Below are 60948 nucleotides of genomic sequence, written 5' to 3'. Positions count from 1 at the left end.
ACCATTTGGGCAAAATGAATGGTAGGTCACAACATAGAAAGTGGAGAAAGGCCACAACATAGTTACATGAAACGATTCTCCAGAATTGTTATTTTATAGGGAATGCAAATATTGGTATAGTGAGACCTAATGAGCTTCATCTTAGCAGTACCATATGAAGATGTTGAAAAGAAAGTTCTCTGTTTTCTATAAGGTCCCACAATGTTTTTCAGTCATTGAGCAGAGAAGGATAATGCTGCACATCTCCTCTGAAACATTCGTCACCAACCATATCCTTTCATTCCTATTAGAGCTGCTGACTGGCTGTGAGGGATCATGTGACTCCACAGAACCAAGAAGCGCTCCCTGTGTGGTACCTTGAGGCGAGTTTGGTGGCTGTAGGTGAGCACCCACTGCAGAGGGGAATATGGTGTGTAGATTCTCTTCAAAGCCTACGTTATGGACACTAATTTGGTGGAATTGGGTACCTTTATAAAAAGACACTGGAACTGCTGTATGGCAACATGACTGACATTCCTGAGGGGTGGTGTCATCTACAGGACCAATTATTTAAAATAAGGCCTACACATGTTGCTCTAGCAACTGTACCAACCAACATGCAGTAGTGTCACAGTTATACAGCAGGTGGGTGATCTCCATAGGGGAGTTTATTAACCCCATGTCTGCCGCATAATGAAATATGGGCATCTCCTGTGTCTGAAACTGAAATCCATGCCATAAATTATAGTGTTTGGCCCATAATAGGTCAGGAACTCCCATGGGCCTCATCCACAACATTCCCAATTTACAAAAAAGTACATTGAGGGGTTCAGAGTTGAGTTGGAAACTTTCCAACTTAAGTCACGTATTTTATGTCAGAAATGGACTTGAAATATACTGTATAATAAGTCCCCCTTCATGTACATAATATGCAGCTTTTATGAACATTTAGTACACTGATAAGTATATAAATGTTACAACGGTTTTATGCATTCCCTTTGAGCCATAATGTAGTAAAGACAATAAGTTGCCCACCAGTAAAATCCACTCTGTCCAATTTGTTAAATAATCTTTCCATATTTATGTGGGTAAATAGGGTGATTGAGATACTGTATGCTGAAAGTTAGAGATACGGGGGCACATTTATTTACCCGTCCCGTCGTGATCCCCGAGGTGCATTGTCTGACGAGGATTCAGAGCTGCCGCGATTCACTAAGATGGTGAGCCCGATATCCTGCATGTGTCGCTTCCCCGCTCAGGTCCGACTGAGTTCACCCTCTTCCTCCCGCTGCATGTAAGTGCGAGTCTTGAAACACAATTTGAATTTTAAATCCTGCACGTTGTCCGATGGCCACGCCCCCTGATTTGTGTCGCAGGAAAGTCAGCGGGATTGCGCCAAAATCCAATTGCGTGTGCCAAAAACCCCTGTTAAATGCGGTGCAAAACGGGAAAAGTCAGGAAACATGACAAGAATGCCTTCCGCAAACCCTTAGTAAATGTGCCCCACTGTGTACAGTGAAGTTACTCTGTCAAGCACTACTTATGCAGGACATGGGGGGGGGGGGGAGTGTCTATCATGTATCCATCCTCATGTTCACCTGTGGTCCATGTTCACCCTGCTATACTTTCACCTGCTAGCACCATCACTCATCCTTCCCCCTACAACTATGTCATTACTGGGTCAAGCAAGATTTGGAGCCTTGATGGGCTCTGCCAAAGCACTTCAGCCTAATTTGCACACAATGTATTAAAGTGAAATCGTTGTATGAAAGGAGCAGCTGGATAGTAAAAAAAAAGATATGGGTGGCACAAGTGGACATAGCTCTACCTAATATAGCATATAGTTTGGGTAAATTGTGGTGGCAAATTCCATTTAATACAGAAGGCAGCCACCTCTGACAATCTGCACCAATTATAGTTGCTACTAGTTGCTTAAGGATCATGTGCACCATCATACTGGCACCAATTGGTGACCCAAAGCATCATAGAAGAATGATCATCATTGCCATGACAGAAAGGAACATATTAAGGTATAAAAGAAGTGCATTATTTACACATGATAGAATTGTTGTAGTAAAATGCACAGGTATCCACCTCTATGCACATCTATCTACCAAACTACCCTCTTAAAAATAAGACATCCCCCCAAAATAAGATCTAGAACTATTTTCTTCAAGCTTAGAAATCTAAGGCATCCCCTGAAAATAAGACCTTGCTGCAATTATTGCTGCAGGCCCCATCCACACACCATCCATTAGTATTAGTAGATCTTTTAGATGCTAAACTATACTAGCTCCGACTTGCATAGAAACTCGACTTAAAGGGGTTGTCCACATTCAGCAAATAATTGGTATGATTTGTGTAAGGAAAAGTTATACTATTTTCCAATGTACTTTCTGTATCAATTCCTCACGGTTTGCTAGATCTCTGCTTGCTGTGATTTGACAGAAAGCTTTTATGTTTACTTCCATTGGATAGAAATCTGTCCATGGTTGTGTGATGGACATGCAGGTGCACAAGCCGTTATTATCACAAAGCTCCTATTAGGCCCCTTCCACACTTGCGTTGCAGATCACGTCAGAGTTTGATCAGGGAGCGATCAGGGTTTGGTCAGTGAAAAACGCACATTTTGCATCAGAGTGCAATCAGTTTTCAGTTTTTCAGTTTTTCACGCGCGTTTTCAATGCAATTTCAATGTGTTTTTCACGCGCAGATAACGCATGTGAAAGGACTCAGGACTGAGCTCTATCTTTTCTTTGGCAATTGATGTGTGAAAAACGCATTACACTTGCATTGCACTTGCAAGTGTCTCAGAGTGTAATGCGTTTTTGATGCATCTCCATAGACTTGTATGGTGCGTTTTTCACGCGCGTGACTTGCAAAAGTAGAGCATGCTGAGATTTAAATGCTCTACTTGTGTGCGTGAAAAAAAATGCAAGTCTGAAAAGACCCATTGATTACAATGGGTCAGAGTGCAATGCAAGTTCTGCACGTCAAAAGCATGCGCAGGAAACGCACGTGAAAAACGCAAGTGTGAAAGGGGCCTTACTTATCATTGGTGTATAGTTTCAGTGCTCTATTACCTTTGCCTGTTACCTGTTGCCCCTTCAAACAGGCTGCTGTGTGTAAATACAGGTCTATAACTGTCTCATTAGCATGTCAGGCCATGAAGAGACAATTTTCATTACAGCAAAAGCAAAGTGATTTAATCCCCTTGTACTGAGTGGAATATGGCGAGCATCACCTAAAGGCTAAAATAAAAATCTGGTTGCTGCAGTTCATGTGATTGTAAGTAAATATATATAAATAATCTTGATAATTAACACATTCATCTTTCGTCATTTAATTTGGTATGAAACATGGCAATCTGATGCTACAATAAGAAGCACAATGTAATTTATGCCCAAACCAGCAACAGCACTCTGACCTTTACTTGTACTGCCCCCTGCTGGAGATCCAGATCCAGAATGCTTTTCTACAATTATTCTGGGCATGTTTGGTTACTCAGTCTTAAAGGAGATGTTTTTACTCACAATGTGCATAGCATTTTGCTCTAATTTACATATTTGTATCATTTGCTGCAGGATCCATGTAATTTTGTTCATAGCTTTGTTTTTTATAATTATTGCTCCCAGTTTGCTGTAGAAAGGAAACATATGGGTGCCCTATTAAAGACAACTCCTGGAAATCAAATAACCCTGCGTGATATCTGCAGCTCTTTAAATAAAAGCAGACTGTAAACTACAGGAGATTAAAAAAAATCCCATTAGATGAAGCAATCTTGTTGTAATTATTAATAAATAATGTAAATTTATATTCTGCCTCTAATTTCAGATGCAAATTGTCACAAGGGGAGTTTTATCCGGTAATGAGTAGATGCAGCAATCGTAATGTATTTCGGAGGCGGCAATGGAAATGCTGTCACTAGGCCCCTCATACAGTAACTGGTGGTTACCATGGATTTCTGAAGAATGCTGTTATTAATCCTTACAATGGGTACCGTACTTTTAAGAACATGTAGTGTATAATGAATCTACAGCTACCTGTAAGGACAAATGCACATGAGCAATGAGTTCATATGGCTGTGCCTGGCGGCTATAACTTCCATACTGCCATATAGGTTCCATAGGGAGTTGTATCTACAAACCTTCTAGAGGAGAATATGTCAGAGACATGTGGAGGTACCGTATAGTAGAGGTACCATACAACCCTAGCAAAGATCTATTTTGGCCCTGTACACAATGGAACATTAATATTTTACTGTACACGAGAAGAGCAGAAAACTGATACTTTCAACACCAGTTACAGGCAGTCCCCGGGTTACGTACAAGATAGGGTCCGGAGGTTTGTTCTTAAGTTGAATTTGTATGTAAGTCGAAACTGTATATTTTATAATTGTAGATCCAGACAAAAAAAATTTGGGCCCCAGTGACATTTGGAGTTTAAACATTTCTTGCTGTAATGGGACCAAGGATTATCAATAAAGCTTCATTACAGACACCTTACAGCTGATTATTGCAATATGGGACTATAGTAAAGCATTCAGAAAGCTTCACCAGGCCAGAGGGGTCTGTCTGTAACTATGGGTTGTCTGTAAGTCGGGTGTCCTTAAGTAGGGGACCGCCTGTACTACATTGCAGTAGCTTTGTCAAAGGTTTATCCTGTCATATTTATCTGTTATATTCACCAAAATGTGACTTATCTCTGGAGATAGTGTACTGCAGAAATGTGAGGTGCATATGCACTAAAGCAAAGGGGGAGATTTATCAGAACTCATCCTTTATGAATTTGTCACAAATTTGTATTTTAAACTAAAGGTCATAAAAGTATATATTCTATCTAGTAATGTAGCATATTTCTTCTCGTCGTTTTCTGATTTCTGTATTTATTTCTCAGGACTTGTTTTATCTTGTTATTTCTCAGGACAGTTTTTCAGCGTACACGTCCTGATTAATGTTACTATAGCACAATTCTTCGCCAGGAAGTACCTTGTGTGTACAATTGCTGGAGCCTCCTCATATTTCTGGTGGCACCAGAGGGGCAGCATATGATAAATGTCTCACACATCAGTTGGGAGCCCTCCACAAGACACTAATATAGTTTAGAGTGATGACAGTCTTCTTGCTCTGACATGTGGTGGAGTACATGATCTAAATTGCAAAATAAATGAGTGGCATGATTACATTATACAATTCCTTGAGACATTACTGATTTTACCAGCTATGGCCAGCAGATGGCAGCATAACTCTCCTGTACAATGCAGGAGAATTCAATTAGAAATTAGTTAAGTTAGTAAAGTGAAGACCAATATATACAGTGGGTGATTGATGAGCTGTTATTGTTATAGGGGCAGGGCTGTCAAGTGTCTGGATGTTCACTTATTTGCATAAATTATTATGGCTTTACATAACCCATAATGCTATAAATAAATGAATACAACAAAACTGAATGTCATTAGTCACAAAATGGAGCTTAAATAGTTTGATTTTATGGTTCACTAAATTTTATGGCCTCTAAAGTATGCAGAGTTATCAACAAGATGGCGGTTACTGGAAATTACAAGTCCCATTTGTCTATGAATTATGATTATTCCTGGAATACCCCTTTAATCTCTCAAAATATGGAATGACATAATTGTGATCTTGACAACGCTCTCGATAACAAGTTGGTGGGTCCTAAATCCTCACGGCAAGTTCACTATAAATATAAATTGTGCTAGCCCACATTCACAGATATATTTCTTAGAAACTGTGAAGTTAAAACTTCCAGCTTGCGCTGGCCAAATGCACACTGTGCTAAAGATGAGACTCCATTCCACACAAAACTGCAGCACCAAATTGTAGTCATCAAACTGTCTTCAAATTCTGATGTGTTAACTTTTTAATTAATTTTTAAAATATTTTTCAGGATACTTTAACTCTAGGTTGTCTGATTAATTCTACATTATACTGCCTTACTACAGTATGGCAGTATATGGGGATTTCCTACTCATTCATTACAATATGCTTTCCCGTGGGCATTTAAAGAGTTAACACCTGTAATCAGTGCCAGCACCAACCGCGGGTGTTACCACCTACCTTGTATGGACAGGGCTCAGCCCGTGGGCCCTCTCCATTCTCCAGCAGCTGGCATGTGACGTAGTGGTATGTCACAAGTCGGTAAGGATTAAAGTATTTTAGATGGTCAGCAATGTTTTGACATTTTTGATTAAAAAGTTTTCATTGTCTGCAATTTTGTCATAAGCATTATCAACTATTATCAGCCATATATAACATTGGTTTAAAATTCTTCTTACTTCAAGAAATGGAAGACACAGCACCATCCCTAACAGAAGTAGTAAAGCAGGTGGCTGAGCAACAACAAAGCCAGGCTTCAGAAATACAGAAAAGCAGGCAATCACTCAGCCAAATTCAAGTGAGTAATCTACATCACATACAGTAAATATTCTTCAGTGCTACTATAACACTACTATAACACTGCCCCTTATGTAAAAGAATAAAACTACTGTTATACTGCCCCCTATGTAAAAGAATTAAACTACTATAATACTGCCCCCTAGGTATGGGAATATAACTACCACAAAAAAGGAAGGGAATAGGGAATATGGGGGGAAGAAAGGGATAGATGAGGTAAAGATGTGAGTGTATCTTTAAAAGTTAACTTTTATTGATAGCTTAAAATTTATAGAGTGCGTACTCTTGCTAGTGTAAAGCAAATTCCAGTATAGCAGTGTTTAAAACTGCTCTACTCTTATCCAAGTCACAAGGGTGATATGTAGACACCCCGGGAATGTACTCAGGTATGGATACCCTTTTAATTTATTATATCCTCCCGAGTTTAATGTTTCTCCCACATTATGCTGATGTGGGAGTCAGAGAAACAGGGACAGGAGTTAGAATTAAAACTGTCCCAGTGCTACCTGACAGCCTATTACACTGCTGTGATGTAATCTAGTGTCACCAGCAGGAGAGCGATCGTGATAGATAATACGATTTGTCGCTCTCTGACTAGCGGCACTGTGTCGCACCAGCGAAGGAGTACAATAGCAGGATCGCGGCTGTAACGAGCATATGCCGCGTCTCCCTCACTGCTGAAACGCCAATGCAGTCGTCTCGACTTGCGTGCGTCCACACCGTTGAGACGGGCGACTATTTATGCACTGGTAACTAGTTTAAGTCACTAGAATTATTAATTGCTGCTATCCCTGGTAAATCTGTCCCTAGAGTGTGACTATGGATAATATTAATAGCGTCCCGACACGTGTTTCGCCGGGTCTCCCCGGCTTCTTCTAAGGGCAAAGACGCCCGGTTCCGGGCGCTTTTTATTCGGTCATTTTTGATTGACGGCTGAATAAGCCAATACCGAACAACTGATACTTTTAGTATGTTTGAAGATGTTATAGAGAGAGTGTATCATTTTCTATTCCCTAAACGTGTCCTGGACATATATTATATTTTGTAAACAAAACAATATAATTAGTCTCCGCTATTAGAATGGTGATTCATGAAAGGGGACATAACGTTCCAAATATAGGGAAAAAAGAAAGAAAGGTCAGTAAAAACATACAGCAACACCAATTGTTGATGTTGATAGTATGGAGTGAGTACTTAGTTCTTTTATAATGATACAGATAAAAGGGGAAGTGCCCCCATGGAGTACAGGAGCCTCTCCTTCACTGTCCATTTGTATTGTCTTAGGGTCAAGAGGAGGGATCATACTGATATCATCAGGTTGATTAGGGAAAAGACAAAAAGGTAATAATTGTTCATTCCCCATATGTCCGTTATGGATGTCTATAGAGAGAGTAGTGCATAGAGATGCTAAATATCATGAGGTTTACAGGAAACATCCGAAACCAAAATTCTCATTCTAGCCTCTAGGTTTGAGGCTGCCCATCCTGTAGATCCAATAGCTCTCCTTCTGTAAAAGCAGAGTGTCCAAATCCCCACCTCTAATTCCTAGTGTAACTTGGGTGATTGCCCACCCTTTAAGACCCTTATAGTTGCAATTGTGGAATTTTCTAAAGTGTTCTGCAATGGGTGTGGGTTGGAAGATTTTTTTCTGTCTCTCGGCTTCCCTCTGCATTTTGTCATAATTTTTTATGGAGTATATATGCTCCCTCATCCTTATTCTCATCTCTCGGATGGTTTTCCCCACATATATCAGCTTACATGGGCATTGGAGGGCATAAATTACTCCGGGTGAGGAGCAGGTAATATGTTCCTTGATGTTGTAACTATGCCCATCTTTGTCCTCAAATCCTGTTGTTCGTACCAGGATTTGGCATGCCATACAGAGTCCACATGGATAAAATCCTGCATATTTGTGGTGTGTCGCCTTCTTAGTCTTACAGAAATGGCTCTGTATCAGCATATTGCCTATAGAGGAACCCTTACGGTACCCACATGAAGCCCTTTCACCTACCACTTGGGCTAGGTCAGGATCTAAAGCAAGTATCCCCCAATGACGGTTAAAAATCTGACTCATTTCATTCCATTTGTCATGTAGAGTAGTAATGAATCTAATCTGTGAGTCTACGGTCTTGGGTTTTACTTGTAATAGTGAGGATCTATCGGTGTGGAGTGCAGCATTATATGCTCTCTTTATAGAACGACCTGAATAGAATCTTTGACGTAAACGTTCTTTCAGGATCGTTGCCCCTTCTTTAAACCTTTCGAGAGTGGAACAGTTTCTCCTTAATCTTAGGAATTCCCCTTTCGGAATTCCCTTAATCGTCCGGGGTAAGTGCGCACTTCCTGCATGTAGCAGGCTGTTCGTAGCCGTCTCTTTTCTGTACATTCGTGTCTGAATTGAGCCATCTTTATCCACCTCAATATTGATGTCCAGGAAGGGAATGGAAGTTTTACTATGCGTGAGGGTTAGTCTGATATTGCAATCATTTTCATTAAGATGCAATATGAATTCTTTCATAGTCTCCTCTGATCCCTTCCAGATGAACACCACATCATCTATGTACCTTTTCCAGAGTACAATATGATGTGTGGCTTCCTCCAGGGTTTCACAGAATACCCGCTCTTCCTCCCACCACCCAAGGAACAGATTGGCGAAGGTGGGCGCACAGGCTGCGCCCATCGCCGTTCCCTGGGTCTGGAGGAAGAAGCGGGCATCAAAAACAAAATAATTGTGGCGAAGTACGAAGAGTAATGCTTCCAGAATGAATTTCTGTCGCATAGGGCTTTTATCGTTGTAACGTTCTAGGAAGTATTTGACAGCCTCGCACCCCACTTGATGACCAATACTAGTGTAGAGGCTTTCAACATCTACTGTAACGAGGATTTCATCCTGTTCCAGAGAGGTGCCTTCTAAGTCCTTTAAAATCTGCATAGTATCTCTTGTATATGAGAACAGATCTAGGACATAGTGTCTTAATTCATTGTCAAGCCAACGACTTAATCTCTCGGTCAGGCACCCGATACCAGACACGATGGGTCTGCCCGGTGGGGAGTTAAGGTCCTTATGGACCTTAGGCAACATATAAAATGTTGCCACTTTCGGATGCCTGACCGTGAGAAAATCCCTCTCCTGAGTGGAGATGGCTCGATCCTGCCATCCTTTGTTTAATAAATTCTGGTATTTAACCAGGAATTCCTTTGTGGGATCATTCCACAGTTGTTTATAACATTGTGTATTCAAGAGTTGCCTCTTGGCTTCTTTTATGTAGGATTCCTGGGGCCAGATAACCACATTCCCCCCTTTATCTGACTGTTTCAGGACTACATCGTCCCATTTCTTAAGTTCTTCTAAAGCCATACGTTCTTTGTATGTAATATTGGAACCGCGCGTACAGCTATCCAATTTCTCGATGTCCCTAGAAACCATCTCTATGAATATTTTTATTGGGGGGCAGGACTCAAAAGAGGGCATTGTCTTGGATTTGGACTTTAATTTGGGATTGGGGGCAGTCTTTAATTCTTGTTGGATAGGATATGGATCTATTTCAGGAGTATTGGCATTTTCCTCTGCTAGTTCTTCTAATATTCGCAGGGTTGTGTCCTCCTGTGTACCTTCCCCATTAACTATTCTGGGTTCCGCTGTGTGTTCTGTCTCTTTGTTTAGGAACATTTTTTTATAGAACAACTTCCTTCCGAATAAATGTAGATCTTTAATTATCTCAAATTTCTTTATGGGAGTTGTAATACAAAAGTTAAAGCCTTTCTTTAAAACAGAAGCTTGTGCTCCTGTCAGTACATGTTTGGAAAGATTAATAATTTGCATGCTCCCGTCAGATTGCTCCGATCCTACTTTCTCCTTCCTCTTGACCCCCAAGTTTGGGTTTGTGCTCCTCTGTTCCCATATCCCCATTTCTGTCTGTCTCGTAAAAAAAGATTGTTACTAGCACTTGTTCCCACACTGTGGTTTGTATTAGATTGGCTGTTGCTTGGATTAGGGGTGTCAGTTTCTGTCTCTGTATCACATACAGAAGAATCACTATATTCCGATCCTGTCTCCCTATTGGTCGTCGGTTTGCCCTCTTGTGGTCTTCTGTACTTTCTCCTCGTTGGATGAGGATTTGGGGCTCTGGTATCCCACCTATAAATACCTCCCACTTTGAAATCCCTCTGATCTCTTATGTATTTTTTTCTTTTTTTCTCCTTTATTTTATTCTCGATTTTATCAATTTGTGTGAGAGTATTCTGAAATTTAATCTCAAACGTTTCTACTTCTTTAAATTTTTCAAGTTCTTTAGAGATGGTATTGATTTCTGTTTCTAATCTAGTCAGTTTTTGTGTTTCATCCTCTATTAGGATGTGCATCAATGACCGTGAGCATTCGGTCAGTGTTGTTTCCCATCTCTGTTTGAGTTCTGGGGTACTTAGTTCATAGTTAGGAAACATGGGAATATAACTACTATGCCATATAACACCACCAGCCACTCCCCCCCCCAGTATATAGCCAGACAGCCGCCCCTATATATAGCCAGTAGAGGTGATAGAGGGAGACACGTGGCGCCTGGTTGTGTTGTGAGTAGAGTCTACAATCTTAAAGGAAAGGGTAAAGGTGAAAAATAGCGGTGTGGTGGGCTGCAGCGTACCTTGTGGCACACAGGAGATCCTGTGATCCAATGTAATGTAGAGAGAGCGACAATAATGTAAAAAAAAACCACAGGTTTGTATGTGCGCGCTGCCCCTAAGTCTAAATAAGAAAGATGGGCTCTGGATAGTAACGAATCTTTTATTATTTTTCAGTAACGGACGACGCGTTTCAAGGACGTACTGTCCTCTTCATCAGGTCCTTTAGCATAATACACTAAAAAGACATTAAGCAAAGGTAGGGGGGGGGGGGGTAATGACATAAATATGTGGAGTATAAAATTCCATATAAAACTTGTGCATTTCTCAATGATCAAGGGATTACAAGTATATAGCAGCACATAGCTATACAGAGATGAGCAGAGGTTAATAGGTCTAAAGACACATTAGTACGGTAAAAAACTATAAAAATATTTGTATATATACATAATACAATAATGCAGAAATTCCAATAGAAGACATTAAAAAATGTTAAAAAAGACATGGGAAAATAGACTAAAATAACTACCACATGACAGAGATAGGCGTGAGATACAAGGACAGATTGGGGGGCTTACCTGGATGCAAATATGGTCTAGGTATAGGTAGTGGAAATAGCAGAGAGATGAGATGAAAATATATATATATATATAGCCAGACAGCCACCCCAGTATATAGCTAGCTAACCCCTCCCCAGTGTATAACCAGCCTGAAACCCCAGTATATAGCTAGCAAGCCGGTATATAGCCAGCTAGGGATATATACTATTATTAAGGGATTACTATTACTATTAAGGCAGACTGTTTTTCCGAAACGCGTTGGTGTCTGCTATGGACTTTTTAATCTAAATGAAATAAAGAAGAATGGATTTTCATCATTGATGCTGAGCTATTTTTTGCACTTGAATATTCACTATCTTCACAGTGTGGCCGTTTGGGGGGGCAGTGTGGCTTATGGGGGGGCAGTGTGGCTACGGGGGAGGGTGCAGTGTGGCTTGGTAGGGGGGAGAGTGTGGATATGGGGGGAAGGGGCAGTGTAGCTATAGGGGGAGGGGATCAGTGTGGCTATGTCGGGGGGGACAGTGTGACTAGTTGGAGGGGACAGTGTGGCTCATGAAAAGGGGGACAGTGTGGCTACATGTGGGGGGACAGTGTGGCTACATATGGGGGGACAGAGTGGCTACAGGGTGGGGGCAATGTGGGTATGTAGGGGGACAGTGTGGCTTGTGGGGGCACGGTGTGGCTACATAGGGGGGCAATGTAGGGGGAGAATAGTGTAATTATGTGGGGCCGACAGTGTGGCTTATGGAATGTGGCTTATGGGGGGGGGGGGGGACACTGTGGCTATGAAGGAAGGACAGTGTGGCTATGTAGCGGGGGACTGTGTGGCTACATAGGGGGGGACAGTGTGGCTTATGGAATATGGCTTATGGGGAAACAGTGTGTCTAAGTAGGCGGGGACAGTGTGGCTACGTAGGGGTGACAGTGTGGCTACCAGGGGGGTAGACAGTGTATCTACTGTGGGGAGTGGGCAGTCTGGCTACTAAGGGGCCCATCAAGTCTCGATCGCCCAAGGGGCCTACTTAAACCTGGAGTAGGCCATGCCACTGCCCCCAGGTCTAGCCCCCCTCATTTAATACCAATAACAACACCCACTTCCAATATATCCAATCCGTATACTAACCAAAAGATGAGTACCAACCATAGTATACAGGACAAAAAATCATATTTCCACTGCCCACAGGTCTATTTCCCTCTCCTTACTGCCAGCAGCTCAGTTTCCTGTATAGAGGAGAAGACAGAGGGTCATCAAAATGCAATAGAATCTCTGAGGTTTTGGACCCCTGCTCTAAGCCCTTGCATTGCATAGCTTACAATACACTGTGAAGATCTGCAGCATTAACCAACATACTGTCATATAAAAGACACAGTGCAGGACATTTTGCAATGCAGGTTTTTAGCAGAATAAATGGATGATGTGAATTCACTCTCCTGGTACTACACATTAAAGTGACATCATCCCTTTTAGACCTGGCCATAATGAGATATTGGGGGCCATTTACTTACCCGGTCCTGTAGCGTTCTCAGACGAGGATTCGGGTCTTCCGGCGATTCACTAAGGTCGTGTGCCCGATGTCCACCAGGTGTTGCTGCTGCGCTGAAGTCCGCCGAGGTTCTCTGGAGTTCACCAACCTATGCTCGGTGCATGTGAGTGATAGATTTTGAGACACAATTTGGTTTTTAAATTCCGCGGTTTTTCCGAATCCGTTAGGTTTTACGACGGCCACGCCCACCAATTTCTGTTGCGTGAAAGCAGGCGCCGAAATTTGATCACGTGCGCCAAAATCCTGGGGCAATTCGGTGCAAAACGGAAAAAGTAGGGAAACCCGACGAAAGTGCGGCCGCAAAGCCCTTACTAAATGACCCCCGATGTTTTTGATGGTGCGCTGCTATAAGCATCTTCCGCTATCGGGCATGTTATAGCTAAAGATGGGAGAAAATCCCACTGAAATGCTAATACATTTAGGCCAGCAGAACACGACTGTGATGGACAGTGCGCTTGCAAATTTTTTGCTGCAAGGTGTCCGCTTTTTTTATGCAAGTCAGTAGCAAACATTTTCATGTTAGTAAAACCGAGGCAAGAATACATTCCTGAAACCAGCAGGACTGTGCTATAATAAATGTTGCAGCTCTGAATCAGTTCAGAAATTCTGTCTACTGAACCTTTTCAGTAGATTAATTATATATTAACCTAAAATGGACTTCAAAGGGGGACACTGGGCTTTCAAGTATAAGCAGGTTTGAAGTTTAGTAATACAATAAGTATAAACCTTTTCCTTTATTAAGATTAAGCTGTCCGGCGTAGAAGATAAAACCCAGATGGGAAAGTGAGAGCAGCAATCTGCCTGCTTCTTAATTATTGCTATTCAGGCATCACCAGAGAGACTACCTGGGAAAAGATTTGTGATTTCTCAATTTGCATGTCCTAATTTCTCACATTTTATAACCACTAAATCTCTACTGTGCATCTTATGACATCTTTTATTAATGTACATTCAGAAGAGACATCTATAAATGATGATTGGGTAAAATGCATTACTGCATTTGAAGCTGCATTTAATTCAATACAATAGATATTTGTTAAGTGTTAGTAAAATAAAATTGTGTAAAATTATTTTGTATTTAGATTATATTTTTGGGACAAGTGGCATCTCCACTTATTTCTAAAGGGTATATGTATATACGGTATATTATGATTCCTAGATATTTCTACTTAATACTAATAAATACGAATAAATCAGTACTGTATACACCTAATAAACCGCTACCAGTATGTTGTTACCTTACAGTTAATATTTCTTCCACTGTTTAGTTTGGTAACATCATCCAGAAAATCAACTTTAAAGGACACCTGTCATCAGGTCTGTGTCACTTGTCCTGTCACCTCTACCTGTTGGAGCAGCTCACAAGGATCCCATCCCAGCCTTTATCTAGTTATTTCATACATTATTCATTGTAAAATCATCTTTTCTTTATCATATAAATGAGGCTGGACACATGGTCAGAGGCAGTGATGTCACCCCTGTTACCCCTCCCCTCTCCTCCCCCTGCTCATGTCTGTGTGTAATGTATAGTAAAGCATGGCTAGTGTGAGTGCTGTACCTGCTGACATGCTGCATCCTCCTAATATACAGGTGAGAGACACAGACATCAGCTACACATGAATCTGACATGTTCTGCTGTAACATGGCTGCCTGGAGCTGCTGTATCTCTCCTAAACACACACACACATGCACACACAGGCTGCAGGAGGCGTGGCCACCAGTACCAGGAAGCACATCATTATACAGCCTCACATTATTATACAGGCTGTCAGTCATGCACTGGGGGTGTGGCTGTGCCTCCCGCTCATGAATAGAGTGGACAGCTTGAATATGCTAATGCTTCATTTGACATTTCACAGGTCATTTGCATACAGCTTTAGGACCTCATTGCTTAGGTTTACAGGCATGTAGAGGGACAATGAAGGGATAGAGGCAATGCTCTCTAATGGCAGTTTATGAAAATATATTTAGTTTAGGGGGGTTATTTTGCATGACGGGTTCTCTTTAAAGTTAGATGTAAATTAGTTGTATAAAGTCATGGAGATGAAGAGTTTCGAACATTCTGAAGGGAGGAGAGCTTGACTTCCTTTGTAAACTTTCCACGTCTATGACTTTATACATCTCAAGGTGATTTTTTTGGGTCATGCCATCACAGGGCCATGAAAGAAACATAATATGAAAAGTGTTATTATTATTGACAATATACTGGTAGATTAATTTCAGCTGACAGGTTCCCTTTGGCAAAATGGCAAATTTTTTTTTTTGGACAAAAGATTTGCAGAATCTTTTAATTTTTTTCTAGCTTTCCGGTACAATGCATGAAATATAAAATGCCGCCACAAAAAAATACAATTTGTCCCGCAGATAACAAGCCCTCACACATCTCTGTAAATGTAAAAATAAAAAAACCAAAAAGGGCTGACTGTTTATACACTCTGTTACAGGTTATATTGCAGTCTTTTAGTATTTTCAGTAGACAATATAATTGATGCAGCATAAAGCCTTTAGTATACAGCAAATTTATTATTTGGTTTGATTTACTACATCATACCTAACAGACGATGACATATGCAGAGTAAATCCCTTGATAGGTTCAGCCAGCCTTGGTTATGCTCCATTACTCTGCACATCTCTGGCATAATGCACCAACTTCTTTTTAGTGTACCTTTAACATGGGGACTATGTATCATAAATTAGAAACACTCCAGCACTTCCACAGGAACAAGGTAAAAAAATCCTTCCTTTTTTATTTCATCTTGTAAAATCCAGGGCAAACATTACATGAGATAGGACATAGCATATACTGTAATTAGAACGACTCGATTCTCCCTAAACTGACTTATTCATGGTCATACCCCAAACAAAAATTTCGGGTATTTAAAGAAGACATTCCTCACCCCACGTGTAAAGTGGGTGGGCATTAATTGTCATTAATTGACATTATACGTCATGGAGGAAAGGAACCACATTTATCTAAAGGGGATTGCTATTACACATACTCCATAGCGTTATACCAATGTATCATATGTTAAAACAAGTTCATATAAAACAGAATACTAAGAAACCACTTATACTTAAGGATAAATATAGGTAAACCAAAACTTGTTCAACATTTTCATTTTACAAAATATCCATATATATATTCACTGCAAAAAGGGTCAATGAACTTTCTGTATTCAATCCTTTCATGTACCACGTATATCCTTCAAAGATCCATACATGTAAAACAATTATACTCCTGCTAATAAATAAATAGCATACTATTACATCTTGTCTTAGGTTTAACCCCTTAAGGACGGAGGGTTTTTCGGCTCATTTCTCGCTCTCCAACTTCAAAAATCCATAACTTTTTCATTTTTCCGTGTACAGACCTGTGTGAGGGCTTATTTTGTGTGTAACAAATTTTACTTTCCCGTAATGTTATTTATTTTAACATGCCGTGTACTGCGAAGCTGAAAAAAAATTCCAAATGTGGAAAAATTGAAAAAAAAAATGCCACGTTTCTTGTGGGCTCAGTTTTTACGACTTTCACTCTTCGCTCCAAATAACACGCCTACTTTATTCTTTGGTTCGGTGCGATCGCGGTGATACCAAATTTATACAGGTTTTATTGTGTTTTAATACATTTTCAAAAATTAAACAAATGTGTACAAAAAAGAAAAAAATTTTTTTGCCATCTTCTGACGCTAATAACTTTTTCAAACTTTGGCGCACGGAGATGTGTGAGGGGTCATTTTTTGCGAAATGAAGCGACGTTTTCATTGCTACCATTTTGAGGTCTGTGCGACATTTTGATCATTTTTTATTTAATTTTTTATGTTATGTAAAAAGGTGTAAAAGTCGCATTTCGGACATTTGGGCGCCATTTCCCGCCTCGGAGGTCACCGCCGGCCGTAACCGTTTTTATATTTTGATAGATCGGGCATTTTTGGACGCCACGATACCTAATATGTTTGTGATTTTTACTGTTTATTATGTTTTATATCAGTTCTAGGGAAAGGGGGGTGATTTGAATTTTTTATATTTTATTAATTTTTTTTATTTTTTAAACTTTTTTTTTTCTTTTTTTTTTCACTATCTTTTAGACCATCTAGGGTACATTAACCCTAGATGGTCAGATCGCTGCTACCATATACTGCAATACTTCTGTATTGCAATATATGGCATTTTTGCAGCACATTCATTACAATGAGCCACTGGCTCATTGTAACGAATCTGCAGCTGCCAGATAGCCTTGTGTCAAAAGAAGACACGAGGCTACCATGGCAACCGATCGCCGCCCCCCGATGACGTTTGGGGGCGTGGCGATCGAAAAAATGCCGCCGGCGACTTTGCCGGCGGCAACGGGGGGGTTAATAGCCGCGATCGGTGCTAGCACCGACCGCGGTTATTAGCGGTGGGGGTTTTATGCATTATGCAAAAACCCCCACCTTTGTATGAAGAGCACTCAGCCCATGAGCCCTCTTCATACATCCCTTATACCTCTGCGCCGTAGAGCTACGGCGCAGAGCGTTAAGGGGTTAATCCCATGGGCTACTCTTCAAAATAAATATCCAATAAGTTTCCCTATTCATCCCTCTAGTGGTGAGAGCATGCAACTGCAGGCAAGGAGGTGTGCGGCCTACACACCGGGAGCTGGAGCACAGTCAGGAACCAGGAGAGGTAAGTGAGGGCAGGGGGACAGGGACCAGCAGGCAGCGGAGGTGTACCCGCGATCCGCGACATGTATCACGGGAGCACCCGTGAGAATAGCGATTCCTTTTGGATGAATGTGGGTCTTTCCCTCCATGACGTATGCTGATCACATGACAATTAATGCCTACCCACTTCACATGTGAGATGGGTGGTGTCAAGTTTAAATACCTAAAGTGTTTGTTTTGGGTAATACCATGAATAAGTCAATTTAGGACGAAACGCCTTGGTCTAATTATATGCTATATGATGTAATGTTTGATGAAATAGAAGGAAGCATTTTTAATCTTGTTCCCGTGATAGTGTTGGATATTTCTATTTTATGTGTTACAATGTTGGGCTTCCGATATTATCTCCGTGCACCTAGGGGACCATCTGCTGGAGTGGTGAGCTGGATTCTGTTTTCTCTTTAATCATGCATGATATGTAAATGTGTTGCATGGTATGACTGTGCAGCAGAACACCCCTTTATGTGTTGCGCCGGGTATAGTGTAGCTGCAGCACAAATGAGTCATGTGTGACACGACTCACGAGGCTACATATATGTGGCAAAAAGGCTTCTTAAATATATGTGCAAGCAGTTTTCACTCAACAGAACATGCAAAGTCCAACAGAAAACTGACGTAAGGGCCGTAGTAAATGTGAGCTAGTGTGTGAGTAGTTAGGATTGAAATCATATGTTGTGCGCATAGGCTCCTTCATGTTATTAAAGTTACGCCCTCATTTTAGGCAGAACTTTATGAGCTTGAAACAGAACTAAAGTCAGTTCAACTGGAAACAAAAGATATTGAAAGAAAGATTGTTCAAGAAGAAGATTTCATAGATAAAATAATGCATCAATGTGAAATTCTGAAGACCCAGGATCACTCAATTTGTGCTGAGAACATAAATCTGAAGCTAGAAGTAGAAACTCAGAGAGAAGCTTTGGAATTTACTGTGGCCAGGAATAATGGCTACCGAGAGAGAATTGCAGATCGTATGAAAGGGTTTTCAGAGAGAGAAAGTGAACTGCCATTCATGATTGAGCTCAATGAGAAACAGGCTATGGTCCAACTATTAAAGAAGCAGAAGGAGGAAATGATACTAAACTTGCATAATCCTGGGAGCACAGCTATAAAACAACTACAGGTTGGTAATAAAATTATCCTCAAAGTAATTTAAGTTCTTTTTTGACAATATATATGTATATGTACAGTATATATATACAATGATCAGCAGGAACATTAAATCCAGTGACAGGTGTTGAATAGTACAAATCACAACTAGACAGTTACAGCTAATATATCCAGATTAAAGGTCCTGTGACCTTTTTTCCTGGCTTGTAGGGATAGGTTTATACCAACAGTGTTTTTTGATACACCACTTATCTATTGCTACAGCTGTATCATGAAAAGGGGTGAACAGTGGGAGGAATGCAAGCCAGTAAAAGCAATATGATTCTCTGATCAATGTTCTGCTGGGAAAACTTGGGTCTCAACATTCATGAGAATGTCACTCAGCACTCACCACCTAGCTTAAAGGGATTCTGTCACTAGATTTTACCCCTTTACCAGCACCCTCAGTTAGGGTGGAATCACAAGTCTGACACAATTTGAAATATGAAATTCTAGGTACTATAAAACCAGGAACATAACTACAGGGTCAGCAGCCATAGCAATTGCTGCAAGGCCCACAGTGTCATGCTGACCGGCCACCCAACTTGCCACACAGAAAGAATGTAGCTTGTGTAGCATTATAAACATATTAGGCTGCACATTGTACAGCATCATATGTATATAACAGTGCACGTCTTGCACTTTACAGCAACCGAACCCTGTGTAGTTGTGTGGAATATCGAGCCAGATTGGAATTTATGGAGACATTTTAAGGAAGAACGGTATTGATTATAAAGAAGAGCTCCGTTCAGGTTTATAAACTTTTATATGCTGTATATACTTTATGTATGTGCATATAAAATAATGTATAAAATCACATTGTTGCACACACATTGGGGGGTTGTCTGACGTGGATTCGGGTCCGGAGCGATTCACTAAAATCATGCGTCCGAGTTCCTTCCTGTGTCGCTGCTGTGCCGAGGTCTGCAGGAGTTCACCTTCTTCTTCCTGGTGCATGTGAGTGCTTGATCTTGCGACACAAAACCTTTTTAAAATTCTGCGGTTTGTCTGAATCCGTCGGGTTGTTATTCCGAAGGGAGGTGTTCTCTTATGTTTGTAATACAACACATGAAAGTAATCATGTGATTTGATCAGAATATGGTTTAAAGTGACAATTTATGACATTTTGCAAAATATTTGGGAATTTTCTTTCTGGCTTATTGAAGAAGAAGGGAATATACATACTAAAGAGAACTGTGCAACATAACAAAAATAACCACCTGACTTATGTTCTGGGGTAAACTTCCTCTTTGCAAGTGGTCTATCCCAGTGAGATATTCTGTGTTGCTTGGTTTAGTGTCTGGCTTCACTGAATGAGATCATGTAATGTCTAAATACGCATAAGCAGAAACTGACCACCAACTGTGATGGAATCCCCTCTCTGTTTATGCTTCCTGTTTCTGAACACTATGTTGCATTCTAGGAGAGTTAGTTATAGCCACATTTCCCAATAGTATTTTCCGTGTAACTAATCTATAACATTTGAGCATTCAAAATAACAGAATGGGTTATTATAGGCAGCATTATTTGCACTCTTTTATACTATGATTATGTTCACAAAGCTTATTATGCCGTATCAGTATAGATAATTTTTGAGGAAACTTTGCTGTAGTTCACACAGTATGTCATTTTCTGTACCCTGATTTTAAAAAGTGCATTGATAATTTCTTGGGGTTGTTTTTACTGAACACACAGCACAGAACCTGTGGTAAGAAGCCACACTCTGATTATTCCCATTCATTGGGACTCATCAGTCTTAAGATCTATGGCAAAGCAAATGAAACATTCCCAAAAGAAAACTGAGCCTCTTGGCTGAATCAGCTTGAAAATATGGGGAACATGTTTAAAACATTGGAAAACATTGAGAGGCATTTTTATTTAATATCGTCATTTAGTTTCGTTTTTCCTTTCTTATTGCACATTTTTAATTTTTTTTTGCCTTTTTGTGAGTACTGTTTTTATGTGCATATGCCAGTGTTAAGAAGTTTGCCAGTTTGTGTGTCTGTTGCAGTGATTCTAATGTATCTTTGCAATGCAAATGTTTTGTGCCTTCTCTTCTCCATTTTTGAGCAAATTAAAGGCTTTTTAGGTGCAAATTGAAGTACAACTGACACATACTTTCATACATGTTCTTCAGTATTTTAGACAGATATACAGGCGGTACCCTACTTAAGGACACCTGACTTACAGACAATTCCCAGTTAAAGACGGACCCCTCTGCCCCCTGTGACCTCTGGAGAAGCTCTATGGATGCTACTACTTTAGTCCCAGGATGCAATGATCAGCTGTAAGGTGTCTGTAATGAAGTTATATTGATAATGCTTGGTCCCATTACAGCAACAAATTTTGAAACTCCAGTTGCAAAAAAAAAATTGTCTTTGAACTACAATTATAAAATATAATGTTTCAACTTAAGAACAAACCTATGGAGCCTATCTTGTACGTAACCTGGGGACTGCCTGTACACACAAGTGTGCCAACAGCAGACAACACTGAAAGGAGGCAGCAAAAATACAGTATAATGATACATATACCCCATTGAGTATAAATCAACCATTATCGGATTTGATGATTTTAGGACAAACTGTTTAATTAATATTTTCTATTTACAGGAGGAAATACTAAATGAAAGTGAGCAAATCAAAGCAATACTAGAGTGTATCAATGCAAAAAAGCAGATATATGAAGAGGAGTTGGAAAGACATGCTGTGCTCAGGAAGGAAATAGAGGCAAGTAATGACAAAGTCATTAAATATTATGCCAATTAGGCGAAAGTGCTTCAGGGAAGGGGGTTACAAGAGACCCTCTGGTCTCCAACTTCATTACCTAAACAACATTCTTCGCAGCACTTTTACGCTGCCCGCCGATCTGATGCCTTTCTCTTTCATATCATGAATACTCTTGTTGTGTGCTGCGCTACTCCTAAGTGGGTCTTCTCAAGACTCTTGCTGTGCACTTCCTGCTTCTACACATTGTACATGCCCCATAGCAAGAGGATATCAAAGAAACAGGCATCGGAGGGGGAGGTAAGCGGGGTAGAAGTACAGTGGGTGGTGTGGTTGGAGCAGTCAGAGCTACTATATAAAGGTACGCCTGGATCTGTATTCTTACTCCTAAACTGTAGTGGTGAGTATTCACTCACCCAAGAAGCCCCTTACTCTGAACAGCTGTATACCTTTGCAAAAAATATTCAGCTTTATTTATGCAGCCACAATTTGATTAGTCTGGTCTGTTAACATTCCCTTTAATTAAAGAATTGCATATCAAGTTTCCGTATCAATTTTTAATATAGAATGTTCTGACCAGCAAACTTCTGCTTTAATAGTGGTCACACCTGCTAAACATCAATTACCGTAAACACATTCAATAAACACTGGTTCCTGGGGCCTGACAACTGGAAGACTACATTAGTCAAACCTTGTACTATGAGAGAAAACTTATGGAAAACCTTAGACTGTAGTTTAAAAGAAATGTACAATTTTAGAAAATAATAATGCAACATATTTTATTGTGTTATGTTTTATTACACAACAGGTGGAGAAAAAAAGATACAATGCTATATTGAAACGTCTCCATTCTCAGTTGAACAAGGCAGAGCTGAACAGAAGGCAGTACCAATGGAATATTGCAGAGTTGGAGAAGAAAGCATCCACTGTAAGGCAGAGTCTTGGAATGATTTAGTGAAATCTTAAGCTGTTATGAATATTTATTTATTTCCATTTCTACTTTTCTAGTTTATTCACATATTTAGTAAATGAACTGACTACTGTTTCTTTATCTTCTACACAGTCTAGTATACAGAAAGGTAAAGAAGGTGGAGCAAATTGGAGAAAAAAATCCAAGTCTTGGTTTCTGTATTTGTTAACAGTTATAACAAAAGTATAGAATTTTAATGTTTTAAAACTTTTGGCAATAGGAAAAGTTTTCTTTTACTAATAATTAGATTTTGTGTTGTTACTTGCCTGTGATATCTCCTGGACGTAGCTGTATGTCCAAATGTGGCAACTAAGTGCTGCTTTGGCCATACCGTTAACATTGGTTTTCAGGAAGGCATTTAGTTATGAAAACTGAAAAAAAATAAAAATAAATGTTTAATGCTAATGAATACTAATACAGTATCGTTTTTTGTTTGGTGCTACATAGTGGTGTTTTTTTTGCTGTACTTGAATCTTCTACAATTAATAAAGAGAGTTGGTCATGGTGGATAATTGGACATTTCTTCATTATCTGAGGTTGTGGCACATGTACTCTGCTCCCAGTTCCAGCATTATGGCTTTCCCTGAAAGCTGGATAATGTCCAGGAAGTGGCAGTCGTGGGACCTGTTAAGGCTTATCAGTGGTCTGAGCGGGCCCCTGTGTTGTCAATTGTTTGACATGGTGGGTCCCATGACGGCCACCCTGCATCCTATTGCATCCTACTGGAACACAAGCACAAAATAAATAAGATGGTTCCTATAGATTTACCCACACTGGGGTGGCAGGTACTGCATAAAAGTCTAACTTATTTAAATATTTAAAAAGAAAAAATGCTAAATGTTAATTTCTGAAGCAAATATTGGTAAGATAAGAAATTAAAGAGACAGCCCAGGATGTAATGCCAAGGGGCAGGAGAATTTGTAACAGAAGGAAGAAGAGAACATTTGTGTTAACATTTCAAACATTACACACTTTTGAGAAAATAACAGTATGTAACATAGTACTACAGGCAATCCCTGACTTTTGGACACCTGATTTAAAGGGCTGTTCCCATTTCAGCAAATAAATGTTATTGCTTGAATAATGAAAAGTAATAACATTTGCCAATATACCTTCTGCATCAATAGGAACTCTGCTTTCTGTCATTCAGTAGGGACCTGCATTGTTTATTTACAGTGGACAGAAATCTGACCATGGTCACACAGGTGCACAGCTCTGATTACTCTCAAGAATAGTAACAAGCTGTGCACCTGTGTGACTATGTTCAGATTTCTGTTTATAGAATGACAGCAAGCAGAGATCTAGAAAACTGTGAGGAATTTATACAGAAGGTATATTGGAAAATGGTATAATTTTACATAATACAAACAATAATATTAGGATAAGATAAATAGTAATATTAACATTAAGATGGGCCTCTCTGTCCACTGTAACCTCTGGTGAAGGTCTCTGGATGACTTACTTTAGTCCCAGGCCCCAATGATCAGATGTAAGGTGTCTGTAATGAAGTTTTCTTGATAATCCTTGTTCCCATGACAGCACAAAATGTTGTCTGGAATACTAATTATAATATACACCTGTTTCGACATACAATCAAAATTGATTTAAAAACAAACTTAAAGAACCTATCTTGTACGTAACCCGGGGACTGTCTGTACTTGTAAAGAAAACATAATCACAGGAGTGAAATATGACCTATGGGCATGAATGTGGGAACTTCCACAGTAGAAAAACATGAAGTGTGAGTAACAGATCTTATTTGAGTTGGAAGCTCTTCATATTGATTGTACAACACTGGGAAAGATTTATTCTAATGTTAGAAAGAGCAAAATTACGGAGAAAGTGTTGCACTGCACAAGTTTTAGCTATAAGCCCCTTTTCTCACGAGTCCCTTGTTCTCTACACTGTCCTCTTGTCTCGCAAGCTGCTTGGCCAAGTGTCCCCTTAACAAAATATATGAACCAGAAAAGCTGCTCATTACATGCATTTTTAAGGGTGTGTATTTCTGCAGTGTACACAAACTTTGGCTGTCTCACCCCTGTGACACCCCTGTCCTCTAACCATTGTTTTGCTATGACATCTAGCTAACACATTTGGGCTGAGCTGGAATATTACTGGGATAGGCACACTGAGCTCATGCTGCTACCTCTTTAATTATTACCTCCTTAAAGTTTTTATTCAAACCTCAAACAATGCAGTCTCCCACATATCCCCCCCCAGTATATATGCAGCACAGCAAAATAAAAAAATGTATACTCACCTACCTGCAGCAGCCACCGCCTTCTCCTTGTCACTCACGTGCTCATCTTGAATTTCATAAAGAGGGGAGGATGCGCTTCCGCTCCTCTCTATGACCCCGGCACTGCTTGATCAGCAACGAGGTCGGTGGCGGCGGCATCTGAGTCTCATAAAGGACCTAGGCAACGGCAACATCCCTGCCTGTGTCCAGGCCAGCGATCATTGCCATTGAGGGTTGGGACAGCCTGGGACAGGATGGAAGGTGAGGGTAGACCCCTCGCCTACCCCTCATCCCGGCCCTGTGTACAGGTATTTATCCTCTGCGTATATACCACAAATGGCAAATGTGTGTATATATATATATATATATATATATATATATATATTAGTCCATAATTCTACATTCATTCTGAATTAAAAGAAAAAAACAAGGGGGAATATAGAGAAATGAAGTTTATTCTACATGTATTTACCTCACGTAAAGGAATTTCCTTTTAACGCTGTAAAACTACTTGGAATTTCAACTCTTTTACCACTTCTACATTGTATACTATGCAAACAACTCTTAAGTAGCCGGTGGCTATTGTGGGAAAAAAAGAAGGAGGAGACTAGATTCTACCTGTGCACTTTGTCAGTACTTAAAGGAAGTAAAATTTGCACTCACTGAAAGCTTAGGATCTGCATGTCAAAGATCGGTAAGTCACACAACTTTATATACAGTGTTTAATTGTCTTCCTATAGCAGAAGTTACATATCACAGGAATGACTTCAGAACGTGTTGTACTTTATTGCAATTGGACACTACAAGGCAGAAAATTGCTGACCGCAGAGGTTTGTCAGCATGTGAAAAGTAATGTGCTTACCTATGTGTAGAATAAATTCCTGATGTTGATTCCTGTGTATTATGCTAACCTGTTCTTGCCATTCTGTTTACTGATTAAGTTATGTTTTGCTGCAGGACAGGTCCATGAATAATGTAGAATAAGTTATACAGCAGGTTCAGTCTGCTGCAGTCCCTACAAACCTAACATATACTATACACATTCTAGATAAAGAAAAACTACTTGAGGCAACTATTTTTAACATGGGGTTTACTATTTACTCCTGCAGGAACTCAAGCAAGGTAGTTAATGAATCTTTCAGGTTTTTCAAGTTGACAGATTTTCTTTAGGAGAACAGACCTAGTCCTTTTAACTGAGACTGTAATGTACTTTTTTTTGTCTTATCGGAGATTATGGTGACATATGTATGATCAATGTCAACTGTCCCACTTATCACTAAAACAATTGCCATTGACCATATCACTAGGGAAGGAGCCTGTACATAGCAGAACATTTGTGGGCACCATAGAGGTTGAACCCATAGGTCTGATAAAGCAAGCTGATGCTGGTGATAGCTTCAATCACAGAACTCTATTTTGTAGTAGTGCAATAAACCTTCACCGTCATCTTAAATGCTGGACATTAAAATCAAATCACAGCTCCCTTTTAAAATATTCATGAGCACTGGTAAAATGAAAGCTGAGCTGTAATTGGTTGAAACTAAGAATATCCTGACTTTCAAATAGCTTGATAAACATGCCCCATTATATTCTTCATCTGCTGGGAAGGTGGAGGGACAGAAATAAAATGGCTAAGATCATTAAGAGTACAATTGGGGAATCACAACGTCAATTATAAACCGCATGGTTTATAATTGCAAATTCGAGTGGATCGCAATGAACAAAAATACCCCCATCAGTAATTAATAGCACCATCAGTAATCGCTATCACCATATATACTATCAAACTCTTAGATTTCACAACAATTGTAAAACCCTCAAGCTCAGTTTAGATTACAGTTACTGCAGGAAGATGGCATGACAATGACAAGCTTGTGGCCTTACATACGTCCCCCATAGACGGCATTGGACGCACATGTCCTATCTTTCTCCATGTGTACGGCTGTGTGCTGTGCATTTCTATGGAGAGGGGAGGGGTCATCCCTCCTCTCCATCGTGCCGGACATACGTCCGGACATTACCTGGCCGATGCGTTTTATAGTATTAGGAACAGGTTTTCAAAACTTTACAAATGGAAGGATGTGCCTAAAAAGAACTGTCTCCAGATCAGCAGGCGGTACCAGGCTCAACTTCATAGAGTGGCAACTTTAGAGCCAAGAGCTACTCCGGTACCATAGGACGGAGCGCTTCCAATAAACCTGTTCTTAATACTATAAAATGTATTGGCCAAGTAGTTTGGACGTATACCATCAGATGCCCATACAACCTAGAATAATATCTGAACCCACCTCACAGCAGTATAGTATATAATCATACGGGGTACAGTCTTATATCTATGGGGACAGTTTTACTTGTTCCAATTGAATCTGTAGAAAAAATAACTGTTGTTCTCCTAGCTGTGGTAAGATTTAGGTGTAAGCTTATCTAACACTTTAAAATGCATGTTCGTTGTGGAGGGAGATTCTTATTTAACATTAAAGGAGTTTGCCCATGAAAGAAAGTCCTCAAATCTTAATCCATTAGTGATACTAACAGGATAAAGATAACTTTTAATTCACTACTTTGCAATTTTACTTACTTTTTATCTGCTTTTGCTCCTTCCACTGTATTAGCTCCTGACTGTAAAATTCAGTGTCACGGGTGCTCCCGCGATCCCTTTCTCAGATCGCGGGCGCACCCATGTGCCTCCGTATGCCCCCACTCCAACAGCCCTGGACTCGACCGCCCCGGCTCCTGAAGCCCCAGTGGACTGACGTGCGCGCTTCCCCACCTCCTGGAACGATGCGGCCCTGTACGTAGCTTTCTAAAAGGGACACTCCTCTCACGTTGAGGCCACTCTGGCCGCTCGTGATTTGCCACCTACCTTGAGTCATTACCCTAGCCACCCCAGTGCAGTTTAGGGAATGTGCCGAAGAGTTATGCCTTGAACAACCCCAAGTCCGCCCACGACGTCTTCCTCGCCTGGCTCCTGCTTTTCAAAGGCTGCTCCAGCCTCCGTTCGTACCATCTGCAGAGGAGCCTATGGAGGTGGACAGAGCCAGACTCTCTTCCCAGGAGCATTTCAGAAGACGTCAGGGAAAACTCTGCCTTTATTGTGCCAGTCCTGAGCACTTACTGTCCTATTCGTCCCCAGCATCCAGGAAACGCCACCACCTAGGGTTCTTGGGAGAAGCATCCATAGGTGTAAGCAAAGCATTGGCACCATTACCCAGATCCAGGTCTCTGCTTTCTTGGATTTCGGTTCTGCAGAGAACTTTGTGGATGCCGCATTGGTCTCCCGGCATCACATCCCCGTGGTTCGCCTCGAAAAGCCTTTGGTCATCTCCCCTGTCAGTGGCCAAATCCTTTCTGACCGGTCCAGTACTGCACCAAGCCTCTGTTCTTGCAGGCCGGTGTGCTGCACAAGGAGAGACTGTCCTTTTATGTACTACCACGGTCCACCTCCTGTTGGGACTACCATGGTTGCAGCTCCATGCACCCGTTCTTAACTGGAAGACAGGGGAGATCCTTTGGTGGGCTCCTGATTGCCAGTCTTGCTGTGTGGAGATACCATCCAGTCTTGGTTTCTTCTGTGGCTCCCAAGCCCCTGGAGGGTCTTCCTGCTTGCTATCAGGACTTTTTTGATGTCTTCTTGAAGTAGCAGGCCGAGACTTTGCTGTCTCACCATCCCGACGACTGTCCTGTGGATCTCCTGCCGGCTATGTCCCCTCAGCAGGGCCGTGTGTACCCACTCTAAGTACCAAAAACCGCAGCCATGTCAAAGAGAACCTGCAGAGGGAATTCATACATAAGTCCTCTTCTCCAGCTAGTGCAGGGTTTTTCTTTGTGACTAAAAAGGAGGGGTCACTCCGTACATGCATTGACTACCGCGGTCTTAACAATGTCACATGGAGCCAAGATCTTCTCCAAATTGGATCTACAAGGGGCCTACAACTTCATTCGCTTTTAATACCCGTGATGGACACTTCAAGTGCTATGCTTGAGACCCAACAAGTCCACGTACAGCAATTTCTCAGTTGTTTAAAGGCCCAATCAGAGTCTTCAATTTCTCGGCTATATCATCTCCGACAGTGGTCTCTGGATGGAACCTGTCTGCGGTTCTTCAGTGGCCCTGTCCAGTAGGCTACGCTTTTTAATGTGTAAAATGGCAAATGGGTTCTGATGTATTGGCGACACATTAGCAGGTCTCGAAGGGCCCTATGTCACAACCAGCTGCCAGAAAAAATGGTGGAGCAATTCCTTCTTACCACTTTGGTCACCCCCATACACCACATGGTTTTTTGATTCTGATGAATTTGGAACTTTTATTTGGTGTTTATCTCTAGTATGGATAGGCAAGGACCAATGAAACGAAATGGAAACTGTCAGCAGATTAATGGCGCTGTAACAAATGGCAGAAAAAAATACAGGTGGGCGACTCATTATAACTGTGTGTAACTCTGGTCCCTCATTATATGCAAATGTAAAGAGAGATGTCTAATGTCATTCATGCAAATAGGGGAGAATCTGCTGTTTTTTTGTAAGTAATAGGTTGATTAGTAACAGTTCACAAAAGAATCTGAGTGCAGGGATCCTTTGTAAGGACAGCACGATTTGAGTGCAGGGGTTCTCTATAGCCATTCAGGAGCTGATTGCAGGGATTGTCTTTATTTAAAGCATCTGAGGCAACTTACACCCCCATATTCCCAAGCCTATGTACACAAACTGCAATCTCTTTGCCGTGTCCTCTTGCTCTTTCTCAGAACTTACACCACCAGTCCCCAGCTTTCACATAGCCAGCAACTCCATGGGGGAAATTTATTAAGACTAGCGTATAAATTTCCACTGCTGGCCCATATCTCCTAAGAGTCAGTCTGCAAGGTTTGACCTGCTTAGGCCAGGTCTGATCCGGCAGAGATTTCTGCTATAGTCTATGCAGTGGGCCAGGGTGTTCACACCATGCCCACCTCCAGCACCTCCGCTGCTCTCTGAAATGGCAGAGAAGCCATAGTGAAACTCTCCCCAAGTCTGCATTATCACTCGGTTTGCATCCCCCATGATCCTGACATACTCCCAGGACCTTCTCCATCTCAAAAAATTTGCAGTCAAGGTCCCTTTTCTTCAACAGTCAGCAACCTCTGTCTCATGACATTATTGCAGATTCTACAGCCCCTCTAGAAAATACCATCTACATAGACAGTTATTTGCTTTCCCCTTTGTATGGGTACTTAAAATGGTGCCCCTAATCTGCTGAGAAACATAGCATCTATATGGTGAGCTTCAGTCTGTCAATTTAAACTTTATATATGGATTTACCAGTTAATCTGGATATGACACTCTAGAAGACAGGACCTGGCCATGATCCTCAATAATTGCGGCTAATCATTGGCCTCAGTGGTCACATGAGCAAGAATAATCCCAGTTTAATTTTAAGGTTCCTGCTCAATGTACAGCTAAGACCAGTGACTGTAGTGATCACAGGATCCAAAAAACAAAAACACAGTGTGGAATAGATGTATTCTTTACTTATTTGTTTCACTCCTGTACGGCTTGGAAAATCCCTTCATAAATAGTAGAGTATTTCCAAGAGTGAGAAAACTTTTTTGCTGTAATATAATTGATGTTTTTGTAATTTTTTAAAGCAGTAGCTAGTTTGCTTTATTCCGGGCTTTTTCAGAGTTTTTTGAAAAACTGCTGCAAACCATTGTGTATTGGATTGTTCCTCTCTTACTTTATTTTTTATGCTGACATTGTGCTGAAGTGGAATTTACATGTGTAATAACCTTTATGCAGTACTTCCCTCTTTATCCTTGTAAATGAGCACAACTCATAAAAAGTCCTGTAAACAGTGGTTATCTACATGTATGAGGAAGTGATCAGACAAGATGAGGTTTTCTGCAGGTTTACTCGTCTCATGCCCTATCATCTACAGGCTTTTGAAATACACTTTAAAATAGGGCCTCTTGTTACTTTTGGTTTTCTTTAACTGTATAGTATAATCTATACAGTTCAGCATTCAGTATAGTATATGCTGAATATTAATAGCATATTAATAGAACAAGCATTCAGCTACCGTATATACTCGAGTATAAGCCGACCTGAGTATAAGCCAAGACCCCTAATTTTACCACCAAAAACTGGGAAAACCGATTGACTCGAGTATAAGCCGAGGGTGGGAAATGCATTGGTCACAGACCCCCCCAGTATATAGCCATCCAGCCCCCTATAGTATACAGCTGCCCCCTGTAGTATACAGCCAGCCCAGCTTGCCCCCAGCAGTATACAGCCAGCCCAGCCTGCCCCTAGTAGTATAAAGCTTTCCCCCAGTACTATACAGCTTGCCCCCAGTACTATACAGCCTGCCCAGCCTGCCCCCAGTAGTATACAGCCAGCCCAGCCTGCCCCCAGTAGTATACAGCATGCCCCAGTAGTATACAGCCTGCCCCCAGTAGTATACAGCTTGTCCCCAGTAGTATACAGCCTGCACCCAGTAGTATACAGCCTGCCCCCAGTAGTATACAGCACAGCCCCCAGTAGTATACAGCTTGTCCCCAGTAGTATACAGCCTGCCCCCAGTAGTATACAGCTTGTCCCCAGTAGTATACAGCCTGCACCCAGTAGTATACAGCCTGCCCCCAGTAGTATACAGCTTGCCCCCAGTAGTATACAGCTTGCCCCCAGTAGTATACAGCCTTCCCCCAGTAGTATACAGCTTGTCCCCAGTAGTATACAGCCTGTCCCCAGTAGTATACAGCCTGCCCCGAGTAGTATACAGCCTTCCCCCAGTAGTATACAGCTTGTCCCAAGTAGCATACAGCCTGCCCCCAGTATTATACAGCCTGCCCCCAGTAGTATACAGCCTGCCCTCAGTAGTATACAGCCAGTCCCCAGTAGTATACAGCTTGCCCCCAGTAGTATACAGCACTGCCCCCAGTAGTATACAGCCTGCCTCCAGTAGTATACAGCTTGCCCCCAGTAGTATACAGCCTGCCCCCAGTAGTATACAGCCTGCCCCAGTAGTATACAGCCTGCCCATGTAGTATACAGCCTGCCCCCAGTAGAATACAGCCCAGCATTAAAAAATAATTATATATATACTCACCCTCCCGTGGCCCCGATGCGTAGCGCTGCTCCCCCCATGTCCGCGCGGCTCGTCTTCAGACTTCCGCGCCCGTCTTCTCTCTTCTGCTGGGCGCCGCCACCGCTTTCTCCCGACCGGCAGGCGCATAGTATGACGCGCCACTGCTGACTTCATACTAGGCGCCCCCAGGGAGAAAAACATGGCGGCGCCCAGCAGAAGAAAGAAGACGGCGCGTAAGGCTGAAGACGAGTCGCACGGACATCCGGGGAGCAGCGCTGCACATCAGGGCCACCGGAGGGTGAGTATATAAGTTTATTTTTTAAGTTTTTTTAAGTATTTTTTTTTGACTCGTGTATAAGCTGAGGGGACGTTTTTCAGCACATTTTTTGTGCTGAAAAACTCGGCTTATACACGAGTATATACAGTATTTCTTCTTTTATGAAGTTTTTTTTAACAGTTGCTAAATCATCAATTTGAGATATTGGGGCACATTAACTTAGGGTCTCTTGCTGCACTTTTGTTGGAAGTGCATGTTCTTCATGGCTAAAACAATTTACACAGGTATATAAGAAGTGTTTGCGTTGCGATTGTGTTGCACACTACCCTTTTGTGGCTCAGCTGCGCTGGCTTCCAAGCAACACAAATTAGGGGGCGTTCCGTCGGATGGTCCCACTGATTCCAACTGAGCTCCATATTTAACTTTCAAATTGTGTCGCAACGCCCTATGTTAAAGGTGCGCCACAAAAAAGATGGTGAACTCTGTCGGACCAGTGTGGGGAAGCGACAGATTCATAATTTTGGTGCACAATGCACACAGCATTATAGATGGACAATGCACTTTTAGTGAACTCAAGTGACTTTGTTAGTAGATGTGCCCTATTATGAAATCCTTTTCCGGTTTTTCCTATTTATGAATGATCTTAAAGAGGCTATCCATTGGTTATTATATTCACATTGGTTATTTTATTGTCTGACCACAAATATTTGGCCACTGTGGAAATGTGGCCTATTAAAGTTGCTTTTTCACAAATTACACTGGTCTTTTATTCAACAAATCCCATCAATCACAAGAACAGAGGCTCAAAAGCACCACATGTGAACATAAGTTTGTTTTTAAAATGTGGCCACCACCTCATTTAATTCTATAGTCTGATGGATCAGCAGTTTCAGCAGCCATATAATAGTAAATGGATATGTCCTTAGAAATGCACATCACCATTACATTCTCATGGGAAGGTCCCAGAGAAGAGCCCACCAGTGATCAAAATATTTATCCTCTATCCCTCATCATGGCTTATCATATTTTACTTACCTATTTTACTTTAATAATACTGATTGTAAACGGATTAAGTGAAATTTATTAAACCGTATTTAAAAGTAACATTAAAGTCTAAGGTTTAGTTAACCCTGGAAGGCCCAGTATTCATTTACTCCTGTCTATACATTGCTCTGAAAACTATATTTTTCTATAAATGTGATAATTTTGTCTTTCGAATCTAACAGGAGAAAAATGGTTAAAGAAAGTAGCAAGGATGCAGTAGTACTGATAGACCTTTTTGACAATTGTTGTCATAAAAAGGAGAAAACATTACAGCACATATGGAGTATTACTCAGAAACCCTATGGAAGCAATATACCATTCACTTACTTCATGTGCTACCAAGACCCTAGACATAAGGAGGATAATTCAGATAAACCTTGTGATATACCAGAAATGCTTATTGATAATTTACAAAATGGATATAAGATAATAAAGGACATTAGTCTGCCTGCTATACTTTACACCATCAAGCAAGAAGTAGATGACCAGGACAGAAGCACTGTACATATTATCCTGCCCCAGCGAAGGAAACTGGAAATGGATGTGTACATAGACCAACTTTTTACAGCTGTGTATACAATCACTTTAGAATATTTTAATGTACATCAAGACAAAGAGAACACTATACAGCTGTGTGGCATAGAGCCTGATAAGAATGGATTGTCTGATGAGGACTCCCAAGAATATGCAAGAAGAAACATCAAGTGTTATCTACAAACCCTCCCAAGTCTGAAAGGAGAGCTGCTCATCCTTCAGTCACAGATAATTCCAGGTTTGTGTACTAACCATTATATGTGTGGGACAAAGAATAAACACATGGGGAGGGGGCTACAGACAATTATTGTGTGCAGACCTATCTAGCCATCTGTTCTCCAGTATTTCATTGCAGAACTGGTTTACCTGCCCACATAGCTCTTGTAAATACACCAAGAATCATTGGCAGGCATTTGTGTTCATGGGCACTGCCAGTATAATTATATTGTGGATATCATGCTGTTCCTCAGCCACACAAAAGCACTTACTACAGATGAAGGTTACTTAAGGGAATATGTGAGTAATTCTGTTTGCTTGCAGTAAACATCTAGGGAATTTTTTCTTATATGAGTTTCAAAAGAAAGAAGGAAAACTATCCTGTCTCCAAAATGAATGGTCTCTGTGATGTGCTGCTGTCACAGAGTTGAATTAAGGTCAGGAAGTTCTCGGAGACTTTGCCAATTAAGGCCGCCTTGAAGGCATGTGGAAACTTAAGACCATTTATGCTCCACTGGTGGATTTTGGGAAATTTGCAAATATGTTGTCCAGGATGGGTTAAGGAAATTATTGCTTCTATTTGCTCCGTTTGTAAGGCAGCCCTCTTAACATCAAACATGACTTTTAAGAAGCCTAATAGCCTCAAACCAGAATGAACAGAATGGACTAGAAGGAACATATTCCCAACTCTAGGCAGCTTTGATGTCTTTGCATCTCAACAGTACTGTAGAGGGTAACTGGTTTAGCTGAGTGAAAGGGTTTTGACTAGGATCAGGAAATAAGAGTTCTCCTTACAGAGATTTGAAGGGTTGAATTGAATAATATTAATACATAACAGGAAGAAAGAGAAAATATTTGGCTCAACCCTTATTTAGCCACTAGGGCATACACCAGTCATTTACAGGAACAAAACTGAGACCTTTCTACTATGTCTCTCTTATAGTAGTGCATACTTCTTGCGTGGCAGAAGGACTTTGCAGTTCTACTAATCCAGGATGCATTTTTCTTAACATCCTATAGATGGTGCTGTGCTACTCTAGATCATGTCTTTCAGTTTACATTTCTATACATGTTCTCTCATACTGTACAGCTGTAACTGCTCAATATTTATACATATCTATAGAACAGATAAAATGATTATTCTATATGCTTATACTATTTAGACTTGCAATAGTATAAAGGCGGATGGCTTTATATTTCTGGAATCCTACATACAAGAAAGTGAATGAGAATGAGTAGCAAATTATTCATTTCTCACATAGAAAAAAATCCCTAAGGTTCAGTTCTAAGTAAAGGGTTATTTTAACAGTTATGATGTGTATTTTATTGTAGATTTTTGGGATCCAATACAGGGACTGTGCATGGATTAGTTGTCTTTTACATTCAGAAGCATGATTTCAAATTGTAAGATTGTATAGTTGTACCTACTCCTTACAAGAAAGCCAACTATTGAGGAATAGTTATAATATATACAGTATTACAATCACCCTCTGAAGGTATCCATCAGACTGATGTGGCCTACTGAACTAGAAGGTAAACAGTGTAAATCCTCAGGACCACTGTACAATGAAGACATTTTACTTACAGAAGTAAAAAAAAAAAAGTTATTTAATACATTCACATTTTTGAGTGATTCTCTGTCTACAGAGGACATCTTCCTTCATGGATTTACTACACGATGTGGTGGCATATCTTCTATAGCGACCCTCAGTTCTTTGAACCTTTTCAGCAGTTCGAAAAGAAGAGATCCTAAGGGTGTTGTGGCAGAAAACTTCCGACGTCTTGGAAAAGCTGCAGGATTTGATCCTCAGATGTATGTCTCTGTGAAGGTAACTCCACTTCTGTATACATCGCTGAGTCCTATGTCTGTATTGCAATTTCTCTTAATAGTATTACTTTTATAATCATTTTGTATTGCTAATGGGCCCACAGTAACAATAAGTATATTTATAATAAGTATATAATCATATGTATCATTTTTGTGACAAAACCCTCTTTTTATGTTCATTCATATTCAGCAGTCAGAACGCCAAAAGCGTTTAATCTTTATTAAATTGTTTCCCCTATATTACAATTATCAAGATATACATTTATATAAAAAGAGTACACTTTTCCATGACAAGTACTCACAGGAATATAAACAATCAACGTACATATCTTTTTCGTGGGTAGGAATTCCCCCCCACTACAATAAAACGCTCTAATGTTTCTTGTTCCAGCATTTACACATTACATGTCCTTATCTTTTCCTGTTAATTCAAAAAATTAACCCACCACCCAAAAAAAAAGAAAAACACAAATTAAATTTCTCCCTTCTCCTCCCCTCCTCACCCCCAAACACTCTACCGCTCTTTCCATTGGGTCCATATAGTGTCTAACTTATTAACCGACCTCATAACGTTCTGCTAGCATCAATATATTCATTTTGTTTTTCCATTCTATTACTGCGGGGGGCAGTGCTGCCTTCCAAGCGTACATAATTATTCTACGAGCGATCATTAAGCTCTTCATAGCAAACACCACATTAATATGGCTCCCAATACCTAAAATACACTGCTTCTCCTTAAACGATATATATACCATAAAAAACAACTGTATTTTGTTTATCACTTCTACCCAATATCTAAACAACTTAGGACACCTCCATACCATGTGGATCAAATCTGCGTTCACCAAACCACATCTTCTGTATTTTTCTTCCTGTGTTTTGGTGAAAGCATTTAATTTCTTTGGGTATAATAAGCAGAATGTAATAGAAATAGTTGGGAGATTAGATATGATCTATTTCTTGTCACCAGGGTTATTGTTATTAACGTCTATTTCCATTCTCCCTCTGTTCCTTCCACTTGTTATAATTATGGGACATAGGTTTATTCCCCTGTTTTTTAGCATACAATATATTTTGGACATACATCCCTTCATCATCTGGCCATTCCCGTTTTTCTCCAATATTCGATAAATCGCTTGATCCCCTTCAAACTCAGCATTGTCCAACAGTGCTCTATAAGAAAACTTCAATTTTACATAATAGTACCAGTCTACTGAGCCCAATCCAAACTCTTCCCGTATTCTAGCAAAATCCAAAATCTGGAAAACATAGTAGATCCCTTTGTCCCTCCACCTTTTAGAGTTCTGCATTGGGCCAGCAGACCATTCCCCCTTTCCCCATTATGGTGTATATTTAGTTCTCCCAGTGATTTCTAACTCTTTTTTAACCTTATCCCATATCCATTGCATTAGTGCCAAAAGTGAACCATTCTTTCCATACATCAAACTTTCCAATGTTCATGCTTCCAATAAACCCCAAACATTATAATTTCACAAATTCTCATATCAGGGAACCCAGACTATTAAATGTTTTCCTATCTATTAGTACAGGGGAATTTTGGAGTACAAATATTACCTGTGGTACAATTATCATTTTTAACATTGTCACCCTTACAGCCATGGACAGATTTAGCCTTCTCCACACTTCAATTTTTTGCCTAATTTTTTGCAATAATGGCTTAATATTCAACTCTACATAATCTTCGATGTCTCTACTTATTACCAGCCCCACATATTTAAAGCTGTTGACTAACGGTAACTGTGTCTATTCTGTCGAGACAGATGATTCCATTTGCAGGCTAAGACACACTGACTTTCCTCAGTTTATCTTGAATCCTATATCTGGCCATGGGATTCTATCACATCTGCCAAAATTTTAAGCCTCCAGTCTGATCAAGAAACACAACAAGTCATCAGCAATTGAAAAGTACCTTCTCTTTCCAACCATTCCGTACAAATCCTCTAAGCTGACTATTAGTTCTAATCCTATAGGCAAGTGGTTCTAAGGCCACAGCAAAGAGCAGGGGCCACAGAGGGTATCCCTGTCTTGTTCCTCTTTAGATCTCAAATGCAGCCTTCCCATTCACCCCTACTCTAGCCGTGGCACCACTATAAAGTAACTTAACCCAGCCAATATACCCCATCCTTTCCAGTACCATCCAGACATAGCCCCACTCGACGTGGTCAAATGCTTTGACCGCGTCCAGTGTGACCACCAAACCAGTGCCTCCCGCCTCCATGGGGGTTTGAATATTCCACCACATTCGGAGGATACTATTCCTGACCGATCTCCCCGACATAAACCCCACTGATCTCCATGACCCACTGAGCGAATCACTTCACTCAGCCGTAGTGCCAACACTTTGGCCAATAATTTGTAATCAGAGTTTAGAAGGGAGATTGGCCGATAGGAATCCATTTCCATGGGGTTCTTCTCTTCTTTTAAAATCAAAGCTATAATGGCCTCCCTCGTGGACACTGGCAGTTGACCCCTATTATAAGAGTAGTTAGTTATACACCTTTAATAATTCTGGTATTAATAGTCCCTCATAGGAAGAGAGAAATTCCGACGGCACTCCATCCGTTCCCGTTGCCTTCCCCCTTGGCAGCATACTTAGTCCGGCAGAGAGCTCCCGCTCCTCCAACGGGCGATCTAGCAATGCCTCCTCCTCATCTGATAACATAGGGATTTCTATTGTGTCAAGGGCATCTTTTATCTCCCGCACATCAACAGCAAGTTCAGAACTGTATGTATCTTCAAAATATATCTTAAATCCATTCCTAATTTCTTCCTGTGTTAATAGCAGGTTTAACATAGGATGATTTTAGCATTCTTGCTGCACTGGGCATTGATGTATATTGCCTCTGGATCTCTTTCTGTCTCCCTACCCGTACCTCAATCTCAGCTCTTTCTAGATGAAAATTTGCCAAGCTCTTCTGGGCCTCTAAAAAAATTTGTTTATTTTCTTCAGAGGGTCTTCAATAAACCTGGCTTCAAAATTAATAGCTTTATTTTGCAAATCTCTACTTAAAGTTCGCCTCTTTGTTTTATATCAACAAACTTGCTGAAAAACTAAGCCCCTTATATACGCTTTCAAACCATCCCATACTACTGTAATATATTCGTATGAGTTGTTATCCATCAAGAAGCCCTGCATATCTTTATCCCAATCTCGCACCTGCTTTATTAAGTTAAACCAAAATGGTTTGATACGGTAGAACACCAGGTCTTTCCTGTGTATCCGATAGCCCCCTTGCCCCAATATCTATTTTACCTACCATCAATAAGGTAGGTAAAATAGTATCAATTTGCCAGTATCATGTCTATCCTAGACAAGGAATCATGCATCTTAGAATAACACGTATACTGTTTCTAATTGGGGAATCTCATCCTCCAAACATCCTTCCAACCCATCATATTTTTGCAAATTTGGAGCAGGCTCCCTTTTCCCTATCAACCCTGAGATTACTGATATGGTCAAGTTTATCACTGATCACTCTGTTGTAATCTCCCTTTAAAAATATCGGGATTTCCCCTAAATTTTTTTCCCAATCATAATTATTTCTTCCAGCGGGGCAGTTGGGGGTAAATAAACATCCACTAGGACCATCTTCACCTGACCAAACCAGACATACACTATCAAGTATCTACCCATGGGGTCAACTATGACCTTCAACTCCTTGAACTCCACTCCTTTACATATCATAATACAAAACCCTCTAGCGTCTGCGGAGAACACTGCCTTACCCATGGCTTTATAGCTTTATGTATAGTTTCTTTCACCAGGTGCGTCTCCTGGAGGCAGATCACGTCAGGGCAATAAGAGCGGCAATAATCAAAAATTGCCTTCCTTTTCAATAACTCATTCAAACCCCTGACATTCCAGGAAATTATTTTAATAATTTCCTACTCCTAATACTCTGATGGATAAAGACCCACTTGCAAGGGAGGCCCAGAAAGGAATAGTGAGGTAATCAGGGGCAAGCGGGAGAACAAGAAGGAAGGAGGAGAACAGAAGGAGGAAAAAAAAAACATCCACATCTACACAAACAGGATATGGGATCCCCACAGATCATAAGAATGGGAGTCCTTTGTACCCTCAAAAGAATGTACCCTCAGTTCATCTCTATGTCGCTGATGAAGATAGTCCATTGTAGTACTTGGCTACTTCTGCTCATGCCTTTGTCAGTGGAGTGGAAGAGCGCATGTCCAACTTGCTACTCCATTTATTTGGAGGGGGTTCAACAGACTCCCGTTTTCATGAGCGATGGTCCCTTCACTGAGTCGCCAACCAATGACCAAGTTATGCCCTATCCAAATTTGATACTGTAGGACAACCATTTAACCTGTTCTCCTACTGTTAACAATTATCAACAAGATATAAATAAGTGCCTGATTGTTGAAGGTCTCCCTATTAGAGGGAGTAAACCTCTAATAATCTTTAGAATAGGGGTCCACATATAATACCTGAGTGCCATGATTTTTGTATAGTGTTTGTTTCTGAATTGATGATAATGTTTGTACACTGCTGTGGGAAATGTTGGTTCTATTTAATCTACAAGAAATTATTAGCTTCCCACTGATCATTCCATATCATTACACTGTATCTTCCAGGTGGACCATGGTGAGAATGTTTGGATTATGGGAAAACCAGAGCCTCCTTGTTATGATGGGATAGTCACCGATCAGAAAGGTGTGACTATAGCTGCTCCTGGGGCAGACTGTATACCAATCCTGTTCTGCGATCCTGTGAAAAAGGCATGTGGAGCAGCCCATTCAGGTAAGTGCCTCTACATCATGTAATACAATATGTTTCTATTTCTATATATAGACAAATCAAAATGAAATTGCAGTGTAGTAAACCCTGTAATGTACATCAAATGGCTTTAAAACTCTCTAAAATGGGTTAATGCTAACGAAACTTTACATGAAGAGGGTTATTGCGATGGATGTAATAAGTTGAATCATAAGCTTTTCAATACTTGTGACTTGCTTATCCTAAGGGGCACAAAAAGTTTTGCAGTCAAGTGAAAGTAAGTGTGATAACATCTAGCAGTGCTAGAATTAAAAATGAGCCAAAACTTTGTAAATTTTCTTGTAAATATTTCTTGTAAATTACTTGAAACACTGGGGCAGATTTACTTACCCGGTCCATTCGCGATCCAGCGGCGCGTTCTCTGCGGTGGATTCGGGTCTGGCCGGGATTCACTAAGGCAGTTCCTCCGACGTCCACCAGGTGGCGCTGCTGCGCTAAAGTTCCCCGGAATGCACTGATCTTCACCAAGCGGGACAGAGCGAAGGTAAGCGCAAGTCCCGTGACACTTTTTTTTTTTTTAAATGCGGTGGTTTTTCCGAATCCGTCGGGTTTTGTTTGGCCACGCCCCCGATTTCTGTCTCGTGCATGCCAGCGCCGATGCGCCACAATCCGATCGCCACAATCCGATCCAAAATCCCGGGGCAATTCAGGGAAAATCGTCGCAAATCAGAAATATTCGGGTAACACATCGGGAAAACACAAAGCGGGCCCTTAGTAAATGACCCCCACTGTGTAAATTTGTGTTAAAAATTCTCCTAATTCTCTTGAAAATGAGGGGAATTGGTCAGAAACCATTTTGTCTCTTTTTAAATATGTATTATCTAGTAATACAATAGATGGCGCTGTAGCTACATGTTTGCCTAGTGTTGATTGAAGTGAAGTACAACAGCTGCTAACAGCTCAGTATTATTTGGCCATTTGGCTTTCTGTTATTAATTATGATATTCCACATGTAACCTATCCCGGATTCTTTACATTTTCATAAACCTTCATTATGATATGAGCACTGGTGACTTCATAGTATATACATGTCTCACCAATACAGGCTTGCAGGATGGATAATTGTAATGGATTTACTGTTTGTCTGTCATATTGATAATTGCTTTCAGCATCTCTAGTCAGTAAGATTCTTTCAAATAGTTTGTTTCAAATAGAGGTGCCGAGGTCATGGGTGGCAATCAAACCTAGGTCTGTATGCCTGGGCATCCAGTAGCATAGGTTTGGGTCTCATAATAAATGCACAAAAAATGCTTACTTTAGAAGGTTGTATTTCACTATACAGTATACAGATACTTCTTTTTTATAGCAGATATATATTATAGTGGACATAAGTGTTTTAGCTCAAGGCCAATACTCCGGGGATCCTGGGCTGCAGATAGGAGACTGCAATGCAGGGAATTTCAATGATTTAAGATCTTAACCACCTTGTAGCTGCAATATAAAATGTAGTTCAGAATTAGTAATGAGCACATTTATCAAATATCAACCATTATCATACAGAAGGAAGATGTAATAGATAGGAAGACAGTATAGCTATGTGTGACCTATAGAGAATGTCACTGGACCCGAGGGACCTATCACCCAATGCATGATACATTGCAGGCTAGGCAGCGTTATTTACTTACATTGTTATATATTATACTTAAGTTGCTATGTGTTACAAGGGAAGATGGTGCCAATGGAAGGTATCATACAGGGCAGTAATCCACCTAAAGTGAAGGTAACTTGAGTAAGTGCAGAGGATGTGGTCACACCTGGCATCAGGAGCCTCACATTGAAGCACATTATGTTCTTTATGTTACTACAACCAAAATGCCTGTATATTTTTCTTAGGATGGAAAGGCACCTTGCTCGGAGTCTCAATTGCGACAGTAAATGCCATGGTATCAGAGTACGGGAGTGATGTGAAGGACATCCTAGTAGTCCTGGGTCCATCAGTGGGGCCGTGCTGCTTTACATTGACACAAGAGGAAGCCAAAGCCTTTTATGACATTGACCCGCAGTGTGTCCGTCAGTATGAGTCTCCTAATCCATATGTTGATATCAGAAGAGCAACGCGGTAAGCCATTCCTTGTTTTTTTTTTCAGTTTCTCTAGAAAATTTATTCCATAGAGATAATCTTCAGTACAGTCCTTACGTCCCATTGTAATGTATGGGACAAGGAGCCATAAATAGCCCAATTTTATATCTAACAAAAAAAAAATTCCAGTCATCTTGGTTGCATAAGTGCAGTGACCTGTTTAGTATCTAAGGGCTGCGGCACACAGCAGTGCCTAGATGGTACTACATGGAGACCTTTAAGGGTCCATTTTATGTGACCCTTAAACCACTCTGTCCTGTTATTTGCCCATTTCGTATCAGTATATGGTAGAACAAATGAAGCCATATTCACCTCTATGTCAGCACTATTACATGTTATCCATTGTACCATAGTTTGGTGTATAACTATACATTGACATTTTCACATTAGGGTGTGCATAGAGAAAAACTCCAGCTACTCCATGCCCCAGTAGCCTCTTTAGAAAATGTGCATAATACCCTGATTAAAGATTAGCAAAGATAGAGGGGAGTAAAGGATTATCCCTAACAAGGGCTATTCTTATACACGTTAGATGCACCTACCACCACCTCTACCTTAATAGTTAGATCCGTAGTGGTAGGTTATCTTTAAAGGAAATCCACCATCAGGAAGCAACTTACTTAGTAGATCCAAACTATAGAGTCCCCAAATACCCCTTATCCCTATACAGTTTTTACTATTTTCTAAAATGTTGCCTATCTGTTTTAAAACTTTATTTCATGTTTATGCTAATTATCTGCAGAGGCTAGTTGGGGTGTGTCAGGGATAAGGGTAGTCCCTGCCCCATGTGTGTCCAGGTGACCCTGAAGAGGAGCTCACAGAGGCTACTCCACACCCGACTAGTCTCTGCAGCTAATTAGCATGTAAAACAGATACATTTTAGAAAATAGTAAAAACTGCATGGGGATAAGGGATATTTGTTGAATCTACTGCCAGGACCTAGTAAGTAAGCACATTTCTGAAGGTATATTTCCTTTAATACCCCATGTATCTATATACATGTTCACTATTTACAATAAAGTGAAGGGTGGGGCCATAACTGACCTTGTCCTCCCATGGATCCTGCTCCCTGTGTGCTAGGTATATGGTAGCTGAAGCACTCACTTAATAGAATAATTATGTTTTACTACTTTTTTGTAAATACATATATTGCTAAATTCATATTGGTTTGCATTTTACATTGAGCAGTACATTTCATGACAGGGACTTTCAAAGTGTCAAAAAACGGGTCATGTGCTTAAGGAGAGGATTCATGATGCTATATTGTTAGATTATGTCAATAATTCATGACCAAAGTTCTGCAGAGGAAAATGTTTTATTTAGTAAGAAGAATATTCTGTGTGTCTTCTATGCTAAAAAATATACATATATTCATGTTCATATTTTACATTCACATTGCAGCAGTGTATACCTTGAAGCTTTTGATAAAATTGAATTAAAAATGGTGCATTTAGGTTTGATTTGTTTTGAGGAGAAAATATGGAGTGACCGATAGCTACCTCTGCTTATCTTTAATGGTCTACAGTAAAAACTTCCTATAACACAGATCCACCTATGACAGGTCTCTTTACGAACTCAATCCTGATGGATTTGATTTATCTTTGCTCAAATCTAGACATTGTAAAATTATACAAGCAGGATGCAAACATCTCAGATCTTCATAATTTTTGGGGGACATTAATCATGCCCTTTAATCCAGGTTTCAGATATAGAAGACATGAAAAAGTCACAATTCCTGTCATAAGGGCTGGAGTTGTGAACATTTTTCTTCACCCAAGTGAGTTTAACAGGGCGGGGAACAGGCAAGGTGGGACTGGGAATCCCTATTCTATATAATACTATATCAGTTGCTGATTCAGGTTATTGCACAATTTTAGCCTCATCAAGTAGAATGTACAAAAAATGGAAATGGTGTTGTTTTCTGAATACAATACTGTGCAAAGCACTGATATGGATGGCCAGTAAAATTCAGATGAGTGAGCTAGGTTATCTGATTATGTTTTATTTCTCTTTTATTGAAGGATCCTCTTAGAACGTGGTGGGGTTTTGCCACAGAATATTCAAGATGATACCACAGTAGACAAGAGTCATAATGTCACACTCTGCACCTCCTGCCACCCTGAGAAATTTTTTTCTCATGTCCGAGATGGAAATAATTTTGGAACACAAATCTGTTTCATATCTATTAAGTAGTAAGCTTCATAATGAAAGCAATGCTTGTATCAAGCATTGACCTGGTTCACCATACTGTAAGCCAAATGTGTCTACATCTATACATAATAGACTTCTCTCGTGCCCCTCCCCTCTGCTGGAACATCTGACCATCAATTGTTTCAATATTGCTTCCCTAAAACATACCTCTTCTAAAGACTTCCTCAACTGATAGTCCCATGCCACCTCTACATAGCCCAGGGCTGCCTACCTAATCTTGTATCCTTACCCTTTTCATTTTGGAATGTAAGCTCATATAAACAGAGTTTCTACGTAATTTATAAATGCCCAGTACTGTGGTATGATATACACCTTTAATTCTATACATATCACAGTATGACACAGTGTATATCATACCACAGTATATAGCACAGATTATTGCAATTATAGTAAACGTTATTATAATAACTATTATTATTATTACAAATTCTAGTATGTTTTCCTGACTCTTTGTAAACCTGCTGGTTATGTATAACTGAAGCATGGTCTGCATAGTTTAGGATTAGTGCCATCAAATACCAGTGCAAATGCAGTTGATAAATAATAGTCCCCACTATTTTATTATTACAATGTGTACAGTTTACACCCTTCCTCAAATTTTCATTTGCTTCCTGAGCTGAAGTCTTATTGTGTGAACTCTGCACTTGTTAAAGTCTCTTAATTTTCAATAAATTAATATTTATTGGCAGGGGAACATTACAGCTTATGTTCAGTGACATAACAGCATGTGGCTTATGTAACAGATGCAAGATGTCATGTAATATGATTGTAGTCATTTGCCTGTGTGATGCCTCCTTCTGTGCCATATATGCCCTTCTGTCTGGATCTGTCAATCAGATGACATCATCTTATATCTCTGTGTCCATGGAGTTTTGTTTCCTACCAGACTTTACTGTTAAAGGATTGTTTTATCATTATTTTCAAGCAAATGTATCAACAGACGTTTATTTTTTAAACCCAGAGGGAGATTTATCAGAACTATCAGAATTTATAATATGCTTAGAAGCGTTAGCACAGCACATTAGGCAGGACTCACGCATACACCCAATACAAATGGGCTCCCAGAGAATGCACATTTTCAGATAATTTATGTTTCAGTTGGAGGGGGAAGGGATTCTGCACATTGTAACAGTCTGTGAATCTTTAGCAGAGAGGGGCTCCGGCAACAACCCAGGGGCCTGTCAGGCTAATTAGCATAATTGTAAAAGTTGATTTTAGAAGGAAAGAGGCCATGGATAACAAATATGGGAAGATTACCACAGTCACAGTGTCTGGATCTATGAGTAAGTGTCCCAGATTTTTGATGGTAGATTTCCTATAAGCTGAGAAGTCATGGAGCAGTTCTGTCAATGATTCACAGTTCTTTATGTATCAGTGTGCTACAGAGATGGCTGCCAGTCACTGATAGTACTGGCCCCACGACTTCACAGGCACAATGTACATAAAAAGCTATTTAGAATTTTTTTATCACAATAAAATTTTCTCATATATGAAATTGCTCAGATCCTTCAGCTATATAACATTTTTCCTAGTGATTGCTTTCCCTTTAAAAGGGTATTCCCACAAAGACAAGATTCTTAAATGTAGTCAGGATAACAAAATAACACATTCTCTAATTCACTGTTATTAACAACAATACAGCATTGTACAGATATAAGCCCAACCTGTCTCTATCGCCCCTAGACAGGACCCTGTAACTCCTGACTTAGGGTCAGTGAAGCCATCATGGGTTTCTGTGTAAGGGCCCTGGAATTGAGCATCTCTCTCTCTCTCTCTCTGCTCTCTAGCCCCGCCCACTGCAGTCTAGGACTAGGTCACTCACTGATGCACATACACTGAGTTCCTGCTAGCAGCAGTGTGAGGAGTGTAAAGCTACAGACAGACAAGTTCTTAATCTAGGGAGGGGGAGGAAGGCACAGCAGATACAATGCATTGTGGAATAGCAGAGATGTAGGAGAGCTGACTGTCATTGTGTATAAAAGGCATCTCATGGATCTCATCATGTCTGATCTGTCTCATATCTCTTTTATGTGTCAAATACTAGTACAATGTTCAGAAGCTAAATGAAAATGTAGATAAACCTGTTATAATCTAACCACATTGTCAGCTCACAGAACTACAGGGATCATATTGTGTCTGCTAAGAGAGCCCACACCCCGCAATTTGGCACTGACCATCACTGTGATAGTGATAGGAGTGATAGGAGCTAAAACAGTGTAGTAAAGGGTTAAAAATTCTACTGTGTTAACATCACTCGGGGATTGAAATTTCAGAATTTTTTTCCATGGGAAAACCCCTTTAGGAGAATAAATGTCTATTTTTGGTGGGTTCATCAACTTCCATCTGCTATGTAATCCATAAGGCGCAAGGACGGTCTTCTGTTTCAGCTTGAATTGCTATGCTAGTGGAAAAGGGAGAGTTCACATATCAGTTCTTTTTATCAGCTTTTAGGGTCAGTTATTGAAAACCAAATTCAGGATTAGTAACTAGACAGAGCTAAGGTATAATTGAAAGAATTTCACCTGTTAAGTGAGACCAACTACTCTTTTTGGCTCTCAATAATTGATTCAAAATATGGAAGAAATAACTAAGGCCAGTTTCTGGTTATTATTTTGAATCATAATTTGGAAGTAAAACTAGAAATGGAAGATTAATAAATCTTGTCCTTATATGTGCTATCTCAGAGCTCCATGGTTTTGCTTTATCGAATGTCTAAAGATGGTAGCCATTCTCCTTCTGTGCATCTCCCTTCAGCTGTCTCAGTAATTCTAAGTCTTTTGTGCCTATATCTGTGTGCATGTGCAATGATAATGAATCAGTTTTCTAAGGAGAAAATGTGCAGTAACATAGGAGTAACTTAGCAGTAACATGTTACAGAGAACCTGACAGGTCTATTTGGGACACTAAACCAACTACTGGTCCTTATGGACCGTTGCTTTAGTGTACCAAATTGCCCTTTGGCATCTCTGTTCATATAATATGAACAAGGGCTAAAAGGGCAAGACCACTTCTATATGTGAATTGCACACTAGATGTACTCTCACCTTGTTAGGTTCAAGACACAACTGCTTTTCAGGCTTGGGTTTGTAGTAGGAGGTTGCAGTCTGGATCCACCCCAGGGCTTGAGATTAAAGGATCATAGGCAAGGAAGGAGGAGATAAACAATTCAAAGTTGTTGCACCATTACCGAATAAATAGACAAAGCTGTATGTTAAAATTTAAAGGTTTTTCTCACACTTTATACAACGCGTTTCGAAGTGGTAAGCACCTCTTCATCAGTTAAAGTGCTTTCAAGGAATCAGAGAGACAGGTTATATATCCCTCAGTAGGAGGAATGAAAAAAATTAGCAGGAAGAGTGGCATACCTGTGTGTTTATAAACACCTGAAAAGCGGGGTTTACATAAAAATGTATGCATAATTTAGTCCATCTGGGGTAAGAAAGCACAAGAAGCGCTAATATGATAAGTAAAAATCATATAAACGTGTCCTTTTGGTGCACCTTAAAATCTGTTGGTAACCTAAAGATAACGGTTAGTCACTACTCTATCACGATAGTCAGAAGTAACTGTTTAAATAATGAATAAAAAACGAATTGGTATATAATGCAAAGAGTTAACTTGTGTTACAGTCCATCTGCTACCGAAGCTGAGAGAGTTAAAAAAAAGAATCTGACGCCACGGTGTCTTAGTTACAAAACTCCATCGTCTCTTCGTTTTTAAACTTCCATAGCTTCCATTAGGCAAGTCAACTGCCCACAGACAGAAATGATATAGGACAATTTAGGACACAACTCTTCCATAACGACCAGTAGGTGGTTTAGTTCCCTAAATTACTTCAACAGTTTCCCTACAACATTTCAATAGTCTTCTCAGAAGCATGTTTTACCACCCATTAGTTAGCGCTGTTAGAATTGTAACTTTTCCCGGTGTGGAAGCAGTCTTTTATATTGTGAAAATGTTATGCTGCAGACACCTGCCAGTCCCTATGTATCACCCTGAATGTGGATTTATAGGTGAACAGATTGTTTGCACTCCGAACTCCTCCTTTATTATTCCAGTTTTAGTTAATGCATCATGAAGCAGCCCGTACGACATTCCAGACAGCACGTAAACGCAACAAAATAACCTTTGTGAAATGGAGCAATAAAGGAGGGTGGATTACTTAGTTACATTATAAACAGATGCTAACAGAGCAGGTACCACAGTGCCGCCATATCAGATAACAGAAAGATATCTGGTGCATGGACCTCTGTGGATTACTGGACTGACCCAGTTTTATAGCTACTACAGGAATGAAATCTTCTTTCCTTAGTACTGTCTATTTTGTGGAGGGACGCTGATTATACATGTCTGGCATATATTTTTATAAAATTAAATTAAAAAATAATATAATAATAAAAAAATACATATATATTTATATATATATAAATCAAAGGCAAGAAACACATATAAACTCTGCACCTCTTTACCTATTCATTATACAACCTTTATTAACCCCTTAATGACCACATCCTTTTTAGTTTGTGCATTTTTATTTTTCACTTCCCACTTTCAAAAATCCATAACTTTTTATTTTTCCATGTAAGGAGCTGTATGACAGAGCAATACCGTATATACGCGAGTATAAGCCTACCCGAGTATAAGCCGAGACCCCTAATTTAACCACCAAAAACTGGAAAAAACTATTGACTTGAGTATAAGCCAAGGGTGGGAAATGAATTTGTCACAGCCCCCCAGTATATAGTCAGCCAGCTCCCAGTAGTATACAGCCTGCCAGCCCCAGTAGTATACAGCCAGCCAGACCCTAGTAGTATACAGCCTGCAAGCCCCCAGTAATATACAGCCTGCCAGCCCCCAGTAGTATACAGCCAGCCTGCTCCAAGTAGTATACAGCCTGCCAGCCCCCAGTAGTATACAGCCTGCCAGCCCCTAGTATTATATAGCCAGCCCCTAGTAGTATACAGCCTGCCCCCCCCCCAGCACTTAAAAAAAATTAAACTTATATTCCCCCCCCTCTGATGTCGGCGCAGCTCCCTGATGTCGACGCGGCTCCCCGATGTCCCCGATGTTGGCGCGTCCCGTCTTCTTTCTTCCCCGCGGCTCTTCTTCTTTCTTCTCTCATGGACGCGGCCATATTTTCTTCCAGCAGGCACATACTATGACACGACCGCTGCTGATGTCATAGATGCGCCGGCCAGGAAGAAAACATGGCGCGTCCATAACAGAAGAAAGAAGAAGAGCCACGGGCCGTGCTGACATCGTGGACATTGGGGATCCGCGCTGACATCGGGAGCCGCGGCGACATCAGAGGGTGAGTATATAAGTTTATTTTTTTTAAGTGGGTTATTTTTTATTTTTTAAGTGGGTTATTTTTTTTAAGACTCGTGTATAAGCCGAGGGGACGTTTTTCAGCACATTTTTTCTGCTGAAAAACTCGGCTTATCTTATTCATGAGTATATATACGATAATTGCACTTCTTAGTGACAATATTTCATATTCCATGCTATGTACTGGGTCGTGGGAAAAAAATTCCAAATGTAGTGAAATTGGTTTTCTTGTGGGCTTAGATTTTACAGCTTTACTGAGCGCCCCAAATGACATGTCTACTTCATTCTTTCGGTCGGTATGATCACAGGGATTTAGATAGCTTTATACATTTGCACAAATTAAAACCTCCTGTACAAATATTGCACTAATAACTTTTTCATACTTCAGCGTACGGATCTGTGTGGGGTGTTAATATTTTTCAAATTGGCAAAATGGCATTTTCACCTTTGGGCGCTAAGTTACGTTACGGGGTTAAATGGCGGGAATAACGGTTATCATATTTTAAAAGATCTGACATTTTGGGACGCGTTGATACCTAACATGTTTATGATTTTTACTGTTTATTTATATCAGTTCTAGGGAATAAGGCTACATTCACACTACAGTATGGGGGATGTATATACGGCCGACGTATATACGGCCGATATACGTCCCACATACACTTCTATGGGCTCACGGCCCTGTACGGGAGCGGTACGGTGCAGCACACGTGCGGCACCTTACCGCTCCTTAGCCAGGGGAAAGATAGGACATGTCCTATTTTTCCCCGTATTACGGCGCCGTGCACCATTAATTCCTATGGAGAGGGGCGGGGGTGAGCTGCGCTCACCTCCTCCTCCTCTCCCTGCGCTGCCGTGTGCCCGCCGTGCTACGGTGCGGCGGGCTCACGGCAGTGTGAATTTAGCCTAAGACTAAACCATGTGCTCCACTTACTAACTGTACATTATTCAACAAAGAAAACTGTGTGCACACCTGTGCACATGTGTGGCACCGTATTGCTAGATGCAGCCATTGCAAGCTTGCGGCTGCACATACGTCCCCCCATGGTCATGTGAATGCAGCCTTAGGCTACATTCACACAATGTCTGCCTGCTTTATCATAGTACGGCTGGAATACATCGTTACTCTTCATAGCGATATATGGCCGCGGCACCGTATCAAGGGGATAGATAGGACATGTCTGTGTGAAAAGATAGGGGCATAGGGAGGAAGGTTGTGTTTGATAGGGCAGCACGGCGGCTGATTGGGTAGCACTTCTGCTACCAGGTCAACATCTGCAAAGAGTTTGTATGTTCTCTCTGTATTTGCGTGGGTTTCCTCCCATTGGGGACAGGGACCGATTTGGTAAGTTCCCTGCAGCGCTGCGTAATCTGTGTGTGCTATATAAATAATGAATTATTACCATTATTATTATGGAGGGAACATGTGTGGTCAGGCTTTTTGAGAAGAAGGTAGAAGAATTGCAGGCTGAAATCTTTTAGAGAAGATCCCTGCACTCACCTCCTGCTGCCCATATAAAGAACCAACCCCAGCTCCTGCTATCCATATAGAAGATTCTGGGACTCAGCAATTGGAATTCATACAGAAGATCATGAACTAATCTCCTGCTGTCTGTACAAAGATTACTATCACTCAGCTCTCTCCCATTTATAAATAAGATCCCCGAACTCATCTACTGCCATCCATAAAAAGGATCCCTGACTCAACCCCTGCCTTCTAAATAGAGGAGCCCTGTATTTTCTATGGTACTAGTAGAAGTTTCCCACAGATATATATATATACATTAGACAGAAACATTTACATAGTTTAGCATATTTGCTAAGAAAATGCTGCAGAAGTTTACTATACAATTGCTGAAAAAAATGTCCCTGTTTACCTTACTTTCTGTGGCAAAGTAGAATTTGAATGCTGTCATTTGTATCTGTTCAAAATATTCGAACATTGAGTACATTTCTGTTGCATATTAACTGTTGTTTGTTATATACTTTTACCTACCAAAAAAGTGTAATTCCAACTTTTTATTTCCCAGTAAATTTTAGTCAAATTAATTTTCAAAATTGAAACAAATCACAAATATTTTTCTCATATTAATTACTCATATGAATGCTGAGACGTCTATAAAATTTGTAGTGACTGGAACCATAATTTTGTGTAGTAAGTTGCATTAAAAAATGTCATTGCTGTTTATAAGAATGTAATTATATAAGATCTGTTGTTACTCAGAGAATAAACTGGTTTTATAAGTTTATTATGTTCACATTAACATGTCTGGATTGTTAGTCAGATTTGATAGAATTTCTTATGTAGTTTTTGAAGCCAATACTAATGTAGGAGAAGTGTCTTTACTAGAAACTTCCCTTCATCATTTTTAATTAGCTTCAAAACTGTATTAAATGGCATTTATGAAAGTATCCTAAATGTATTGAGAGAACAGTATGGAAACAATTGCTTAAATAAATTAGTTTTAAATATCTTTAAGCCAATATGGCACTCACCTGGAGCCATTAGCTAGAGCCTGTGGGCACACTGTAGGCAAATGTATGTATTCTTACTCACATGGGATACAATTCTTTTTCTGCTTCCCCCTAATGACCTTAGTGTGCTTAATGCAAATTGGACATAAAAAATGGTAATGCAAAACTTAGCAAATTAGTTTTCCTAGCACCTGTCAATCCTTTTTAAAGAAACATAAAGTACATCCAAGCAGAATTTGTATAAGTGGCCTCCTAGCATTATAAACAGTGAATCTGCATATTGTTCTGTGCAGTGACAATTTAACAAGACAAGACTTCTGCTTTTACATTGTCACTCATTGCCATGGTTAAAATGCTGAGCATACCGACCCTTTATTTTCTGTGCGGCTATTCACATGATCTGAAGTCCGCTGGAAGAGAAATCACAGCAAGCTCTATTATTTTTAATATTTGAGGACCACAGACTTCTCTCTTTGCCACCAAGTTTTTGGAAACCATGGGGGTTATTTATCATACGCAGCCAGTGACTTTTCACATTGAAAATTTGCTGACTGAAGGGAGGAGTATGCATGTGCTAGGACAGGATCACCTGTGCCAGCCAAGTCCCTGCCAGCCATGCCCACCGCCCAGCTAGCCTTGCCTAACCCTTCACACCCCACTGGTGTGTAGGTAGTGGATTGGGGAATATAATTGCAACTGCTAGCTATAAGCTAGTATTTGTGATTATTTCTGGGCTTCTATGCCACTGACTGGAACGAGAAGTGCAGGAAAAGTATTGGGTTTCAAATGCCTAAATTGAGTGCCAACAATAAATTCCCCCAATCATTGCATTTTTTGATGATGCCAACAGACACTTCTCTATGAATAAGCCCTTAGGCTGCAGCCACGAGGGTCACAATCACTATGGGCTAGATGTGGTGAAATTGTTTGTATGGATAGGATACAGAAGAGGTGTGAGAAGTAACTCCAGAGATACAGACACATACTATAAGATACAAATTATAGGGACCTGCTAGCCATAGTTGGCTAGATTGTAAGTAATTTACTAAAACTAAGAAATTTAAAGGGAACCTGCCACCTCTATTACCCCCCTAAAAAAACACAAACAGTGCCTTCTCTAGTACTTAGCAAGGCCAAAGCCTCTTAATAGATTTGGCACATGTGCACCGATTTCCCCCATCAGCTATTGCTATGTCTATTATAACCTTACCTGTAAGTGTACAATTAGTGGGTATGATATCTATCACACAATACAAACAAGCTAAACACATTTGGAAAAAATTCTGAATGACATTTTAACAAATTTTTAAGCAAAAAGGTTAATATGAGTTTTCCCATAAGTTAATAAGAATTTACCCATGTGTACCTAAAATGGTATAAAATGCTTTAGTTCTTGGAAGCTGAGGGCAAAAAAACCCCAAAAACTTATTGGACATTTAGGCCTCAAATAGGCTTACAGGTTAAGGAAAGATAAATGGGATAACTATATCACAAGACTACATTCATAAAAATGTATGCTTGTCTCATGACTTGTACACTCTGGAACCAACATATGTGCATATAATACATATGTGCTTAATACAGTTTTACATCGCCTCACATCACTATGCCCATTTTATTCCAAGTTCTAATAGAAGTCTACAGCTGTGGCTCTTTAATTCTAGTGATATGAAATGTAATCAGTTCTTTTATTCTCACTTTTCTATGCCTGATGAAGACATCCAGTGCCATGTGTTATTATCAGTTTCTTCTCTTTTCAATGCAATTCTAATCAGGAAACGTTATTCATAGAGATTCATGGACTATTACTCCATATAGTTTGTGTTCAAATAAATATTCTTTAGGAATAATGCAACACAAGCAAAAGCAAAGTCTTTATAAAGAATCTGCTGTATCGGTGAGTATTGTAGCAGTTTCATAATGAGATTTAATTAATTGATATTATAGTATGCAAGAATTATCAGGACACAATGGTCCTTGTAGATAAGAATACTTGCTAATATGTTAAAATCAGCAGGTGTTCTGTATATAGCAGGTAAACAGAGTATAGGTGAGATACAAAATAAGAGAAAGGAGTTACTTATGTAATCTGCTTATCTATCAGTAGTTCAAAAACTCCTTTGGATATGGGTAGAGATGAGCGAACATACTCGTTCGAGCATTAGCATACTCGAAACTGCTCGTTGCTCGGACGAATACTTCGCCCGCTCGAGAAAATGGCATCTCCCGCCGTTTTGCTTTTTGGCGGCCAGAAACAGAGCCAATCACAAGCCAGGAGACTCTGCACTCCACCCAGCATGACGTGGTACCCTTACACGTCGATAGCAGTGGTTGGCTGGCCAGATCAGGTGACCCTGGGATAGACTAGCCGCTGCCCGCGCTGCTCGGATCATTCTGTGTCTGGTTGCCGCTAGGGAGAGAGCTGCTGCTGGTCAGGGAAAGCGTTAGGGTGTTCTATTAGAATAGTGTTAGGCAGGAGTGATTCTACAAGAACCCAACAGCCCTTCTTAGGGCTACAATAACGTTATACATTTTTTTTTTTTTTTTGCTTGTGGCTGGTCTTGCTGGCACTAGTAGTGCAGCTAGTACCATATTGTGAGGAATTTGCAGGGGGACTTGCTACCGTTGTGTTTAGCTCTTAGTGACACACATATCCACCTCAAACACCAAAGTGGGACAATTTATTTGGGGTTTGATTAGAATTAGGCAGAGTCTGCTGATTTTTTTTTTTCTTTACCTTTATTTCATTTTATAGCTCAAACTCATCTTGCAAAGCAGTGTGCTTTCAGTGTAGGCTAGAAAATAGCCATAGGAGAACCCCAACGGCTTACTTAGGCCTACAATAGCATTATATTTTCCTTTTTTTTGTTTGCTTGTGGCTGGGCTCGCTGGCATTAGTAGTGCAGCTAGTACCATATTGTGAGGAATTTGCTGGGAGACCTGCGACCGTTGTGTTTAGCTCTTAGTGACACGCATATCCACCTCAAACACCGAAGTGGGACAATTTATTAGGGGTTTGATTACAATTAGGCAGAGTCTGCTAATTTTTTTTTTTTTATACCTTTATTTCATTTTATAGCTCAAACTCATCTTGCAAAGCAGTGTGCTTTCAGTGTAGGCTAGAAAATAGCCATAGGAGAACCCCAACGGCTTACTTAGGCCTACAATAGCATTATATTTTCCTTTTTTTTGTTTGCTTGTGGCTGGGCTTGCTGGCATTAGTAGTGCAGCTAGTACCATATTGTGAGGAATTTGCTGGGAGACCTGCGACCGTTGTGTTTAGCTCTTAGTGACACGCATATCCACCTCAAACACCGAAGTGGGACAATTTATTAGGGGTTTGATTACAATTAGGCAGAGTCTGCTGATTTATTTTTTTTTTACCTTTATTTCATTTTATAGCTCAAAGTCATCAGACACAGCACAAAATCCAGTTGTGTGCTGTCAGTGTAGGTTAGAAACTAGCCATAGCAATAGGATAGCATCATTTTGTTAAAAAAAATAAAAATAAAAATAAAAATAAAAGTTTACACTTTAATTTGGAAAATGTTTAACCCGAGGGCTAGGGGTAGAGGGCGAGGGCGTGGACATGGGCGTCCAACTACTGCAGGGGTCAGAGGTCGTGGTCCTGGGCGGGTTGAGAGACCACCTGCTGATGGGGGGAGCAGGGGAACGCCGCAGAGCTACACTCCCTAGGTTCATCATGTCTCAAGTTACTGGGACTCGTGGTAGAGCACTGTTGAGGCCAGAACAGTGCGAAGAGGTGATGTCGTGGATTGCGGACAATGCTTCTAGCCATTTGTCCACCAGTCAGTCTTCCACGCAGTCCACCCATGTCACCGAAATCGGCACTCCTCAAGCTCCTCCACCTCAGCCTCCTTCCCCCCAGTCTGCCCTCTCCCACCAAAATTTGGCATTTGAACCGGCATACTCTGAGGAACTGTTTTCTGGACCCTTCCCACAGTCACAAACCACTTGTCCGGCTGCTGCTGAGCTATTTTCCGATGCCCAGGTTTTCCCCCGGTCGCAGTCTGTGGGTGATGAAGACATTATTGACGTAGTGGAAGAAGTGTGTAAAGAGGTGTCGGACGATGAGGAGACACGATTGTCAGACAGTGGTGAAGTTATTGTCAGGGCAGGAAGTCCGAGGGGGGAGCAGACTGAGGGATCGGAGGATGATGAGGTGACAGACCCAAGCTGGGTTGATAGGCCGGGTGAACACAGTGCTTCTGAGACGGAGGCGATTCCTATAGCAGAACAGGTTGGAAGAGGCAGTGGTGGGGCCAGACGGAGAGGCAGGGCCAGAGCTGGTGCATCAGCGCCAAATGTTGCCCGTAGTCAAGCTCCCGTGGCGAGGGCTAGATTTTCAGAAGTCTGGAGGTTCTTAAAAGAAACACCGGATGACCGACGGACTGTGGTGTGCAACCTTTGCCAAACCAGGATCAGCAGGGGTTCCACCACTACTAGCTTAACTACCACCAGTATGCGCAGGCATATGAATGCTAAACACCCCACTCAATGGCACCAAGCCCGTTCACCTCCGGCCGGGCACACCACTGCTCCTTCCCCTGTGTCATCTGCTAGTCAGCCCCCTGCGCAGGACCCCGGCCCAAACACCTCCCGTGCGAAAACCCCATCTTCGCCTCCACGATCCTCCACAGCATCCACCAGCGTTCAGCTCTCCATACCCCAGACGCTGGAGCGCAAAAGGAGGTATAGTGCAACCCACCCACACGCCCAAGCCCTCAACGTCCACATCTCCAAGTTGCTTAGCCTGGAGATGCTGCCCTATAGGCTGGTAGAGACAGAGGCCTTTCGAAACCTCATGGCGGCGGCCGCCCCTTGGTATTTGGTCCACAGCCGACACTACTTTTCCCGATGTGCCGTCCCAGCCCTGCACAAGCACGTGTCAGAGAACATCACCCGTGCCCTGACCAACGCCGTTTCTGACAAGGTCCACCTGACCACGGACACGTGGACGAGTGCTGCCGGGCAGGGCCACTATATATCACTGACGGCACATTGGGTTAACTTGGTGGAGGCTGGGACCGAGTCTGCCCCTGGGGCTGGTCATATACTGCCGACGCCGAGGATTGCGGGGCCTACCTCGGTCCAGGTCTCAAAGGCTTACTATGCCTCCTCCTCCCACCCCTCCTCCACCTCCTCCTCTGAATTACCATCCGTGGGCATGGCGCCATCAGTCGGTAGCTCTAGGCACAGCAGCAGTGCCATCGCTAAGCGACAGCAGGCGGTGCTCAAACTGCTGAGCCTAGGCGATAAAAGGCACACCGCCCAAGAGTTATTACAGGGCATCACAGCGCAGAATGATCTGTGGCTGGCACCGCTGAACCTGAAGCCAGGCATGGTTTTGTGTGACAACGGCCGTAACCTGGTGGCGGCTCTGCAACTCGGCAGACTGACACATGTGCCATGCCTGGCCCATGTGTTAAATCTCATAGTTCAGCGTTTCCTCAAGACATACCCCAATCTGTCTGATTTGCTCACGAAGGTGCGCCGCATCTGTGCGCATTTCAGGAAGTCCAGCACAGATGCTGCCACTCTCAGGGCAGCGCAGCGCCGCCTCCAACTGCCCGCTCACCGACTGTTGTGCGACGTGCCCACGAGGTGGAATTCAACATTAACCATGTTATCCAGAGTTTACCAGCAGCGCAGAGCGATTGTAGACTGCCAGATGTCAACTTCCACCAGAACTGGTAGTCAGGTCAGTCAGCTTCCTCAAGTCTACAATGAGGAGTGGACGTGGATGTCTGATATCTGTCAGGTGCTGAGTAACTTTGAGGAGTCAACACAGATGGTCAGTGCTGATGCCGCCATCATCAGCCTCACCATCCCGCTGCTTGGCCTGTTGAAAAACTCTCTGATCAGCATGAAGTCGGAAGCTTTGCGCTCGTCACAAGAGACGGGGGAAGAAGATTCCCTTGTTGATAGCCAAAGCACCCTTAGGTCTGTTTCTCAGCGCATATCGGAGGAGGTGGAGGAGGATGAGGAGGAAGAGGAGGAGAATGTTGGCGAGACAGAAGAGGGGACCATTGTTCAGTCCTTCACTGTTCAGCGTGTATGGGCAGAAGAAGAGGAGTTGGAGGAGGAGGAAATGGACAGTCAGGCCAGTGAGGGGAGTGAATTCTTGCGCGTTGGGACTCTGGCGCATATGGCAGATTTCATGCTAAGCTGCCTATCCCGTGACCCTCGCGTTCAAAGAATTTATTCCAGCACCGATTACTGGGTATTCACTCTCCTGGACCCACGGTACAAGCAAAATCTTTCCACTCTCATCCCTGGAGAGGAAAGGAGTCTGAGAATGCATAAATACCAGCAGGCCCTGGTGCACAAGCTGAAACAGTATTTCCCTTCTGACAGCGCTAGCGGCAGAGGGCGTACTTCTGCGGGACAAGTAGCGAGGGAGAGTAGGCGAGCAGGCAGCTTGTCCAGCACTGGCAGGGGTACGCTTTACAAGGCCTTTGCCAGTTTTATGTCACCCCAGCAAGACACTGTCACCTGTCCCCAGTCTCGGCAGAGTAGGGCTGATCTTTACAGAAAGATGGTGAGGGAGTACGTAGCTGACCATACCATCGTCCTAAATGATCACACAGCTCCCTACAACTACTGGGTTTCAAAGCTGGACATGTGGCACGAACTGGCGCTGTACGCCTTGAAGGTTCTTGCCTGCCCTGCCGCTAGCGTCTTGTCCGAGCGGGTTTTCAGTGCAGCTGGTGGCATCATCACCGATAAGCGTACACGCCTGTCGACTGGCAGCGCTGACAGGCTGACGCTTATCAAGATGAATAAAGCCTGGATTTCTCCGGATTTTCATTCTCCACCAGGTGAAAGAAGCTGCACCTGAATAATGTATGCACTCCTCCTCCTCATTGTCCTCCTTCTCCTCCTCTTTGTACACTAAAGCAGAGGAAACTGGCTATTTTTTGCCAGGGCCAACTGTCTCTGGCTATAGTACTCTATGTAATTAATTTTTCTGGAGGGCCACCTACCCGGTCATCTGTTTTAAACAATTTTTGGGAGTGCCACATACAGGCACTCAATCTATGTAATTTTTCTGGAGGACCACCTACCTGCTCCTCTTGTTTGAAAACTTTTTTGGACTGCCACATACAGGCACTCAATCTATTTAATTTTTCTGGAGGACCACCTACCTGCTCCTCTGGTTTGAAAACTTTTTTGGACTGCCACATACAGGCACTATCCAAATTAAATTGTCTCCGTAGCAGCCTCCACATGTCGTCTTTTTAGCTGGCTCCACACGTTGTCTCCATTGCTACCTCCACACGTCATCGCCATAGCTGCCTCCAAAAGTCGTCCATATAGCTGCCTCCATACATGGTCTCCTTATCAAACGAACTGTGTCAGGCAGAATTTTGGGTTGTTTTCATGGCTTCCACATCAAACTTGTTAACTTTGTCGCCACCCTGCTGTGTAATCCACAAAATATACTGGCAAACTTTTATCATTTACCGATATTATTTCAGCGCTTCTTGCGCATCTGTTTACATTCCCCTCACCCGCCATATCCCAAACTTATAAGAACGCTACTACACTTGATCTTATACAAAAGGTTCTTAGAAGTGCTGTTTGGGGAGTAGCCTAGAGACAGGGGCTTGGATTGGCGAAAGCTCGCCTGGCAGCGGAGCGCCAGCTCCATCTCAAGATCCAACTAACATAGTTTTAACTGCAGCACCTTTAATCTACTACTAGTTCACTGCCTCCATACATGGTCCCCTTATCAAACGAGCTGTGTCAGGCAGAATTTTGGGTTGTTTTCATGGCTTCCACATCAAACTTGTTTACTTTGTTGCCACCCTGCTGTGTAATCCACAAAATATACTGGCAAACTTTTATCATTTACCGATATTATTTCAGCGCTTCTTGCGCATCTGTTTACATTCCCCTCATCCGCCATAACCCAAACTTATAAGAATGCTACTACACTTGATCTTATACAAAAGGTTCTTAGAAGTGTTGTTTGGGGAGTAGCCTAGAGACAGGGGCTTGGATTGGCGAAAGCTCGCCTGGCAGCGGAGCGCCAGCTCCGTCTCAAGATCCAACTAACATAGTTTTAACTGCAGCACCTTTAATCTACTACTAGTTCACTGCCTCCATACATCGTCCCCTTATCAAACGAGCTGTGTCAGGCAGAATTTTCAGGTGTTTC

At 41.2% G+C, this 60948-nt stretch overlaps 2 protein-coding genes across 3 annotated transcripts; both read left to right on the top strand.

Moving 5' to 3' along the window:
- Positions 1-316: 316 nt before the first annotated feature.
- Positions 317-23158, top strand: CCDC122 (coiled-coil domain containing 122). 2 transcript variants are annotated; one of them, XM_072133043.1, is made up of 7 exons: positions 317-381; positions 3814-3844; positions 6281-6393; positions 18535-18933; positions 21572-21688; positions 22494-22613; positions 22749-23158. In XM_072133043.1, exons 2-7 carry the CDS (start codon positions 3814-3816, stop codon positions 22842-22844), a joined length of 876 nt encoding a protein of 291 aa, XP_071989144.1. In that variant the 5' UTR covers positions 317-381; the 3' UTR covers positions 22845-23158. The 2 variants fall into 2 exon arrangements, with proteins under 2 accessions (XP_071989144.1, XP_071989143.1); XM_072133042.1 differs by lacking the exons at positions 317-381; positions 3814-3844; positions 6281-6393 and adding an exon at positions 18017-18191.
- A 2380-nt stretch (positions 23159-25538) lies between these two features.
- LACC1 (laccase domain containing 1) lies at positions 25539-46048 on the top strand. Its single transcript, XM_072133041.1, has 6 exons — positions 25539-25588; positions 33458-34047; positions 35673-35854; positions 40468-40633; positions 42503-42728; positions 44771-46048. Exons 2-6 carry the CDS (start codon positions 33465-33467, stop codon positions 44940-44942), a joined length of 1329 nt encoding a protein of 442 aa, XP_071989142.1. The 5' UTR covers positions 25539-25588; positions 33458-33464; the 3' UTR covers positions 44943-46048.
- Positions 46049-60948: the final 14900 nt, after the last annotated feature.

This window comes from Engystomops pustulosus, chromosome 2 (genome assembly GCF_040894005.1).
Source record: "Engystomops pustulosus chromosome 2, aEngPut4.maternal, whole genome shotgun sequence".
Lineage (NCBI taxonomy): Eukaryota > Metazoa > Chordata > Amphibia > Anura > Leptodactylidae > Engystomops > Engystomops pustulosus.
This window is presented reverse-complemented; position numbering and strand designations above follow the sequence as displayed.

Coding starts and splice junctions, on each gene's coding strand:
- CCDC122 (XM_072133042.1), top strand. CDS start 18,045: ATGCTATATGATGTAATGTTTGATGAAATAGAAGGAAGCATTTTTAAT. Junction 18,192..18,534: donor GGGGACCATCTGCTGGAGTG/GTGAGCTGGATT, acceptor CCCTCATTTTAG/GCAGAACTTTATGAGCTTGA. Junction 18,934..21,571: donor CAGCTATAAAACAACTACAG/GTTGGTAATAAA, acceptor TTCTATTTACAG/GAGGAAATACTAAATGAAAG.
- LACC1 (XM_072133041.1), top strand. CDS start 33,465: ATGGTTAAAGAAAGTAGCAAGGATGCAGTAGTACTGATAGACCTTTTT. Junction 34,048..35,672: donor TCAGTCACAGATAATTCCAG/GTTTGTGTACTA, acceptor CTCTGTCTACAG/AGGACATCTTCCTTCATGGA. Junction 35,855..40,467: donor AGATGTATGTCTCTGTGAAG/GTAACTCCACTT, acceptor TGTATCTTCCAG/GTGGACCATGGTGAGAATGT.